Source organism: Sminthopsis crassicaudata, chromosome 2 (genome assembly GCF_048593235.1).
Source record: "Sminthopsis crassicaudata isolate SCR6 chromosome 2, ASM4859323v1, whole genome shotgun sequence".
Taxonomy (NCBI): domain Eukaryota; kingdom Metazoa; phylum Chordata; class Mammalia; order Dasyuromorphia; family Dasyuridae; genus Sminthopsis; species Sminthopsis crassicaudata.
This window is the reverse complement of record NC_133618.1, coordinates 663,830,036-663,902,124: the sequence shown is the minus strand read 5'-3', so window position 1 is coordinate 663,902,124 and position 72,089 is coordinate 663,830,036. Positions and strand designations below refer to the sequence as shown.

The following is a 72,089-nucleotide window of genomic DNA, read 5'->3' as shown; positions in this document are numbered from 1 at the left end:
AATGGATAGAGCACCAGCCCTGAATTCAGGAGGACCAGAGTTCAAATCTGGTCTTAGACACTTAACACTTCCTAGTTGTGTGGCCTTGGGCAAGTCACTTAACCCCAACCTCAGGAGGAAAAAAAAGTTATTTTGTATATTATTTTCCCAATTACACATAAAGATTGTTTTCAATATTTATTTTTGTAAGATTTTGAGTTTCACTTGTTCCCTTTTCATATCAGCAAGCAATCTGATATAGTTTATACATGTATATTCATTTTTTACTTATATCCATATAAGTCATGTTGGGAAAGAAAAATCAGAACAAAAGGGGAAAATCACAAGAAAACAAAACAAAACAAAAACAGAATAAAAATATGCTTCTATTCACATTCAGTTTTTTTTTTTTTTTTTTTTTTTTTTTTTTGCTGAGGCAATTGAGGTTAAGTGACTTGCCCAGAGTCACACAGCTCACATCTTTATAGTTCCCTGTTCCCTGTTTGGATGTAAATTATGTTTTCCATCCAAATTTTATTAGAACTGCCTTTACAACATAATATGGACATATGTTTTACATGATTACATGTATATAATCTATATCAAATTACTTGCCTTCTCAAATAGGGAATAGAGGAAGGAGGGAGAGGAAATTTGGAACCCCAATTTTAAAAAATGAATCTGAAAATTGTTTTTGTTGTGTATACCCTTTGATCCAGCAGTGTCACTACTGGATCTTTATCCTAAAGAGTCCATAAGAAAGGGAATCAATCATATGTGTAAAATGTTTACAGCAGCTCTATTTGTGGTGGCAAAGAATTGGAAATTGAGTGGATGCCCATCAGTTGGGAAACAGCTGAATACGTTATGGTATATTAATGTCAACAAACATGGAAATATATTTATAATGATTGTATATGTTTAATCTGTATTGCTAGCTGTCTCGGGAAGGAGGGAGGTAAGAAAAAGAAGAAAATTTTGGAGCATATAATCTTAAAAAATAAATGTTGGAAACTATCTTTATCTGTATTTGGAAAAATAAAATACTATTGAGGAAAGTGTTTTTTTCTTATAATGGGAAGAAACATAAAAAAGAGAAATGAAAGTAAAATCAAACCTGAGGTTTTACCTTCTATCCTGCAAATTGGCAAAGATGACAGAACATTGTAGTAATCAATGGACATTGTTGGTGGAACCATGAATTGGTATGTCCACACTGGAAAGCAATTTGAAAATTTATACAAATAAAGTGGCTAAAATGGTCATACCTTTTGACCTAGGGATTCCACTTGTAGACATATAGCCCAAAGAGATCATTGACCAAAAACGCACCTAATATACAAAAATATTCAAGGCAGCAATTTTTGTGATAGCCAAGAAGTGAAAATAGGTTAGATGCCCATCAATTGAAGAAAGGAAAAAAAAATTGTAAATGGAATATTATAGAATATTACAGTGCTGTAAGAAATGACAAATGTGATGAATTTAGTGAAGTAGGGAAGACTTACCTGAACTGATACAAAGTAAAGATCAGCAGAGCCAGGAAAACAATCTACTTCATGCCTGTAACAATGTAAATGAAAAGAATAACAACAGCAGACCAACTGAAACTGAATGCTGGGAAACTATAAAGCATAAGTTTGCCCCCCAAAAGCATTATAAGGTACTTTGCCTGCTTCCTTTGCAGAGGCAAGAAGGCCCGTCAAGGCAAGGATGACAGCTCTCACACATGAAGACAATATTGTAGCCGAACAAGTCTAGGACTTTGTAAGATTAAACTGTTTCCTCTCTGTTTTCACTTGTTGCATCCCTAGAAAGGACTTGATCCTATTAATAACCACCCCTGGAATAGGATCACAATAAAAATTAACATTGGGAAACTTTAGAAATTCTACCTTCACATACCAAACTTTGTGTTATACAAGTCATTGGGACTGGGTTGGAGAGAAATAGAGAGAATGAGTTAACCAGATAATGGGCCATTATGTTTTGTTATACATATGTAGATACAAGAGTATATTTGCATATTTACATATGCATACATGTAGATCTTATATATCACATATATAAATAATAAAATATTCATAGCGGCTTTTTTACTATAGCAAAAAATACGAAACAAAATGGAGGTCCATTGATTGGGAAACAGCCAATCTGTAGTAAATGAATATAATTTAATATTATTAAGCCAGAAGAAATCCAATAAATGTAAGGGATTCAGAGAAACTTGGCAAGACTTTTATGACCTAATGGAGAGTGAATTAGGAATTACTTCTGATTCTACTGCTCATTACCTATAGAATAATGAGCAAGTCAATTAATTAAGCTCTGAGCTTCAGTTTCTATCGGATATAGACTAGATGGCCTCTGAGGACCTTTTCAGCTCTAAATTTGTCAGTCTAAAATGTAAAATGGATAAAACACTAGAAGACAACAAATTCTGATTATTCAACATATGAGGGTCAATGAGCCCAGTTCTTGTTAGCTTCCATGTGGCCCTTGGTTATTGCAGTGTCCAAGGGAATTTGGGAGCATGTGCAGACATTCGTGTCTGGTTCCAGACTGTTGGTTATGTGAACAGGCTGCATAGCTGCCCTTGGGGGGCTGGCAATCAAAAGGCACTAGTTTACCAGAACTTCTCCTTCCTCTTGGCGAGACTTTTTCCTGCCTGAAGATGTTCTGGTAAGAGAAGAGAGATAATGCTGTAAAGAGAGAGGACTGAGGCCCTCCCTATCAGAGGCCAGCATGTGACCCATAAATATAAACCCAGGTTATTTGCTTTGACATTTGATCTTTAGTTCTGGGATGAAGAAAACTGGAGCCTACAACCTTATGCATTTCAGAAGGTCAGGAGAGTGAGACATCAGGAAGTCTAAGAATGGAGTCAGAGCCACTGTTTGAGTGTTGTAGTGTTGAGGCCCAGAGAAGTTAGGGATCCAGCCTATCAGTGGCTCAGCCTCCATGTCTCATTTGGACATTACCTTAGTGGAACCAATGCTATATTAAAACTGTGCTAGATCTGAACCCACTTTTTTTTTCCTGAGGCAATTGGGGTTAAGTGACTTGCTCAGGGTCACACAGCTAGGGAGTGTTAAGTGTCTGAGACCAGATTTAAACTTGAGTCCTCCTGACTTCAAGGCTGGTACTCTATGCACTGCACCACCTAACTGCCTCCTGAATCCTCTTTCCTTAGAGAGTGTATGGGATAGTCAAAGAAGACTAGCACCTCTTACGTGAGGACTTGCTGAGCCCTTTTCAGGGCTACTTATCCAACTTTGGTGTCTGTCTGTCACTCAACTCTCACTTGTGACTCTAAGAAGCTTTACCATGGAGAGTGGTCACGTCCTGGTAAAACTCTCTTGGCAGATGGAGCAAACCAGGTTGTGGGTAACTAACAGGCTACAGATGTGTCAATGAGTTAGGGGGAAGACATCCCCTGGCAGGATTGGGGGAACACAATTTGTTCCAAAGGCCACCCAGGCGGTGAAAACAGGCTCTATGGAGTGTTTAGCATGGGGCCGACATTACAGATGCCAAGGTCATCCCCTGCATCCTGGACCGTTGCCAGTCATCCTGACTTTTGCTTGCCATTGGACTTTGATCACTCTGGAAGAGACAGGGAGGCTGGTAATTTCATGCAGCTCTGCCTCATTGAAATCTAATTCATGCATGAGTTAAGACATCACCTCATTATGTCATTAGTCCTATAAAATGAAGGACAAACAAACAACACAGGGACAGTGTGGCCCTAAAGTGTTGGAAGAAATTCTTGAACTTTTGTTCTTCTTATATCTTTTAAGTAAATATACCCTTGAATTTGCTAATTCAGATTAATTGGTTAAATGGAAGTGGAATATTAGGCAATAACAGCAGGAGGAACGCAATTGAAATGGGGGTTCGAGCTGATGGCATTAGAGAAGAGACCTTCCCAACTTTCCAGACACACTCCTACAGCCTTGAAGAAGAAATATAACCAGACTTGCTCTCTCTGTTATACTTATCTCCTAAGGAATACAAAGTCTGCAAACTGACTCTCAATTTAAGCAACGTGAAGCAAAGCTCTATTTGCCCCACCCTGGTTATATCGTGGCCCTTCTCTTACCTGGATGATTTCTTGTGAACTTTGTAGAAAGCAATGGCCATATTCTTTTGTATCAAAAGCCTGAGACAGAAAAAGAAAAAAGAAAAAAATGGAGATAGGAGGAAATGAGCCGTCTTTAGGGAATATGGAAAAGGCTAAGACCAACGGTAATCAAGAACTTCAGGCTGTTCTAACATACACACACACACACACACACACACACACACACACACACACCAATGATTGTACAAAACAGGTATTGAAAGCTGCGACATATGAAAAACATTTCAGATGTTACCACTTTCCCCCAAATCGTGGCTAATGAGAGAAGCTGAGATTTGATAAATCATTAACCTGAAAAGAAAATTACATAATTCACCTACCCTTGCTGATTGTAATTATTGTTACGGGGAATATTTTTCAGAAACTTTGCTCCTGTTAAAATAAATGATTAAAATCTAAGAGGCAGATCCGAATTTTTTTTTAAGGCAGTTAGGGTCTCTGGACTTCCGTTGGGAAATTTGGAACATCACACTGAATTTTTATATCCTCAGGCTTTTGTTGAAAAGACTGATATCACTTGGCTACACTCCAGAGCCCCAGTCCTTTTTCCAGACTTGCTTCTCTTGAAAACAATGATAGGGCCAGCTCTTGTGATTACTGAGACTATTTATGAGTTCTTTATCATGCTCAGACATCATTCTTCATTATTTCTTAGTCAGTCTTCCCAAATCCCCTCTGGTGAAGGTCACAATCCAGATCTGTGACAGTTTGTCAGCTTCTGCCCCATGCAGTCCATCTATTACTTAGAGCCTCAGAGGGTTATTTATTCATAACAACTCATTCCATCATTATTCAAATTAGAATTTGAGCTCCCTACCCCAAATAGGGTCACCAAGAGTTGGACATGACTGAAATGACTAAATTTGGTTTTCAAGCCACCATGTTAGTCAATCCACCTGCTTACAATGCTTCCTCCCATCTAGCTCTAGGTAGGAAAAGAAATTCTGGGTTATGTTTTAGATACTGGGTCTCCCTAGGAAGCAGAAAGAATTAAAGCCCCTTCCTTTCACATTAAACCATCAGAATTGCAGGGATGGATATAGAAAATATTCCTGTAGGGCTAACATCTATGGGAAAAGCTGAATTCATGTATTCTCCTACCCTTCAGAATCTGTGCTTAAGTAGGGGGTAACCCAGGATCAATTCTCTCCTCTGTGAAACGAAGGGATTTCAAGTGGATCAGGATTTCCCTACTACTAGGACCCCAGCAAATGTTTCATTTACTTGAAAATTGGAGCTGTAGTTTGGAACGATAAGGGCTATAAAACTGAACATACCCTTTGATCCAGCAATACCACTACTTGGTCTATATCCCAAAGATATTAAAAAAAAAGGGAGAGGAACTTATCGCTACAAACATATTTATAATAGTTCTTTTTGTGATGGCTAAGAATTGAACATCCAAGGGATGCCCATCTGTGAATTCTCCTTTTTCCACAGAGAAACCCTGAAGAACCTGATCATTCCGCAATGATTCCATGTATGATTTATGGCAATCTATGTGCAATGTGTGGCCACAAGTTTGCACATAAACACCTCCTTCCCAGCCAATTGATACAGCCTGGAGACAGGAACTTCAAACAAGATCGTTTGCCAGCTGTGCTTGCTCCCCCTGAACACAAATTCCCTCCACGATGAATTAACTCAAGTTCCAAATTGGTCCAGCAAAGAAGCAGGGACAAGGATTTCATATTAGTGGACAGAAAGCGAGCGGAGACCAGCATGTGTTCCTTCATCAATGGAATATAAATGAGATCAATATATTTTGTTTTCACAAATCTTCTGTTGCCTAAATCTAGCTACAGAATACATAAAGAGAAAATCTTTATTATAGTGTGAGGAAAAAAGGAAAGATCAAGATCTTTCCCTAGAGCAAGAGGATTTAAATGAGGAATTATGGTATGATTCTCTTGAAGAAGCTTCAACCCTGCCTAGAGAACAGATTATTGACAGGCCCACATCAACCCCAGCTTCAAATGAAGGAGGAGGGGAGGAGAAGAGTCATAAAATTTTATCAAAATACAATATTCACCCTGGACAAATTGTTTCCCCCAAAATGTGTAACGAGCTGTCGTCTCCAGAAGCTGCTGGATCGCTCTCTGGGAAGAGATCTGCTGTGTCTTCTACTCAAATCTCTCCGACAGATTCTTCTTCCTGTAATGAACCGTTGTCTCCAGGCAGTTGCTGTTAACTCTTGTCCAAAGAAGTGACTTCCCTTCCTGCAGAGAGCCCCGTCAGGCCTGATGTAATGCAGAGAGTCTTTCTCTTGAATCCTGGCTCTGAATCTCCTCCAGCTCTTATCCTTCTCCAGGCCGATCTGCCCTCTGCGCCCAGTGCTGTCTCTTTTTATCCTCCCAGAGAATGGGCGTGGGATAATGCAAGGGCTTCTGGGAAGAACCACCCCAGCCAATGAGCTTGCCCCCTCTATCAAGTCAACCTGAGTTCTCACCTTGTAATTGTCCAGAAAACCTGAATTCTCACCTTGTCACCATCCAGACAACCTCAGTTCTCACCTAGTAATCCCACCACCCATCAATTGGGAAATGGCTAAACAAGCCATGGCAAATGGTTTTAATGAAATGTTATTATTCTATAAGAAATGACAAGCGGGATGATTTCAGAAGAACCTGGAAAGATTTTCATGAACTGATTCAAAGTGAAATGAGCCGAACCAAGAGAACATTGTGTACAATATTGTATAATGAAGAATGGTGAATAAGTTAATTCTCAGAGATACAATGATCCAAGATAATCCCCAAAGACTAATGATGAAGCATACTATCTGCCTCCAGAGAAAGAACTGATATTGTCTGAACACAGACTGAAACATGCTATTTTTCACTTTTTTTCTTTCATTTTTTTTCTTTGTCTTCTTGTACAAAATGACTAATATGGAAATGTTTTATATAACTGAAAAAAAAAAAAAAAAAAAAGGAGTCGGGGAGGGGGGAATGGAAAAAGACCAAACTGCCAAAAGTCTTTGCTCTTTAAGAGTGATAAGATAAGAACATTAGCCAAGCCCTACAGTGAATGACAGAAAATCCAGATTCACCATTAGGGCCAAATTGTCTGTAGAAATCTGGACTTAACTGGATATAAGCAAGGAGTGGCCACAGTCCTATTGTTAGCACAGCTGTCTGGTTATCAGAATCTGATTGGCTAAATGGCCTGATTCCATAGCATGCCATTTAGGAGGAAGCTCAAATCAAATCTGATTTTCCTTTAGGCTGGAGAAGATTGACAAATCCAGAGGACCCTTTTGACTCTTGTTAATCATAAGCAGGGGTAGAGGGGGTGTTCAGGTTTGAGGGCTTGCTGAATCCTTTTCAAGGCTTCTCATCCACCTTTGGTGTCCACCTGATCCCCCTGACTCTCACCTGTGGCTCCAAGAAGCCGTAGCCTGCCCAGTGGCTACACCCTAGTAAAACTGTCTTGGCAGATGAGCTAACCCAGACCGAAGGCAACTAGCAGTAGGCCTGAAATCCATCAGTGAGTTGGGGGATCATGGGAAGCCTTCCCTCAGCAGAATGGGTGCATGAAAACAATCTATTCTGACAGCTATGAAAGAGGAGAGCCTGGTCAGAGACGCGAAGGTCACCCACTGCGTCCCAGACCATTGCCAGCCATCCTGACTCGAGAGAGAGTGAAGCTGATGACTTTATGCGACTCTGTCTCCCTTAAATCCAAATCACATGCAAGGCAAGACCTCACCCATGACGTCATTGATCCTGTTTGAAAATTAAACATTAAAAAAAGAAAGAAAATGAAAAGTGAATCCCATCAATTGCATACGATGAGAACAAAGTGGATGGATGTAATTGCTGAACTCCTACCTTTGGCCACCAGGTGGTGATGCAGCTCTGGAAATGCCTCTTCAGCCCCATACAGCCACTGCCACCTTGTGTTGGCCAGCTCCCTTGAGTGAAAGGTAACAAGAAAGCTCAACTTCCTCAGTGTTGCTGAATAAACAAATTAAAAGCAAATAACCAAAGCTGCTCATCTCTGAGGTTTCTACACATGACCATCTTCACTTCCTCCTGTTGAAGAGAGAAAAAAATTATTCTCCTACACCTCCATCAAGACACAGGAGCTAGAGATGCAAAAAGCTACGCAGTCTATCATATGAGTGTTTTCATTTAGTTCGTAAACATTTATTGAGCACCAATTACTGTGCCAAGCATTACATTGGGGCCTAGGGACAAAAAAACAAAGTCAGGAATAACTTAAGCCTGAAAAGCCAGCAGACCCCATAATACCTCTTTGCAATTGCAAGCAATGCATAAGATAATGAACAATTACATTAGGGGCTGATAAGATGCAATATAGTCCTGGGACCCTGTAATTGCTTAGGTGATTTCTATGTACAGGAAGCACAAAAATACTGCATGGCTTGCATGACTTTATTTAAGTCACATCCTATTTGGGCTAAATTTCCTCATATGAAAAGCAAGGAGCTCGGACTATGTGCCCTCTGAAGTGCCTTACAATCCTAAACCTATTCCCTTGGCACAAGGAACACCTCCCATCACATTTTTTATTAAAGCCTTTTATTTACAAAATGTATGCATGGGTAATTTTTCAACATTGACTCTTACAAAAACTTTTGTTTCAACTTTTCCCCTCCTTCCCCCTTCCCTTTCCTCTAAATGGCAGGTAGTCCCATACATGTTAAATATGTTAAAGTATATGTTAAATTCAATATATGCATACATATTTATATAGTTATCTTGCTGCACAAGAAAGAGTGGATTTACAATTCTTCTTGTACAAGTTCTGTACATATATATTGTATCTAGGATATACTTTAACATGTTTAACATGTATGGGACTATTTGCCATCTAAGTAGGGGTTGGAGGGAGGGAAGGGAAAAGTTGGAACAGAAGTGAGTGCAAGGGATAATGTTGTTTAAAAAAATTACCCAAGCATAAATTGTGGTATATGAAGGTTATGGAATATTATTGCTCTGTAAGAAATGACCAGCAGGAGGAATATAGAGAGGCCTGGAGAGACTTAAATCAACTGATGCTGAGTGAAATGAGCAGAACCAGAAGATCACTGTACACTTCAACAACAATACTGTATGAGGATGTATTCTGATGGAAGTGGAAATCTTCAACATAAAGAAGAGCCAACTCACTTCCAGTTGATCAATGATGGACAGAAATAACTATACCCAGAGAAGGAACACTGGGAAGTGAATGTAAATTGTTAGCACTAATATCTGTCTGCCTAGGTTGCATGTACCTTCGGATTCTAATGTTTATTGTGCAACAAGAAAATGATATTCACACACATGTATTGTACCTAGACTATATTGTAACACATGTAAAATGTATGGGATTGCCTGTCGTCGGGGGGAGGGAATAGAGGGAGGGGGGGTAATTTGGAAAAATGAATACAAGGGATAATATTATATATATATATATAAATATATATATATATATAATATAATATAATATATATATATAATATAATATAATATATATATATATAATAAAAAAATTTAAAAAAATTACCCAAGCATATTTTATTTAAATGTCAATAAAATAATAATTATTATTTATAAAATAAATAAATAATAAAATAAATATAATAAATACTATATTAAAAAAAAAGAAATATCAGGGGGCAGCTAGGTAGCACAGTGGATAGAGCACTAGCCCTGAATTCAGGAGGACCTGAGTTCAAATCTGGTCTCAGACACTTAACATTTCCTAACTATGTGACCCTGGGCAAGTCACTTAATCCCAGCCTCAGGGGAAAAAAAATAAATATCAGATTTAGAAAAAAGGTAAAAATAACTGGGAAGAAAAATAAAAATTCAAGCAAACAGTAACAGAAAGAGTGCAAATGCTATGTTATGGTCCACACTCATTTTCCATGGTTCTTTTGCTGGGTGTAGCTGGTTCTGTTCATTACTGATCAATTGATCCCATCCCATTTAATGGAAGGGTGAATGGTCATGTAGCCTACAGAAGTTCAGGGCATCTTGAGAAAGGCTACATCTTCTCTTTAGAGTCTAGGGGTTCCTATAAGAAGTTGAAGAGCACTTCACCGATGCGTTTGGTTTGAGCCCCCACCAGTGTATTTCTCAACCCAATATTATGAATTAAGAATTGATTTAGTCAGTCAGCCTCAAATAGCTTTTAAAAAGGCATATGTATTAAGATGCTAAAGCACATACAACTGGTATAAAACATCCTCAAAGTCTGTAACACACTCCCCACAGTTACATAGAGAATCCAGGAGAGAACAGCCATCACGTCAACCCTCTTATTTTACACAAGAGGAGACACATTCCCCCAAAGTAGGTGAATGTCTAAAACAAGTTTTGAAGCCAATTCTTCCTGATCTAGGATTCTAATGGCTGGGTTTGAAGTCGGAGAATCTGGATCCAATTTTAGCTCTGTCCTTTACAACAATAGCTATGACTAGTCTGTCCTGGACTCCCAATGTGGATACTGATGTCAACTCATCTGCCTTTGCGTACAGGTCCCTGAGGGGAAGCTCAGAAGCATATCAATGAAAGCTCTTTCAGTTCTAGGTCATGATTCACAGTGATCAATTTAATTTGATAAACATTTATTATGGACCAAAGCTTTGTGCTCAGTACTAGGGCTAGGAAGACAAAGCTGAAATCAGCTCTGCCCTCAGCAGCTTATATTCTATAGTGGGGGTAGGACGGGGTTTTGACACAAGTAGTTTTTGGAGTGTTTTGTGGGACAGGCTTGTCCTCTGGGGTCCTCAAAATATGTCCAATGAAAGGGCAGAGCCAAGGGGTCTTCAAAGGTCCTCTAGCTCTAGGAGTCTCTATCTCCTCCATTCAGAGAATATAAAATCCACTTCTGTTCCAACAAGTTCCACAGCCTTACTCTCTTACAACAACTCCCAGGGCTGTTTCCAATCATTTCAATCTTCCCATGGCTCCCTCTAGGAATATTCTGCTCTGATACTTAATCATGGCCTTGGGTTCTTGAAAGCAAGGCCTAGGGAGCCCAAGTGACTGGTCCACTCACAATCACAGAAGCTTGATTCTCAGTTGATTCTCAGATCCAACATGTATATGAGCAAGCATCCCTCTGCAAAATCAAAGACTTCTAGTGAGGGGAAGTGGTCCCCTCTGGAGTAGTCCATTCTGTTTTTAGCTATCCTTACATGGAGACCATGTGTCTCTTTCCCATGGCCCACCATTGCAAACAAAACAAAACAATAAAACAAAAACAAGCAAGAACCTCCAGAAAGGCTCGAAGTTTAGGCTGAAGTTGCAGATTTCATTTTTGGCCATTGACTCATATCCTTTTTTATTCCATCTGTCTGAATGGGTTCCCAATCTACACTTACCTTCTCTGCATTTGAATCCCAGCTTCCCTGCATGTCTGATAACGAATCCAATGGTCCATGCTTGACACCAGAGCCCACACTTTGGCTGTAGCGGAATGGTAGCACAGTCATGGCCCCATAGGCAAGCTCACTGCCCAGTTTTCCTGAGATGGAAGGAGAGAGGGAGGGCGGGTGACTTAAGACGAGGTATGGATTATGCAGAACAAAATGGCACACTCCCAAACAAGAAGAATCTTTCCGTGCTTTTCCATCCCCCAGAACCGTGAGGGTCTCACAAATGATAAAGAAGTCAAGATATACAATGTGGGCCTGAGCTTGGCCCAGAGACCAGCCCATGACAGTTCAAGGTAGTTGAGGGCACAAGGACCAAGGCTGTGATTTCATTGTTATAGGGAACTCCCAGAGGAGGAAGTTTGATCCTTTGATGCAGATCAGAATCTTTTCTGAAGCTTACAGTCTTAGGAGAATTACCTACCTGGAGGATGGATCACAGTATATGACAGAGGCAAGACTTGAACCCGGACTTCCCAATTCCAAGGCCAGCTCTCTCCATTACACTGTGGCTACTGCGATTTGAGGGGGAAAGAGAAAGAGTTGATGTGAATTGTAGTTTCATTTCATAATAAAGCTGGGGATAGGAAATCTAAGCCTTAGCTTTTGGTGGTGAGGTAGAAAGGATCCCAGACTCTGCCACTGGCTCCCTGTTTGATCTTAGTCAGCCCCCGGGGACTGGATCTTCCTCTGTAAAAGGAGAGGGTCAGACCAGAGTGAATCTGGGATCCCTTTCAGTGCCAGAGCTATGACTTGATGATGGCTAAGGTCTCTTTCACCTCCAAATCTATTCTCTGTTGGGAGAGGCAATGAAGCTAACAGGGCCAACTCAGGGACCATAGACTGAGTTCTAGAAAGGAGCTTGGAGCTGATCCAATGCAGCCCTTCTGGAGATTGTTGTACTGGGGGTCTCTGCATGTCAAAGAGCCAAAGGGAGGCATTTAGAAATGGAATTGGTAGAGAAAAGCAGAGTTATCTTATCTCTACCCAGTTCCATTCACAGTCTAGAAAACAGCCCTCCACTGAAAAGGCCGGTAGAGAAGATGGCCCACACACCCACCAACCCTGGGCTCACCTGGATTACGGGGGTTTGATAATGTACTTTGTTTGGCTTGAGCCCCTGTCCTAGCTCAATCTTCCAAGGTCATCTAAACTCAGATTGCACCAGGATGAGAGACCAGACAAGAAACATGCATTGAAAAATTAGAATATTCAACTAGGAGTAAAAAAAAAAATTAACAAAGCATAGGAAACACCTTCAGACAGATCGATGTCATGGAAGAGACTGCCTCCTCTGGGATGGGAATGCTTAGTGTCTGTTTGTGACTGAAGCAAGAGTAAAGAAGCTTCCCTCATTTTATGTGTGCTCAGAATGGAGTCTCTCCCTACAGCATGCCCTTCTCTATCCCTCCCTCCTTCTCCCTTTCTTCCTTCTTCCTTCTCTCTCTCTCTGTCTCTTTTTTCTGTTTCCTCTCTCTCTCTTTCCTTCTCTCTCTTTTTCTCTCTGTCTGTCTCTGTATCTATCTCATCTATCTCTGCCTCTGTCTGTCTCTGTCTCTGTCTCTGATCCTGTCTCTCTGTCTCTCTCTCTCTCCCCCTCCCCCATACTTTAAGCACAGTGTCTCACAAGAATCAAAGTCCTCGTCATTTAAATCAATATTATCCTTGAGGACCAGAGCCTCAAAAAATGTAATCCCTTCCTTCAAATGTGTCCGTATCACCCAAATGGTTAATTTTTAAAAAAGAAAGTAAAAGCACACACTAAAATCTGTGGGTTGTAAGACAACCCACAATCCTAAAGATCCCACAATATTTCTTCAGCATCACTTACAATCCCAACATGGGAGGCAGTGAGTTCCCTGGAACTGAAAGATTCTTAAAAATGTGTAATTGGCAGTTTTTTGGGGTTTGTTTTCCTTTGCCATCATTTCCCAGTACTATCCCAAGTAACTTCCCTTTCAACAAAAAAAAAGTTGAGTTAAGCAAAATAAACCCCTAAGTATATCAAAAACATTCTCTCCAATCTGCATTTTTACTCCAACTTTCTTTACAAAGAGAGAGACAGAGTCAGAGACAGTTGGAGACAGAGACAAAGAGAAAGACAGAGACAGAGATAGAGACAGAGAAACAGAGACAGAGACAGAGACAGAGACAGAGATAGAGATAGAAACAGAAACAGAAACAGAGACAGAGACAGAGACAGAGACAGAGATAGAAACAGAAACAGAAACAGAGACAGAGACAGAGACAGAGACAGAGACAGAGACAGAGACAGAGACAGAGATAGAAACACACCACATGAGGGGGATATTTTATTTTCACTCAGTGAGAGTCAAGGTAGCTCATTATATGTGAAGTGATCCAAGGTTAATTTCCCTTTATGTTGTAACTCAAATTGTGTCTAATGCTCCCTTAGATGTATCAGTTCATATGAAATCTCCCAAGTGACTCCATATCCATATTCAATGTTTCTTTGCCGTAAGAATACACCATCACCTTCAAGTGCCACAAGCAGCTTGGCCAGCTCCGAATCAATGGAACACCATCCATTTTTCTTGGGAATCTTTACTACCACCAGAGGGTTATCTGTGGCCATTTTTCTTTTGTGTTTAATTTGCTTGGGATAAATGCTAAACAATGACTAAACTTTTTAGACCCCCGCTAGACCCCAAGGAGGTCGACAAACAAAGAAAGGGTTTTCCAAGGACAAAAAACCAACTTCCAATAGCACTTTAGAATATTGTTTGAAAACTGGTAATGCTTACACTACTTATTTTCTGCTTTTCTCATCATTTCTCCATGAAACAAATGCTTGATGACTTCTTGTTGGAAAGGGAATAGAGACTCCCATCAAGGGTGGGTTATGCTAGGAAGCTTCGAAGATTCTTCCCAACTCTGAAATTCTGGAAGTTGAGTCTTCTTCCTGTGGTCTCTTTAGTGAATTATTTTCGTAAGGCCTCTGGCTCTGACTTCTGGATTGACCTAGAATTACTGGACCTAGAACTAAAAAGGGTGTGAAAGATAATCTAGCCCAGTGTGATCCCCTAAAAGATGAGGAAATGGCTGCCCAGAGAGGTTACAGTAAGGGGCTTAGCCAAAGCCACATAGTAAGATGTAACAGAGATGGATTCAAACCCACAATTCCTGACGCTAAGCCCAATGCCCTTCTGCTACATTATTCTGTATCTCCTCCACATCCTCCAACAGATATCAGATTATTCAGTTCTGTATAACATCACATTCATGATTCAGATCAGAAATCTCCCGTTGGGATACGACCTTTTCTACTGACCTTCTGAAGGGAGATATATAGTTCAGATAGCTTACAGTGGAATTTCATTCTTTCTTGACCAGGAGTCTTTTCAAATCCCCCTTCCCACGTCTCATTTCCCATTTCCTGACAAGTGAAAAACTTGTTTTCTTCCCACTATTGAGAGAAAGAAGCAAGAACTCTAACTTTATACTCAAAGGGACTGACTTCTGCTCAATCCAGACTGGCTGTCCTCCCAACCCCATTTAGAAGAAGGTGAGTGTCCTTATCCAAGGGACCACACCTTGGGTCTCCACAGGGACATCAGATGTCCTCAGCTAATTGCTGCGGTTTCGTTCCCATGAGGCCCTAGGAAACTCAAGTAAGGTTCAAGTGAGCCAAAGTCAAAGGATCTGAATTCTTATCCAGATCTGCTGCTGACCGCTTTAGGGGACCAGAAATAATTTACTGCCTTCTTCTAAATGTCTGAAAAATGTGGAAGGGGCATTAGATTGATGACCTCTATGGCCCCCTCTAGTCTCAACATATTCTTATGAATGGAAATAATGATGGTTAACACTTATTTATAGCATTTTAAGCTCTGCAAAATGCCTTACAGATTCTCACTCATTAAATTCTCCCAACAACTTTGTGCAGCAAGTGCTGTTATTATCCCATTTTACAGAAGAGGCAAGTAAGGCAGGCAGAGATGAAAAAACTCCCTCAGGGTCACACAGCTAGTAAGTATCTGAGGTCGTTTCGAATTCATTTCTTCTCAACTCCATTATTTTCATTATTTTGTACAGATGGAGAAACTGAGGCTCAGAGGCTAAGCCTAAGAAGGGCCCGTGTATGGTCCTTGGCTTCACAGATAGGGCTGGCTTAGACTTCTTTGGGTTTATAAAGTCCATGATGGGGCATGTCCACAGTAAGTTACTATTGTTCTAATTATCTCAAATTTATGATTTTTGTTCATATGGGAATTCTCTCACTGATGGTATGATTATAGGATTATAGATTTAGAGTTGGAAGAGTCAGAGATTTTTTTTTTTTTTTTTTTGAGGCAATTGGGATTAAGGACTTGCCCAAAGTCACACAGCTGAGGCCAGATTTGAACTCAGGTCTTCCTGACTTCAGGGCTGGTACTCTATCCACTGTGCCATCTAGCTGACCCCAAAAGATTTTTAAATCTAGTCCTTTCATTTGACAGATGGCAAAACTGAGGCTCCAAGGAATGGAGTGACTTGCTCAAGGTCATACCACCAGTTAATATCCCAGAAGGGACCTAAACATTGCAGATCCAGCACTCTATCCACCATATCTCACCATACTATTAATTATCAGTCACAAAACAACTGCTTAATTCTGAGCAACGATGGAAATGACCCAAGTTCTGCCCTTGGGAAGCTGGCAGCCTCCCAGGGAGTGGAGAGCACAGGTGGAGAGAGAAGCAGACAGAAAAGTGAGAGCGAGATGGAGATAAAGGGGAGGTCGAAATTCTCTAGGCAATGTTGATGAGGGAGAGCTCACGAGCCACTGTGTAGGGGACAACAGAGACAGTTCTGAATTGGAGGGTCTGAACTTGAGAGTCCCAGGTTAGACTGTCACTTACTACCTGGATCAATTGGGGACAAGTCACTGCATCTGTCAGTCCTTAGTTTCCTCATCTGTTAAATGAAGGACTGGACTGTTTGGTTTCTGAATTCACTTCCAGCTTCTGATCTCATCCCTGCCCTTCTTGGTAGTTTGGGGCTGTAGGGACAGGCCGAAAAACCGTGGGAGCGGGGATGCCAGCAACGGCATCCTTCCTGTTCCTCTAGGTGACCCGAAGAGCCCCATCTTCACACTCACCACTAAATTTCTGAACAGTTTCTAAAGCAACCCCAAGAACCACAAGGAAACGACTTTTTTACTGGCAGCCGGGACACCTAATCAAATCCCCAGCATCCCATGACCCAGATCTCAGGCTCAGAGGAGGCAGCAGAGCAAGGGGCCTTGGCAAAGGGCTTTTCAATAACTGTACTAATTTGAGAAAAAATGTGCTGAGGTGCTAATCTCTGAGGATTTAAAGTTCCATAAAGGAACCCCTTTGAGGGAGGCAGCTATGTAAGCTGTTTTAGTTAGGGACAATGAAAGCCCCGGTTAACTTCCCCCAAAATGCTTCATGTCAATTCAGATATTTACTGAGTCCATGGACACATGCGGACAAACACATACACATACACACGCAAATGCCTTCCCCTTTCAGACCATCATCCATCTACTCTGTACATAACTAGTTATTGTGATACAGTCTCTTTCAACAGAATGTAAGCCCCTTGAGAACAGGTGATATTTTTGCCTTATTTTGTATCCTGAGAATATAGCCGAAAGTCTGGCCCATAGTAAATATTTGACAAATCCTCGCCTTGACTTCACGTACACACACTACATATTCCTCATACAAATATCCTGCAATGAATCCTGGGGAAAATATTATAAAATCACAGTCTTGTATCACTTCACATCCACAGATCTGAGGTCTTTGCAGGACTCTAGCTGAAGATGCTTTGAAATCAGCCACTGGAAATTTCTATTTCTATTCCAAGGATCCCAATTAGAATCCCATCCCTTGTCATTTTCTACCTGTGTAACCTTGTACACCGGTCTCTATACCTCCATTCCCCCTTTGGAAAATAAGAAGCAAGAGGCAAGACTAGATAATACCCTTCAAACTCCAAAATTATGATCCTAAGGGTTCCAGGAACTTCCAGCTAAAAAGGCAGAAGATGCCTGGTAGATATGTTGAAAATAGGTGCATTAAAAGATGGAAATTATTAATGTAAAAAGGGGGAAAGGAGAAGAGAAGAAAGAACCATTTATTAAGTAGCTAGTTTTTTCAGGCACTGTGCTAAGCATTTTACAAATACCATCTCCTTTTTCCTCACAACAACTCTGAGGGGTAGGTGCTATTACTATTCTAAATTTTTTAGAGTTGAAAAAAAATGGAGGCAAACAGGGCTTAAGTGATTTGCCCAAGATCACAGAAGTAGTAAGTATCTGAGGACAGATTTGAACTCAGATCTTGAGGTCCAGTGTTCTGTCCACTGCTACAAGTAAAAGAAATAGTAATTCCTATTATTGTCTGAGAGGCAGCATGAGTGTCCTTATCTCTAAAATGAAGGGGCTGCCCTAGCTAGCCTCGGATGTAATGGAGGGGCAGAGCATAGGCTTGGAGTCAGAAACACCTGGGCCTCAGACCCTCCTTAGAGCTCACTGGCTGTGTGACTCTAGGTAAGTCATTTGATGTTTTGAATGTCAGGTTCTTCAGCTAGAAAACTAAGATCACAATGGCTGCAACACCGATTTCCTGTGATGGTTGCAAAAAACAAAACAAAACAAAACAAAAACCAAAAGAAATAATGCACGTGGTCTTTTTTCAAACAGCAAATCATGCTAAATGGCATCCATTTTTATTATCTAAGAAAAAGAGTGCCTCCAACTTACCTCCTTCAGCTCTTCCATGTGCAAAGAGTATTCAGCATTAAAACAAAACAAAGAAAAGCACAATTTTATGCATCATGTTAAAAATTTCCCCAGAAATAAAATTCTCTTTCTCTTTTTTAGGAAATGCCCTGAACGTAATGGGGAGCCTATTTGAAGCTGTACAGCTGTGGCCACTTGGGATTGGATGTGCTTCTAAGAAACTAGGCAACACAAAACTTAATTTCCGAAGGGAGAAGAATATCCAGGGTTTGAGGGTTATCTTTTTTTTTTAGAAGCTAGGAGTAAGATACGGACATACTTGATTACCTAGAACCCTGCTCATGCCATGTAAATCAATAAATGAATGGATAGATAGATGGATGGATGGATTGGGTAGGTGGATGGATAGCTGGATAGATGGATGAAATGGATAGGTGGATAAATGATGGATAGATAGGATGATGGATAGATGAATGGATGGATGAATGGATGGTTGTACCAATGGATTGGTAGGAGTGAGGTGAATAAATGAATGAATGAATGAATGAATGGGTGGGTGGATAGATGGACTGATGGATGAATAGATGGATAGATGGCTGGATGGGTGGGTTAATGGATGGATGAATATATGAATGGATACTTGGATGGATGAGAAAGCACTCAATAAGAATTTACAATGTGTTGGGCATACCGGAACAAAAAGAGCTATTAAAAGAAACAGTGCATGCAGAGGAGTGGAGTTCATTTCTAGCATTTACAGACATCTTTAAGTTTTACACATTGCATTTCATGTGGCAGTTTGGCTCTGAAAGTTACCTAGAACGTGGGGACATGGAGGAGTAAGTCAGGCTGCTCGTTCCAGGAATAATGGTAGAATGGAGTTTTGCATGCTTTCATAATGGTGGGAGGGAGAAGGTTGGGAAGGGGAGGGGATGAGGGCTCCTGTATGGGCAGGGGAACATGAAGGAGATGGCTAGAAGAGAAGCCAGAAGTGAAGCATGACTGGGCTTTTCCTCAAATTCCAATCAGGTGAGCAGGGCTCTAGGGTAGAAATTCCTCTAGGGTGTGGTTGCTGGTATGGGTGGGAAGGAACTGGAGAAAAAACATAGAAGGGGGTCCCTAAAGAAAGGAGCACCCCGCTTTTGGGGGTTTGGACAACTCTAAATGCTTGTCAATTTATTTTTGAGATTATTGGTATAATAGTGTAATAAAATTATGCAAATTGTTCCTTTTAGAAAGATGAAACAGACTCGGGAAGAAAGCTTGAGAAAATTCTGAACAAGCGAGAGCTTTGCCAAGCTATTGGCCTAAAAACAAACATGCAAACTGAGAAGCAAATTGCTTCTCTGGGGGCCTGCTGCCTAATCACAATCCCAGCCCTGGGGACCATCTAATGGCCATCCAGCCCATCAGTTCCCCCCTAACACACCCAAACAAGTGGTCATCCAGCCTTTGCTTGGGCAGCCCTCCAGGGAGGAAAGACTCACCACCTCTCAAGACCATCTCATCCACTGGCATGGACATTTGCCTCCATGGAGAACCTTGTATCAATTCCTTTGTCTCTTTTCTCAGAGCCTTCCCATTTCAGACACTCATCCCCTCTCATTCCCTCTATTACAAAAGCCTTCTTCCATGTGTCCCAGTTTCCGTTCTGGTCCCCTTCCTTTCCTCTCTATTTTCCACGTCCTTGACAAGTAAGCACCACTCACATGAGTTTAACTCCTCACTCCTCTGCTCAGAGGCCTTCAGGGCCCTGTGGCCCCTAGGAAAACCTGCAGACTCCTTAGCTTTTAAGGTCTTAACCAATCTGGCTCCTGTCTGTTGGGCCAGATTTCTTTGATATTGACTGACTTCATGCTTTTTACATGCCAGCCAGACTGGAAATTCTATCTGCTACTTCCGGGCATTCCAGTCTGCATGGACACCTCTCTTTATCATCCTCCAGAAAATTTAACTTCCTTCAAGGCCCATTTCTGGTAGCCTCCCCTGATCACCCATGTTGTTCTCTCCCTCGCTGATTTTCCTCGTTCCAAACATGGTTTGTTCCTTCAAAAGTTTGTAAGCTCTTGAACGCAAGAGCCATTTCCTTTCTGTCAGGGTAAATGCCTTTTTGTACTGAACTGCAAGAACCCAGGTAAGGGAAATACTGAACTAAGAGGGAGAAAGGAAATAAGGAAAAAGCATTTATTAAGTACCTACTATGTATAAGGCACTACTTCAAAATCATCATCATGATTGATCATTAAGAATTTGGGAAGTAGAGCCTATTATTATCCCCATTTTATAGTTGAGGAAACTGAGGCAAACAGAGGTATTGACTTGCCCAAGATCACATAGCTAATAAGCGCCTGAAGCAGGAACTTGGGTCTTCCTGGCTCCAAGCCCAGCGCTCTATCTGCTGTTCCAGACAGAGTGGAGATGGGATTTGCAACTCCATATTTTGACCCCTCTGGTTTGCATGCTGGAAAAATGGGATAATAAAAGGGACCACTCAGAAAAAGCCACCTAAATTGAAATAAAAGATGTTTTATTGCAACTTAAAATGCATTTCTGAGACAGTGGGAAAAACAAGAACAGAGCAAAATGAACAGACATGTGTGACAAAAAGATACCCTCACGGTCAATACGCCCATATCACATGAGATTAAAAAGCTTGTCATTTACGTCCATTATGGAGGTGAGCATCCTGAACATACACTGGGGGAAAAAAATGCTTCAACACAAAAGCCAGAAGCGAGTTTTTGTAACTGTCCTTAGCAGCAAACACCTCATGGTGACTGGGGAGCAAGAACAGAGGTTCCCAGAGACGCTGGGAGGGGAGGCTGGGAGTTCTAGCCAGAGCCATCGTTGCCCTGTAGGGTGGCCTCAAGCAAGTGCCCAGCTCTCTCCATCTACAAAAGTGTTGACTCCTTCTTTCCCTGGGACATTGTGAGGCAATTCATGATTGTAAAGTGCTTTAGACGCCTCAGAAGAAAGACAACAGAGAAATAAAAGTTCACATCGAATACTTCCAACACAATTAGGAGAGGTTTTTGGCACTAGGTTAAGGGGAGCCCCTGTTTAAAAAGCCTCCTCAAGATCTTAGTGTTTTTTCCCCTCTTTTTTGACATCAAGAGAATTATTCTTTCCCCACTAAGGGAGGGCCCTTAGAGCAATGTGGACTTGTTAAATAGCTCGTTTTCTCTCTAACATGGGTTTCCTAGGACAAGCTAGGCTAAAGCACCAGTTTTCCATTCCTCCTCCTCCCCAACTAACCAATGCCCTCGCCCCCAATAGCCCCGCTCCCCCCAAATCTGAAGAAAAACATTGTAAACAGTTATCATGGAAGAATGGCCACATCTATAGCAGCAACGCTTCATCTGGCAGATGTGCCACTGTGCGCCCGGGCTGTTCCAACCGAATGGAAGGCTCCCGTTTGCACTAATGGAATGGTCGAAATCCCGATTTCCAATTTGGAAACCCGGAGATAGAAATGCCGCCCTCTCACCCGGCCTCTTCCTTGGCAGAGCATCTATGAAGCAGCTACCACCTAATGAGAGCGACTTCTATTTTATTTAGCAAAGGTCTCAGGGACAGCAACGTGGCGGGAGCTCACCTGCTCCTTTGCAAACTCCTGGAGGCCAGGGAACTGGGCTGAGTGTGGGTTCAGTAGGACACTGAATGAACTCAAGATGCTTAGGAAATAAAAAAAGAAGGCAAATATCACGGTATCCTGACAGGGACTGTCATCCGGCCCAGCTGCCATTTTAAATGCCCCTTTCCAGAAAATAATTCCATTCCCTGGTGAGTTTGGGTTTCTTCTCTTGATCAGTTTTTAAAACAAAACTTCAAGTGGTTAATCGGCTAATGTCACCAAAAGAAGAGAGGATCCGGAAGACCCCAGTGGCTTTGCTGTGCGCGTCTCATCACGCTGGCAGTTTCACAGTTTGAAATACATAAGACTTATGGGGCTGGCAAAGCGGGCCGGGAAAAGTCACTCCTTGATGCAGAGGGGCATCTCCTCATGCCATCCAAATCTGCTACCGTTTGTTTCAAGGCCTTGGTGGTGACGGTGTAGCAAAAGAGACCCCACTGAGTGAGGCTGGGGAGGAGGGATGGTGATGGCCTCTGAGAGCCAGCCACCGGGGAGTTGGTCTAATAGAAAAAGAGTCTTGGCTGCTTGAGCCACTGGCAAAATCTCTTGAGGACTTTGCTAGAGAGAGAGAGCACAAAATGACAATAAGGAGCATCCCGGTGTTCCCCTATATTTGAGACGCAGGTTGGTAAATGTAAGGCCTTGGGGCTGTTTTGGTGCTGTCTCGGTGACACATGTTTTCCCAAGGTATGGCAGCAAGCAGCAGAATCAACCCGCCGAGCAGGACACAAAATGCGCTAAAGAAGAATGCGAGGTCGTAGCTCTGGGTCGCGTCGTAAAAAGAACCTGCAAAAAAGAACCATGGATGTAAAATGTATGGGATTGCCTGTCATCGGGGGGAGGGAATAGAGGGAGGGGGGGGTAATTTGGAAAAATGAATACAAAAATAAAAAAAATTAAAAAAAAAAAAAAAAAAAAAAAAAAAGAACCATGGATGGATGGATCATTTTCCCCAGATTCCCCAAAGTGAATGAATCTGTCCCACGCCCCCAACAGCACCCACTCCCATCGGAAATGATTTTGCCTAAGCTTTGGAGACGGTGTCCTGGTTAGAGAGCCCGCTGACTAGTCAGACAAGACCTGAGTTCAAATCCCACCTCGTGACCCTGGACAACTCATTTATCTCAAGCCACACCCTGGGGTTGATTTACTCAGTCATAGACTAGTCATGAGCTGAGGTGGTTGAGTGAACACCCAGAATGTTCCACACACTGAAATCATAACTCTTCCACCTAGGTACTTATCTGTCTACAAATTATATTCCTCTTATTAGACAGAAACTCCTTTGACTCCCACATAGCAAAGTGGATAGAGCGAGCATCTGATCAACAGTGCCTGATTCAGAGTAGGGACTTAATAAATTATTGTCGGTTGGCTGGTTACTAAGCAACAAAAGAAAACATTTTGCCAATTTTCATTATGGTCAATTCCCCCCCAATCTTACCAACGATGGGTGGTCCCAGGCTGTTTCCAACTCCTGCAAATAACATCAAAATTCCATAGGCGTGGGTCAATTTCTCAATTCCCACAATCTTGGTAGTCACATAGGGGAAGATGGACCAGTTGCCGGTGAAAAACCCTATCAATCCAGAGAGTATTGCCAGGGAAATATAGCTTTTGGCAAAGGGAATTGCACACAAGGTCACACTGGTTAATATCAAGGTGGCCACATAGAGATACGTAGTATTGATAAACTTGACATCGGCCAGCACCCCTAAGAGGACCTTCCCAATCGCCGTCATGACACCGATGATGGAAATCAAGGGCACGACGAACTCTTCGTCCTTCACATTGGCACTTCTGGCAACATCTTCCATTAGCAGCAAAGGTGGAAAGCCCCCAATGTCAAAAAGCAAGATGGCGATGAAAAGTGCAGAAAAGATTCTATTCTTGAATAAGCTGACTGTCTCTGCCCAATAGTTCTGGCACAGCTGCCATTTTCTCTTGGCCAGATGCTTACAAAATGTCTTCTGTTCCACCACTTTCTTTTTGTAGGCATCGGTTTCTTTTGATTGCACTGTGGCTGACTCCTTCTCAGGCAATGGGGTCTCCTGTTTGGAAGCACTCATGGGCAAAGGTCTCACAAATTTTTCTTCACTGTAGCCTTTTTCCAGAATGCTAATGTTCTCCTCCAGGGACTTTTCTTTCTCGATGCATATAGAATATTGGGCGGGTTCTTTTTCTGGCGGAGAGGGGTTAGAGAAGTTCAGGGGTCTCATCAAAGTGCCACAGGGTAATATATTTAGTGCCAAGGCGCCCACAATGAGCAGACATCCATCTAATCCGTATAGTTCGAGCAGTTCGAGCTGAAGTGCAGCATATATAAAAAGCCCAACACTGGATCCTGGAAAGGAAAAAAAAGCACCACTCAGTCTTTATCATAATGATTCATGCTAAGAGAGAACCTCAAGGTTAAGCTTTGGTTTCTCGGGTCACATTTTCAAGCTTGGTACCATTTTATAGGAAATTCTCAATGCAGAGATTTTTTTTTTTTTTTGAAGTCAGGAAGATTTATTTGTTTCACTTTTTTTTTTAATTATATATATATATTTTTATAATATTATCCCTTGTATTCATTTTTCCAAATTATCGCAGAGATTTTTTAATAGGAAGAAATGTACATTCATGCATTCATTCAATAAGTAATCATCAAATAACCCCAGTAGGCTGGGGATGAAAAGGCAAAAAAAGAAATAATTCCCTCCCTCACGTAACATACATTCTATTAGGTAATGACTATTAGCATTAGCAAGTAGATAAGTAAGTAAAATTTAAATTCCTTTTTCCGCTTCTGATCTCTCATCTCACTAAGATTCCTCAACATCCACTATAATGAAATTGAATCTTGTTTTTGTCCCTCTGACCACTCCCCTTCCTCATCCGGTTACTTTAGTAAGTTTAGTAAGTATGTAATTAAGGTATAAAGAAGTGTGTAACAAGGTGACTTTAGTAAGTATGTAAGAAGTATGTAATAAGGTGATAAGGAAGGATGTAATAAGGGAATAAGATGAGTTTAGGAAGTATGTAAAAAGTATATAATAAGGTAACAATAATAAGAAGCAAGAATATAAAGGGAAACAGAGAAATCTCATAAATTAATTGAAGCCACATCCTGAGACTACGTGCTAAATAAGGAGATATTTCACTGTGCCTCATTATAGGTGATTAATGGATTGTTCTCTGCTTGTTTCCAATGTAATTTTTTCTGGAGAGCATCCAAAGAGCCCTGCGTGTTCACTTTGATCTAAAGGGGGCTTCCCTTCCTTTACTCCCTGATCTGAGATCTCAAAGTGATGGGCACTGTAACTCTACTGAGAGAAGAAAATATGGCGGGCAAGGGAACCTTGTGTCCTCTCCCGGGAGGACACTCCTCATTGTTGGGTCAACATCAATCCACAATACTCTAATGAGCAGGTGCTCTCAAACCATAAATACACAGTATGGTCCAGAATATCAGAGTTTAAAGGGAGTTTGGAGATTCCATCTCCTCACTCGGTGGAGGAGAAAATTGAGGCTCTGAGAAGGAAGTCATTTGCCCACAGTGATATAACCATTTGGCGGCAGTCCTAGAACTCCAAACCAGGGCTTTTAATACCCAAGTCCAATTAAGTCACGCTAGCCTTAATCCTTTTAGGTCTCACTTGAATAGGAAAAATAATGTTTTAAATATTTGAATTGCACTGAAAAATACCCTCATGGAACAAGAAGAAGAAAATAATCTACTCTTATGAAAACATGTTTTTTGTTTTTACAAAAACAATCATCCATTAAAGTAGTTTACACCAAAAGAGACAAAAGTACAAAGTGATAGAAGAGGCCTTTGATATCTGGAGCATATTCTTCACCAAGAATTCTCCATCTATCTGTCAGTCCCAGATGCCCAGGACTAGACCAAGTGGATGATGAGCAGGCGGTGTGTGCATAAAGATATGCCCCTTTGGAATTCTAGATCGCCCTTTTTAAGTCGTGCTTACTTGAGTCATATACTAAAAGAAAACAAAGAGCTAAAAAAGAAATGGAGATCAGTAGGATGTTAGCTTTTTGAGGGCAGAAACTATTTGGGTTTTGTCTTTATCTTATACATGGCACCTAGTACAATGTCTGGTACATAGTAGGGCTCAAGAAATTAATGTTGAACGATCATGATCTCCTTGAGAGTAAAGACATTCCTTTGCCACTTTTTAAATCCCCATCACTTAACACAAGATCTGGCATGTTGTAGGCATTCAATGAATTTTTATTGACTATTGATCGATTAACTGAATGAATGAACGAATGATCTATTTCCTGAGGCTATCAGCACTGTTAACATTTTTAAAAAAAGATTTTAAATTATAAGTTCAGAGAATCATTCAGTGGCCAACAAGTCTAAGATTTATTTGTCCAAGAATCATAACTGACAAGGTGCAATGGGGAGAGAGTTTTTGGGTAGAAGCCAGCCATCATATGAAGACATCCAATGATTAGAAACCCCCCCATACTTTTCAATGAAGCCCAACAGAACACTTCGTTCCTTACGTCAATCCTAATTTTCTGCTCATTATTCTTAATTCTCTCCTTTGGGGCCACATATAACAGTCTTTCCAATTCCTGCAGTCAGCCATCATGGCACCCTACATTTTCACTTTGAGAGGCTAAATACATTCCTTCAACTGATTCTGTGGCATGAACTCAAGACCCTCCACTTTTCTGGTTGCCCTCTCCCCCCAGCTTATCAATGCCCTCTCTACAAAATCGTGCCCAGAACAGAACATTCCCAATATGCTTTGACCTGGGCATAATTGAGACATGATCATATCTTCTTAAGGAAACAAATCCAACAACACATGGAAATATTCCAAAAGCCCACCTGACCTTCTGTACTTTTAATAGTCCATTAGCAGTTTTCCCATTTAATGCATATAACCATTCTACTGTAACTCTCTGATCTTGGTACCTTGAACCATCTGTTTTTTTTTTTTTTTCTGAGGCTGGGGTTAAGTGACTTGCCCAGGGTCACACAGCTAGGAAGTGTTAAATGTCTGAGACTAGATTTGAACTCGGGTCCTCCTGAATTCAGGGCTGGTGCTCTATCACTGCGCCACCTAGCTGCCCCCTGGTACCTTGAACCATTAGGCATCTCAGAGGACTCTGGAGATTTAGGTTTCCAACCTCATGTGGAGAAAAAACAATCATCATTCCTAGAATTTACCAGATGTGTTTATCTGCCAAATTATATACAATATATACAAAGTTGCAAGGCTGGGGAGATGAAAAAAATTAAAAATATATCTACTAAGCACTTCTACCCTCTCTAGACATCATCCAAAAATATAGGGAAATGGGTCTGCCAGCTGGCATAGAGGAGGTGCCAGACTGGCACCCACACGCTCTAAGAACATCTCCACGATGTCCAGAGCTCTAGAGCAGGAGTTCTTAACCTGGGGCCCACGAATTTGTTTTTTTTAAATACTACTTTGATATCTTTGTTTCAGTTTAATTAGTTGACTTTGTAATCCTATCAATTTTACTTTTTGCATTAAAATATCATTCTGTGGCTAGAGCACCTACCTTAAAATCAGAAGGATCTTAGTTCAAATCTGGCCTGAGATATTACTAACTGTGATCCTGGACAAGTCACTTAAGCCCAAATGCTTCCCTAAATCCCCCCCAAACAACAACAACAAAAAAACAAAATAAGATAAAATATTGCTTTGAAAAGGAGTCCATAAGCATCACCAGATGACCAGTATGTTAAAAACAAAACAAACAAACAAAAAAACCATAGAGCAACTCTCAATCACAGAGTAAATCTTAATCTCAATAGCAAATCTCTTATCTATCCTGAGAATATTAGGGGGATTCCCTGTGGGGACTTTATAAGAGGTCATGGACGGAAGTACACTGGAGAAGGAGTCTATGCCCTAGGGAAGGAGAGTAATTCAGATCAGATTCATTCATTCACTCAATTGACTCATCCCAAAAGCCCCCATTCTAAAAAGACAGGCCTTTTGCAAGATTGTGGGAATACAAAACCAAAGGTAAATTCATCCCTGCCTTCAAGAAACATACATTTTCCTGGAGATGACAGTATCAATAACAACAACAACACTAGCATTTAGTATGTATGTAAGACTTGAAAAACAATGCATGATAAAGCATTTTGCTGACTATCATGGGGGAAAAAAGTTGGTCTTTGGATTCTAGTGTCCAAAAGGCCTTACATCCTAAGAGAAATAATCATAGCTAACAGATACATGACATATGATGTCCATTATCTCATTTAATGCAATAATTGTCCCCATTTTATAGTTAAAGAGAAGGGGCACTAAGCAGTGACAGTGCTTGCCCAGGGTGACACAATAGCTAAGTGTTAGGAGCTTGTACTCAGCTTTTATTTTTTATTTTATCTAAGGCCATCTTTCCATCCCCTCTCCATGCTGCCTCTTTTCCATTAAATTTGCTACAAGACTTCCAAGACTTTCTAAACCGAGAGCAGTGAGATGTGGCTCTATTGTCTTACAATTTCACAGATATTCACTGCCAAAGAACAGTGAAGAGATGCACTATGAGTATAATCAGCCTAGAGGATGTTGAAAACAAGGGTATAAATGCAAGGAGTACCATGAAAAGCTTCAACCAGAATACTTATTCCCATGTATCCTTATGGACAGAAAATGAATAAAAGAACAAACGTGAATGAATGAATAAACCCTTAAGACTTCTGAGGTGTCAAGCCCTGGAAGTAGAAACAAGAAATGAGACACTCTCTACTCCAGGACTTTACTTCCTAATTAGAGGGAGACAAAATATATACCAATATTTAATGAGATGGTGGTTCCATCTTAAGTGTTAGTTGACTAGATATGGGACCACTCCCATATACTAAGGTGACTAAAAGTTCTTCTCAGGTAAATAATAGAGAATATTAAGTATTTGTATTTCCATCACTGGGGAAAGATGACTCAAATACATTTCATTGTGAATCTTATTTTCTGGACATGTTTTAAAGGCTGTGCATCTCCTACAGTTAGAAAACTTACCTGTTGAAACCAGGCCAAGTGCAAGACCTCGACGCTTATCAAAATACTGGCATGTGATGGTCACTGCTGCAGTGTATAATAAACCACACCCAAGGCCTAAAACAGAAAAGACATCATGTATGTAAGAAAGACCACAGGATTTCATGTCACAGCACGAATCAATCCCACGGGCCATGAGTGATTAGAAACTTGGCCAAACTTTTAACAAAGTTTTCTAGATCATAGATTACTTCATGTCTGCCTTGAATCTCATTAGCAGAGGGTTTAATCTTTTTTAAAATAACATTTTTCCACAATTAAATATTTAAATAATTTCTAGCATTTTATTTTAAATTTTGAGTCCCAAACTCCTTCTCTCTGTTTCTCCTTACCCCCTCCCTGAGATAGTAAACATTCCAATATGGATTATATATGTGTAATAATGTAAAACATTTCCACATTAATCTTTTGTATAAAAAAGACTCAAATTATAAAAAAAGAATGGAGAGACAGAGACAGAGGGACAGAGAAAGACAGAAAAATAGCACACGTCAGTCTGTATTCAAACAATATCAGTTGTCTCTCTGAAGGTGAATAGTATGCTTCAATGAGTCCTTTGAGATTGTCTTGGATTATTTTATTACTGAGAATAACTAAATCATTCACAATTTTTCAAACCACATTATTACTTTTACTGTGTATTTCCTTCTCCTGGTTAGCAGAAGGTTTAATCTTAATGGTTACATCAAAGTTTCCCCTTCACCAAGCCTTTCTGGTGATCTCCCTGTATCTTTCTATCATTTCCACTTCCCCTGATCTGGCCACACTGGGGACTGGCTGGCTGTTCCTCTCACATGATATTTCATCTATAATCTTCTTGCCTTTGTGCTGGCTGACTCCAATACCTAGAATGCCCTTTCTTCTCACTCTACCTTTTATTATCCCGGCTTCCTTCAAGCTGAAGCTTTTTCCACTCCTCCCACCAGTTGCTAATGCCATCTCTGCTGAAATTACCTCCCAATATATTTCTAGTTACTTTCATATTTGTCTCCACCACTAAAATGTAAAATCCTTGAGGGTCTTTTTCTGCTTCTCTCTGCCTGCCGCAGAGCACTATGACTAGCACAAAGTGATCATTTACTTCCATTGAGCAATACAACCTTGCTTTCCCTGATAAAAGAGGCAATCCTAGTTGCTGCTCCCTCGTAAGACCAACAGACCCATCATCCTATTTTCTTGACCTTCTCCAAGCAGTGAGAGCTTCCTGTGTTTACCTATGTTCACACCAAGAGTTTGTGTGTGGCTTAGATAGCTTGTTATGGAAAGGACTTTGACCACTTGTAAAGTAATTCAAGGAGATTGAGCAGATGAGAAGACCTCAGGCTCACACCACATGAAGATAAAGTGAAGCAATTAGGGACATCTAGGCTGGAGAAGAACAGATTCGGGAGGTTATGGGATCACTCGACCGACATCTGATAAACTCTCATTCAAGGGAAGAAAAATTAGGCTAGTTCTGTTTCTCAGGGGATGGAACATGAGCAAAAAAGGAGAGGAATTTCACATAAGGAAAAGCTTCCTAGCAATTAGAGCTAGCTAGAGTGGACCTTGGAAGGTCATCGAACATCTTTATGTAGAAGTAAGTGATAGCTTTTCAGCTAGATTGTTTTAGGAAGTGAAAGGGAAGCCTTTTCAAATCTGGATTGGACTAAAAGGCTTCCCAAGACCCTTCCAAATTTGAAATTCATTCATCCTATTCAATATTGAAAAATAGACCCTTGTAGGGATGACTATACATATAGCTTAGAAACCAGTCACTTCTCCCTCTTAACTTCTACTGATTTATCTTCTTATTCTTTATTCTTCATCTCTGCCTAGTTTTATTGAAAAACAGTTAAGCATTCCAATAAAATCCAACTCTCAGAGCTCATCCTGGTGTGGGGGTGATTTGGATCAAAACCTATGCTAGCCAGAGTGCAGACTCTGATAAGCTGGAAAAACTTCAAGGACAGGTCCAGCAACAGGCTGTGTCTAACCCCCACGAGTCAGCTGAGAGACACTCATGCCTTGGGGGAGCCACCAGGTGGTGATTATTTTGGGCCACAGCAGCTCATAAACTCTTCAGCAATAGCGTGGGGCCCCCAAGATCTGCGTCAGTCACTTCTCCAGTGGAACCACAGCCCTTTTGAAGTAAGCTTTATCCATCAACCTCAGCTGTCTGGCCTAAATCCAAATCTGCTCTGATCAAGACAATCTGAGCTTTCCTAGTTCATTTTAGTCTGACAGGCTTTCAGACTTGATCCCTATTTTTGAAGCTAGTCTTCTATTTTCCTTGCTAAAACATGAGCTAAAACAGGGAGAGAGAGAGAGAGAGAGGGAGGGAGGGAGAGAGGGAGGAGGAGGAAGAGAAGGAGAGAGAGAGAGAGAGGAGAGAGAGAGAGAAGAGAGAAAGAAAGAGAGAAGGAAAGAAAGAAAGAGAGAAGGAAAGAAAGAGAGAAAGAAAGGAAGAAAGAAAGAGAGACAAAAAGAGAGAGAAAGGAAGAAAGAAAAGAGAGAGCAAAAAGAGAGAAAAGAAACAGAAAAAAGAAAGAAAAAGAAAGTTAGGAAGAAAAGAAGGAAGGGAAAGAAAGAAAGAAATTACTTCAGCAAATTATAACTTGGACAATCCTCAATCTTTCTTTGAACATATGTTTATCTATCATAATGGTACCCCAGCTGGTTTTCCTTCTCCTCCATTGAATTCATCCTCCACAGAGGTGCCAAATCCAAGTCCTAAAGCATGGGTCTGAATGCACCGTCCCCTGCTCCAACTCAAGGAATGGCAGACTTTCTATTGCCTTTGAGTCCTCAATATGGTCCTTAAAACTTTTCTTATTCTGACTCCAGATTTTCCGTCTAGAGATTGTTCTATGAGTCTAGAGAGTTAGAGGGGATCCAGTTCAACCCATAGGTGAGTCTTATTAAAATATACTTAACAAGTGGGCACCCAGCCTCTGCCTAAAGACCTCTCATGAACGGCAAGCCAACAAATCCTGAGACAGCGCATTTCAGTTTGGGCTAACAGGTGTTAGAAAGTTTATCTCTGTGATCTGCCCTCCTGGTTCTGCTCTCTAGGACTAAAGAGGTTGAGTCCAATTTCTCTTCCAGAAAATTATACTTTAACACCTGAAGACCGCCAGTACATTCCTCTGGTCAGTTATCCTCGGGGTTACGAACATCCTAGTTCTTTCAATTATTCCTCATGACATGAACCAAAAACACAACATGTGAGTAGAGCGGTGCATCTATTAGCCACCATTTGCCAAGCAGCTTTCCAAAATTAGACTCTTCCAGCCAAACACTGAATTCCCCAAACTTGATATTCCATCTCCTGCCTCCATGCTTTGGCAGCCTCCTTCTATTTCCCTGTTCACTATGCTTTAGACTATACTTCCCTCTCACCTCCTCTTCTTAGAATTCCTAGCTACTTTCCAGTCTCAACTCTTGGAGCATCACCTTTGAGAAGTCTATCCCCTTCCTATCCATTCATTTTTGAATCTCCCTCGGTGACTCTTTGAGACTTTGAGACTAAGACTCACTTTGATTTGTGTCTCTGAATCCCAAGCACTTAAACTAGCAAATAACACAAAGCAGATACTAAATAAGGATTCATTAGATTGAAATGATTATGAATATATATATGTATATATATATATATATATTTTATAATAATAGTTAGCATTTATATAGCATTTACTATTGTCAGGCACTGGGCTAAGTAATTTATAAATATTCTCTTATTTGATCCTCACAAGAACCCTGTAGAGCTGTTATTGTTATTTACAGAGGAGGAAACTGAGGCAGGGAGAAGCTAAATGACTTACCTAGGATCTCTCATATAGTAAGAATATTTTTAAACAAGTCTTTCTGGTTCTAGACCTGACCCTCTTTGCACTGTACCAGCTGCCAACCCCATCATTAACCATTTTAATGGTTCCCTCCACCACAACAAGAGAACTAGGGCTTTCCTTGGTACTAGAAAAGAGAAAAAGTAGTTGGCACGTAACACCGCCATTTCCACGTCATGTTTAGTCTCTTCCAGACAGAAGATACTGATTTTAGGAGGGGAATCATAAAGGTATCATGGACAGGAAACTTTTAAACAATCATGAATAAGTCACATGTTGAGATTTATAATCACAGACATAGTGCTAAAAGGGACCATAGGGAACATCTATTCCATCCCTCCCCCCATTTTATGATGAGGAAACTCAGGCTTGGAAGCAGATAATTTTCCCACTCTATGCTAACAGGTATCGCTCCAAATATCCATGTTTTCCATGGTAAACTAGGGTTCTTAACCTGAACTTGAAGAGGGGAAGAATAGTATATATACTTATATGTACATACACATACACACAAACATACATAGACATTTGTGTGTTTCTACATGTATGTACACACGCCCTGTGTGTATGCACATACACATATGTTATGCTGTCTATATTGTACACATACATGCACACACATGTACAGTTGTGTGTTTTAAGGTCAAGCTAATACAAACCCAGAAATCCTAATCGTTAAATTGTTAGTATGAATATTTATGCCTCAGAAATCGCCAAATGCCACAAATCAAGGTTTGATTCATTGTCCAAAAAAAAAAAAAAAAAAAAAAGAGAGAGAGACGGCAAATAATACCGATTAAACTTTGTCATATGTATAGCTCTCTACCAGAGCTGGTTGTTAAACATTTACCAGCAAGCCACTGTCTATATTTCAGCATAAAGCTCTCATGCTACGGACTTCTATTTTATGTATTTAAGAGAAATGGTCCACAGGCTCCCCTAAGGGGTCCATGATACAAAGATCAGCCGGCATACAGCAAAGCTCCAGAGGGTTTGTTCTCATTTTAGGAGAAGATTCCCCACAAATGCTGGCTTACCAGAAGTCTCAGAGAAGTGCTCTGAGGTAACTGCAGGTCAAGAGCCAGCAGAGGACCATCTTTTATGACAGTCCTAGGAAAGACCAATAAAACTTTCCCTTCTGCTGAGAGGAATAAAAAGGAGGCCGATTTTGTCTGGTAGTATAATTAAAGGGGAAGGGCTGGGCTAGAAAACCGTTTCTCCTCAAGGATTCTGCGGAAAGATCACAGGAGGGAGTGGAATCTGGCTCCAGAGCAAAGAAGGGACATGAAGAAATTGTTTTTGACCCCAGGTTTACCGGGTCAGAAATTACATTTTGCGACTCCAATGAACAGTGGCCCTCTTGCCCCTTCCTGTCTGATGGCAGACACCATCTCCTGCCTCCGTGCCTTTGCCAAGGCTGATCCCCCATGACTGGAATGCAATCCCTCTGCCCTTGGAGCCTCGGTGTAGGTCAGGATGTCAGGAGGCTTGGGTATACCCTGCGCCACATGTCTCCTCAAGGTGGGCAGGTGAGCAAATTCTCAGTCTCTAGGCCAGGGGACTACCAAGCTAGTAAAAACAAATAACTGCCTCCATTCCAACAATAGCAATCCTATTATTTGCCATCTAGAGGAGGAAAAAAAAAACTAGAACACTAGATTTTGTAAGGGTAAATGTTGAAAATTACCCATGTATATATTTTGAAAATAAAAAGCTTTGGGGCAGAGGGGTGGTGCAGTGGATAGAGCACCAGCCCTAAATTCAAATCTGACTTCAGACACTTAACACTTCCTAGCAGTGTGACCCCGACAAGTCACTTAACCCCAATTGCCTCAGGGGAAAAATAAATAAATAAGATAAAAAGCTTTCATCTAAAAAGAAACAATAATAATCTTAAAAATGGCAGCTAGCCTCTAGGTACTTCTTTAATGTGTTCAAAACACTTAGCAAATATTGATGTTCACACTGGGACTGACTGATGTCTACAACATCTTTAGATATAAATAGATGGAGAGGATGAGAATGAGGAGGATGATAGCTAAGATTTCTATAGCACCTACTATGTGCCAGGCACTGTGTGAAGTGCTTTACAAATATTATTTCACTTGATGATCACAACTCTAAATTAGAATGAATTGGTTTTAAATAGCTTTTAATCCTAATAAGAGCTAACATTTCTATATCACCTACTATGTGCTAGGCACTCTTCTAAGTGCTTTACAAATATTACCTAATTCAATCCTCACCATAACCCTGTGGGATACAGGTGTTATGAATAGTCTCATTTTACAGATGAGAAAACTGAAGCAGACAGAAGTTAAATGTCTGAGGAGGATTTGAACTTGGGCCTTTCTTACTTCAGGTCCGAATATTTCTCCATTTAATTACCTAGCAGCCTAGAGAGCAGCTACTATTGATTATTATTTTATTGTGACTCATTCTTTCTTATAATGGACAGTTCCCTATAAAGGGAGAGTGTGACATTCTTCTCTATAATATAATGTTCTCTGGGAACAGGTTTCTTGGGGAGCTTCTGGAGGCAGTCTTAGTTTCAGTTCAGTTTCAATCACCCCAAAAGCAGCCAGGAGTTAAAAAGTCCACATCTTTATTGTGTTCTTTAAAATCCTGAATCTTTTCCTGGGGCCTGGTTAGCTTTAATAGGGGCCTATCTGTCTCTTTGGGTCTGAGAGCTCTTGCTGACTGATAGTCCTTTGTCTCTGCCAGCTTCAGCCTCTGGGCCTCCCAAAGCCTCCAGCCAGCACAAAGGGGGAAGTTGGAATGAATCTGACTCTGTCTCCGAGAGAGTGGACTTGTGAATCTCCCTGAAGTCAGTCCTAGTTGAGACTCCTAGCTCCTAGATGCTCTCTAAAGGTGTGAATGTGTGAACTAATGTGTGAACTCCTTTAAAGGTGTGAACTAAGTACATAGGCATTAGCACCTTGTTTCTGGTCCACAACAGGAGAGAGAAGATGAATATGTTTAGAAATTAAGATGATATAAAAATGATTATATTTTAAAAATAGATTTTGATACACACACACAAATATCATTTTATTTGTACACAGTTAAAACCCCTGGATAATTATAAGGTTTCTTACCAACAACAACTCCGTAGGAAAAAAACAGAAAGTAAATGTTTGGGGCGTAGGCGCTGATCATAAGGCCGCCCGCCACCATGAAGCCACTGAAAATCGTGACGGGTCTTGCACCGAAGGATGAAACACAGAGGCTACATATGGGACCTAAAAGTAAAACAGAAACAAACAGTTCAGCAGAAATTCGATTTCCCCCTCCCCAGCCTGAAGGAACATTTAAGAGGAAACAAAAAGTTCCAGGACCGGCTCCATTTGGGGCACCTTTCAATTTCCTCCCAGAGCAACTTTTGCTCCCTGAAGGATGCATACAGCAGGTGACTAAACACTTCAGCTCTAGGCTCTAGGCTCTCAGGTTTGACTGATTAGCTTTGCCCTAGTAATAGTTCTTGTGGTTTGATGGCACTGAAGATTTCATCCTTCAGCAGAGAAGTTGGAAATGGGTCCCTTGCACTTCTACAGGATGCTTCTCCATGGACAAAAACAGTCTTCCTTTGCCTGGGCCAAATATAAAGCCTTTTCTATCTCAGCAGAACCTGTCAGAGATTGAGGGTAGCATTCAAGGCTCCTTCCCCCCCAAAATGAGTCATCAGAAGAGTACTGGATTTCACCTATTTCTGGGACACACACAAAGAAAAAACGATTGCTAATTGAAGAGCAGACCATTACAGCGCTGCCAGCACAAACAGGGACAAATATCCAGCAAAGATGTTCACTTTTGAGCCCTAATTTATCTTTTTTTTTTTTTTTTCTCCTGAGGCGGGGGTTAAGTGACTTGCCCAGGGTCACACAGCTAGGAAGTGTTAAGTGTCTGAGACCAGATTTGAACTCAGGTCCTCCTGAATTCAGAGCTGGTGCTCTATCTACTAGCTGCCCCCCTAATTTATCTGTAGACCTTCAAGTTTCCGCCATCATTTCAGGTCAGGGTTTATAAATTCAATGGGTATAAGCAACATTTGTTCTTCATGATGAACTAGGAACCTTTAGGTCTTGGAAATTCTTAGAATTCTCAGGCTTTTAAAGGAGACATACATCTGGCCTCTAAGAAATGTGAAAACCATAAAACTATAAACCTCTGAATAATATGAACAGGAAAGTGCACTTCCAAAGACAGCTTACCAATATTTCACTGGGTTTAGGATGCTATTTCCCTATTACTGGACCATAAACTCCTTGAGGACAAGATTGACTTTGTTTCTGTTTTCAACTCCAGCTCTTGGCACAAAATAAGGGCTTAATAAGTGCTGTTTTTGTTCATCCATTTCTTTTGTTCACTGAGAGCTGGAAAGGGCCTTAGAGATCACAACAGCTTAAAATTTCAAGATTGGAAGTGTTAGGATTACTAGGTGAGAACTCAGGTTGTCTGGATAGTGACAAGATGAGAATTCAGGTTGTCTGGACAATTACAAGGTGAGAACTCAGGTTGACTTGATAGAAGGAGCAAGCTCATTGGCTGAAGTGGTTCTTCCCAGAAGCCCTTGCATTATCCCACGCCCATTCTCTGGGAGGATAAAAGAGAGGACACCCAATTGGCGTCCACACATGGGGCAAGGACTTTTGCTTATTCTGACAAGAGGAGCTAGACCAGACCTTCGCAATTTGGCGCCCGAACAGACACAGACACGGTCCTGATTCCAGTGGAAAAGCTTCCGATCTAGATCTCAGTCTCTCTGACCCAGAACCGTGAGTAACGAGGAAACTTTGTTAAAGATTAAGTGAGCGTGCTAATAGATAAATAAGGAACTTAACTTGTTAAGGGCTAAACCAGGAATCTCTTATAGCTGAAATGGGGCACATGTTAGCTAAATTCAATCCCTGGACCTCAGCCGACTCATCCCCAGCCCCAGAAGCAACCTCAGCTCCACCCCCATTCAGGAGTGGTACTATAGAGAGTATAATCAAGATAATTGAGGAGCAGAGTTTACTTGTAACCTGGGTACAGATTGCTAAACTCTTGGCTGCATTAAGACGCACATCCCCTTGGTTATTAGAGGAAGAAAAGATAGATGTAGATAAATGGAAGCTAGTGGGATATGAAATGAAAGAATTTCATGCAAAAAATGGGCCTCGTTCAATTTCTGCAGAAGTATTTTATATCTACAACATAGTTCAATTAGCCTTAAACTATCAAGCAAGTTGTAGGAGAAGGAAAAGTTCTAAAAATGAACAGAGGAGGAAGTGTGAGGAAAAAAGGAAAGATCAAGATCTTGCCCTAGAGCAAGAGGATTTAAATGAGGAATTGTGGTATGATTCTCTTGAAGAAGCTTCAACCCTGCCTAGAGAACAGATTATTGACAGGCCCACATCAACCCCACCTTCAGAGATGGAGGAAGAAAGAGGGGAAGAGGCAGAAACACAAACAGAATTGCCTGTGAAGCAGCCTAAGCCTATGACAAGATTAGAAAAACCATTGGTTAAAGCTAAGGGAGAAGGAACAGAGAAGGGACTTCCCTTCCTGCAGAGAGCTGCGTCAAGCCTGATGTAATGCAAAGTCTTCTTCTATCTCTGGGTGTCCTCTCTTTTATCCTCCCAGAGAATGGGCGTGGGATAATGCAAGGGCTTCTGGGAAGAACCACTTCAACCAATGAGCTTGCTCCTTCTATCAAGTCAACCTGAGTTCTCACCTTGTAATTGTCCAGACAACCTGAATTCTCACCTTGTCACTATCCAGACAACCTGAGTTCTCACCTAGTAATCCTAACAGGAAGGACCTCAGAGGCAATCTATTCTAATAAAGCATCATCTCTTTAAAGTGACCTTCCAGGCTGCTTGAAGACTTCAAATGAGGGGATCTCATTATGCCCTAAAGCAACATTTTAAATGGCTCATATTATCAGCCTAAATTTGAGCATCCAAAGCTTCTGTACATGATTTCTGGTTCTCCCCTCAGGGACCAAATAAAGCAATTTTAGTCTCTCTTCCACATAATTGAAGCTGGTTAGTTTATCATGATGTCTCCCTGTCCTTCCCCCAAGTCTTTTCTTCTCTAATTTAAATGCTTCATTTCCTTAAACTGATCCTCCCCTGGTTTATCCCCCAGGTCCTTTTCCATCACAGCCGCTTATCTTCTTGGCATTGTCCAGCTCATCAAAATCTTCTCTAAAATGGGTCAGGCACCCAGTTTGGAACATGAGTAATATGATCTAGAGGTGATCTGATCTGGGTACAGGACAGTGGGATTGGCGCCTCCCTGAAGGGACCTTAGAAATCACCTAATCTGATCATGTTCAGCTATATTATGAGGAAATCACTATTCGATTATATCATTTATTTGTTGGCCCATACATATGACTCAATGCTGCAAGCAACTCTAAAACTAGTTGCCAATGTGTATGGCAGAGGGGGTTTCCACACTAGAAGTTCTCTAGACTAATGAAATCATAAGCCACCCACCTCAGGTCACCTCCAGTTGGATCTTGCCCCAGAACCTTTCCAAGGAGCCCTCTCACATGCTCTCTTGTGGCAGTGGGTCTCCCATCTCAAAGTCTCTCCCCACTGGAATCCACTGACTCTAAATTGATGTTCCTAATTAGTAGTTCTGACCGCACAAGAGGCTCCCTGTTGTCTCCAGGATCAGATGGAAAATCATGTTTGACTTTCAAAGCCTTTTACCACTGGCCCTTCCTACCTTTCCAATCTCTTCACACTCTGCTCCCCCTCCTGATACTTTATAATCCAGAGATGTTTGCTGTTCCTCAGACAGGAGAGCCCATCTCCTGACTCCATCTTTGCTCCAGACATTTATCCCTCATTCTTGAAAGGCTCCCCCTTCTTACTTTTCTCTCCTGACTCCCTTTTCAAGACTCAGATCAAATCTCACGATCCGCAGGAAGTTTGTCCCACTCCCATATTAGTTTCTTCTGTCCAAGACTATCTTCCTTTTGACTTGTAAATACATCTTGTGTGTACTTAGCTTTGACATGCTGTCTTCCCATTCTAATGGGAGTTGTCTGAAAGCAGGGATGTTATTTTTGCCTTTCTATACTTCACCAGCACTTAGCACATTTCTTGGCACATAGAAAATGCCTAATAAATGTTTGCTGATTGAGTGACTAATCAAAGGTCTAGTCTGAAAACATTAAAAAGGGTGAAGAACAAAGGAACATTTTTTGAAAATGATAAAAATGTTGTAAAGAAGTAAAAATGATCATCTCAAAAGAAATACCTAGCCAAACACCAGCAGATTTTTAACTGGCTACCCATGTTCACACTACAATCTGCCACACTCATTTTGGGGGTGGAAGAGTGGGGAAGGAAGCCCCAGAAGTATAAATTGTCGCTAGCGGGAAGTCTTTCCCATAAGACTGTGAATTGGCCTTTTTGTGATTGATTGGCAGACCTCAGCACATAGGGGGTCTGCTGTGATGGAAGAAGACCTGCTTATAATCATTTGGTTATATTTCTGCTTCTGAAGTCCATTTACACTCAGACTATATCACAAACAGTAAAAAACCCAGCAAGCTTGACAGCCATAAGTATTGCAATACAACCTAAAAAAACCTAACAACTCACACTTCTTGCACCTAAAGCAGATGAGAATCTCTCTCTTTCTCCTGGAGCAGATGAGAAAGTTGGAGTGGGTCAAGTGGGTCGGATTTGAAAAGTAGGAAGAAGAAGCAGATGGTTCTGCTGTGACTTTTGCCCTGCCACAATGGGCTCCAGACCCGAAATGTCCTCTCACAAAATCCCTTATTTTATAGATGAGGAAGAGGAGGTTCCGAGGAAATAAAAGGCTTTCCCAAAGCCACACATCTAATGAGAGTCCCCTCCAGCTTTTCCTACAAAACTGCAATGAATCCTTAGGATAGCAATCTGATGGACAAGCCAGGACCCATGAGAACAACATTAGGCCACTGGACAAACTACTCTAGAAGGGTTCTGTTAATGGACGACATAGACAAGTGTCAGGGATAGATGGAGGCTTACAGGTGGGAGGCTCTGAGGGATGTTCTAACAGCTCAGACGTCATGCCCAGGAAAAGTTCAATAACTTGTAAACCAAGTAGACTTGGAGGGGGGGTCCCTTTTCAGACAAAAAATGACTTCTTCCTAGACAGTATCTTAACAGAGTAGCTAGAGTGTTAGATCCAGAGTCGGAATGGTCTCTGGATTCTTGGTAGTTATGTAACTAAAGACAAGTTCCATCACTCCTCTAACCCTCAGTTTTCTATGTAAAATGGGGACGATGATATATGTATTTCCTATTTCCTGCAGTGGCTGTAATGCTAAAATGAGTCCACGTGCTTGGCAAACGTAAAGGCACTATAAAACTTAGTTCTTATCATCAAGATAAGTGAGAAACTTGGAAGAGTCTGTTTCTTAGGAGGAAGTATGAAGGATCAGTATATAGCATCTGAGGTTAATCTTGGAAGACAAAACTCAATAAAGGATTTGTTGTGGATTGTTGGAATTATCATATAAAAGTGATCATTAAAAAATTAAGATTTGGCAACATTATTAGATCTATTAGTCAAAAAATCAAGGAGTGGGGCAGCTAGGTGGTGCAGTGGATAGAGCACCAGCCCTGAATTCAGGAGGACCCGAGTTCAAATCTGGTCTCAGACACTTAAGACTTCCAAGCTGTGTGACCCTGGGTGAGTCACTTAACCCCAGCCTCAAAAAAAAAAAAAAAAAAAAATCAAGGAATATCTTAGATAATTGTAGAAATGCATTTGAAGGAGAAGGGGTGGGGAATAAGCATCTCATGCAACCCCTTAATTTCAGAGCCCCACATAGGTGGAGTCATGTGACTTACTACATGGATAGTAGAATTAAGCAGAATTAAGAACTTGACCCAGGTCCTCTAGCCTTAAATTTGGTATCCTGTTGCCTTTACCAAGTTGTTGTTTTATTCTAGTTAATGTGATTTGACTTGTGTTGATATGGCTGAATCCTGTTGTCATCCAGTGGAATGGAAACTACTTAAGGGCAGGAACCATTTTATTCTTGCCTCCAGATCCCCAATGCACACAACACCTGACTCAGAGTACTTAATTAATACTAAATGTCCTGTGTCCAAAATACTGACTATGAGCAAGTAACCAGTTGTTAGCACATCCTATCCTAGTCCAAGCACTAGGATGCACAGAAAGACCTCCTACTCTTCAGTGCACAGTCTGGATGGCAGAATAGCCTTCAGCTTCCAAATCTTGCTCTGTCCCCCACACGCCATAACTTGAGCAAGGATGGCTCTATAAGATGGTCCTAAATCCCAAAGTGACAAATGAAGTGTCCAGTCTCTTTTTTCTACAGAGAAGAGAATGGGAGCCCCACAAGGGGAAGATCAGCTCCTCCAACTATAACTCAGGGATCCCCAAAGCAACTTAAAACCACATTCTTCCCTTCCCTTTACAAAACAACCATTTCCATAGAGTTACTTACTTAAAATCAAGCCGACTCCATTAGCGAGGGATCCAACCCAGGCGGTCTTTCCTTTCCCTTCACGGAAGAGATCCAGCCACTGGAGGTATAAGACTCCAACAGCCAGGGGGGACCCATAGCACAGAAACTGAGTGAAGAAGGAGGCCACGACAATCACCCAGCCCCATCCACCATCCGGAGGCTTTTTTAATCCCATGGTGAAGTTAAATCAGGAGGTAGTTCAGCAGCAGGTCCTAAGCAAAAATGAAGCAACAAAAGAAAAAGACATTTAGAACTCAGTGTAGGTCATTGCCATGTTGGGCTAGCTCGCTCTGAAGGGCTCAGAATCAGCCAAAGTCAGGATAAGCAAAAGCCCTTGCCTCAGGTTGGGCACCAAAATGTTAAATTCTGTTACCTCTAGATTGTAGATTATTCTCTGGGAAGAGATTTCTTGGAGAGTTCAATAATCCCAAAATGCAGCCAGGAGACTGACTCTCCTCCAGCTTCCCTGAAGTTCTCCTGGGAAGTCTTGTCCTTGACCCAATTCAGACTGTCTTCTAGACTGACCTCTTTCAAAATGTCTCTAGACTCAATGTTGGGTCCTTTTATCTCCCAGAGAATGGGCTTGTGAGAACTTCTTACAGACCAATGAGCAAGCTCCTTTTAAAGGTGTGAACTAAAGGTGTGAGGTTTGAACTAAAGGTGTGAGGTTTGAACTAAAGGTGTGAGCTAGAAAGTTGTTAAGTACCATGCTAAATTAGACAATGGAGTAATCACCTGGTAATCCTAACAGGTCATGTACATCTTAAGCTACTATTTCAATCAATAAATCATTCATTCATTCAACAAAGACAAAATGGAAAAAAACTTAGGGCTGCTCTCAAGGAAGTTAAAAAAAAAAGTATACTAGAGATAAACAAATGAATGAATATAAGTTAGGTAGGAAGGATATTTGTCAGTGCAAATTAAACAAATTATCTCATTTATACTCAATCATTTAAAAACCAGAAGGCATGAATGACAATATGGGCATACATCTTTGGGCCCTCAAATCCAGGCCATGATGTTTTGGGAAGCTAAACGTTACTGAGCTCTTCCTCTTTGTGATTTTCTGGATCCATCCCACGTCCCCTGGCAACTTTAGGCAAGATTTGAACAGAAGATCCTTGGCCACAAAGCAAATGCACACACTACAAATTTCACTCTAGCAGGCTACTTACTATCCTTCATACTAAACATATTAAGACTTAGGATCATAGATTCAGGACTGAAAGAAATCTTTGAGGTTCAAAGGCTGAATCAGTCAGCAAGCAATCACTTGGGTGGGTACTTAGACAAAAACCAAACAATCCCTGACCTCAAATAGCTTCCATTCTAATGCGGGGAGACAACACGGACATAACATGTCCAAGTAATATATAAAACACAGAGAAATTAGAGAATTTTGGACAGAAAGATACTAGAAGCTGGTAGGAAGGAGGGTGCAGGAAAGGCTTCATGAAGAGAAATTTATGGGCTCATAAATCAGTGCTAAGAGATTAGCAGATGAAGAAATTTCTCTAAAGTCATAATAACTCATAAACAGCTGAATCAGGACCAGAAAGACCTCTTTGTCTCTAGAGATTTATTCAGTCACACCCTGATAGAACAAACTGTCATTTCTTTAGCTGAGGGGCAATATCCCTCAGGTTTCCATGGCCCCTTTCCTTGATGTTTCCTGAAGTTTACAGTAAATGAAAAGCTAGAAGTACCACCGGAGTCCCCAATTAGGAAAATTCCTCACATTTACAAAGAGAGTTGAGTCTCTTCCTTGATTTCAATTTATATCAATCTCTTGCTAATCCTCGCCCTGTTTGTAGTGGAGGCAAAATTAGAGTGACCAGAAATTTACAGCTAGAGAGTTGAGCAGAGTAAGCTACAGTTTCTTACAGGGGCAGCTAGGTAGAAGCATGGAGAGAATACTTGGATCTGCAATCAGGAAAATCCAAATTCAAATCTGGTCTCAGGCATAAACTAGCTGGGCAAGTCACTGAGCAAATCAGTTTCCCCAAGTGCAAAATGTCTCGAGATAATAATAGCATTCACCTCCCAACGTTGTTAGGAGAATCAAATGCGATAATAATTGTAAAATGCTCAGTACTTACTGGATGCTATGGGAGTATTAGTAATTACATGAGTGGAAACTGTGAAAAGAGCAGATCATTTTTTGGACCTTCCAGCCATCCTGGAAGAAATGGATACACAAGTAGTTTATTATTGTTATTATAGCTTTTTATTGACAGAACATAAGCATGGGTAATTTTTCAACACTGATCCTCGCAAAAGCTTCTGTTTCAATTTTCCCCCTCCTTCCTCCCACCCTCTCCCCTAGATGGCAGGCAGTCCCATACATGTTAAACATGTTAAAGTATATACAACCAAATGAGCAGAACCAGAAGATCACTGTACACTTCAACAACAATACTGTATGAAGACGTATTCTGATGGAAGTGGAAATCTTCAACATAAAGAAGATCCAATTCAGTTCCAGTTGATCAATGATGGACAGAGGTAGCTATACCCAGAGAAGGAACACTGGGAAGTGAATGTAAACTGTTTGCACTATTGTCTTTCTACCCAGGTTACTTATACCTTCGGAAGCTAATAATTAATGTGCAACAAAAAATTCAGTTTTACACACATATATTGTATCTAGGTTATACTGTAACACATTCAATATGTATGGGATTGCCTGTCATCTAGGGGAGGGAGTGGAGGGAGGGAGGGGAAAATTTGGAAAAATGAATACAAGAGATAATTTTGTAAAAAAAAAAAAATTACCCATGCATATGTACTGTCAAAAAAAATTAAAATTATAAATTTAATTTTAAAAAATTAAAAAAAAAGTATATACAACCAGTAGTTTCCAGCCAAGTCTTCTGCTCTGAGATGTCTATAGGGTCCATGGCAGCCCAACCTTAGTTTTATTTTTTTTTGTCTGTTGCCTCTGCATTGCTCATTTTTTTCAGTCCAATTTTTGAAGTGGCCAGTCTTTTTGCAGCCCATCTCTCACTCTCCACTTCTCCAAATCTCTCCTCAGCTCTCTTTTCTGTGGCCCTTCTCCAAAGAAACTTAAAACTCTTGTGGTAATGGAAAAACTCCCTGTGGGTCTGATCCCACAATAGCTTCTTTTCTGAAATTGGGAAGAAATCTAACTCCTGGGGTCTTAGGTAACGTGGGGCCCCCCTGGCCTGGCAAAGGTCCAGGGCTTACTCAAATGACTATATAGCACAAACATAGCCCAGTTAATAATTAATTGTGGTGACAGTATTTCCACAGAGCTTTGATTTCCCTGGCATGGATTATCTCAGCAGTGGGGCACCCTGTCACCCATCCTCACCTTCTCATTGACTTGTCCATCAGTCTTCTGCAGAAGACCAGCCATCCAGGGTCCCTCTTTTAGGTACAGACCCTCTCTGGCTTTCTATCTTTTCTTTACCCATCGCTCTGTACATGACTGGCCACTTCCTTTGCCAATCATATATCTCCTTGATGCTCCTTATTCTACTTCTTGATCACTGACCTTTATGTTATAAATATGTTATGTTATGTGTTATAACCTTTTCATGGCCACCATGTATATCTCCATTGCCTGTGGGTCAACTATATCTGTGATCTCTCAGGGACTGGAACATTCCAGATTCACAGCCATACAGCACTGACAGAAGAACTTTGTGATTTAAATGATAGGGCTCCAGACTTGGAAAAAGTTTATCACTGTTAGAATTCTTGCCTGACTTTTTTTTTCCTAAAGCTTTTTATTTTCAAAGCACATGCACAGATAACTTGACATCATTGACCCTTGCATCGCCTTGTGTTCTAGATTTTCTCCTCCTTCCCTGCACCTCCGCCCTTAGATGGCAAGCAATCCAATGCATGTTACATAGGTTAAAATATATGTTAAATCCAATATGTATAAACATATTTATACAATTCTCTTGCTGCACAAGAGAAATCAGATCAAAAAAGATAAAGTAAATGAGTTAGAAAACAAAATGCAAATGAACAATAAGAAAAAAGTGAGAATGCTCTGTTGTGATCCACCCTCAGTTCCCACAGTCCTCTCTCTGGGTGCAGATGGCTCTCTTCATCACAAGATCATTGGAACTTTGCCTGACTTCTCAAAAGCACTAGAGCCAACGTTCTTCCTTCTAATCCAATCTGGAGCCCAAATCCCTACCTATCTGCAGTGCCAGTGCCAATATTGATGAGGGTGCCCTGTGAGCCATTCATTAGCCCACATGCCATAATCTGCACAGTACTTCTCAACCATTTAACCCAAACCCAGTTCTTTTCTCCACATCACCATATGGTCCCCACCATGAGGCAACCCAAGTCTACAAGTTGGGAATCACTGGTGTGGGATTCAGCCTCTCAGAACTAACATTCGAGTTGTGAACGAGGAGAGAAGAGAGACAAAGGGGAGCAGGTTTAGGATTGGGTGAAGAGCGAAGGGGCCCAATGAATGACTAAAAGACTCCCCAAGTGGAAGGATTCCAGTGCCACGCCCTGGCTGAGTTTCAGTTCTGATTGGATTCGTGCCAATCGTCTCTTATTTTTTCAACCCTTCACCCCAGTTGAGTAAACCTTGTCTGCTGGTGTAGGATGTCAGGATCCCATATTAGACAAGTGTTAATATACTCTTTTTTTAAGTTTATGTTTTGGTCTCTTGCCAACATAAATAACAGGGCGCCTCCTCCTAGCTTTAGATCTGAGGTACTATGTTTCCTTTCCAATTTATCCTCCAAGCAGATTATAAAACACAAATCTCACCGCAACACTCTCTTGGTCAAGAATCTTCACACGTGTGCTGTTGATTCTGGGATAAAATAACACAATCCTCAGCCTGCCATTTAAAGATCTTGTCGGTGGGGATCCAGCTTACCTTCACAGGTTCACTCCCTATTGCTTATTCCCCTTACACGCTCTGCCTTCTAGCTAAGGAGACCTTTCATTATGCTTTGTCCTTTCATTCCATGTCTCACCTGACCTCCACATACTCCCTCTTGGCCTCCACTTTTTAGAATCTGGAACTTCCTCCAAAGCCTCCTGCCACCATCCCCCTCTACCTCAGTTGTTAGTTCTCTCTCATTTTTCAAATTATTATGTGTCTAACTATATTTATTTATATTATATAAGGCCATTTATATGGTGGGTCCCAGTAAAGGCAACTGGATTGGAGAGCCTGTGTTTGCCCTTTGAAGGACTTTTCTCCCCACCATCCTGGGGGGCAGAGCTGTTTGACCGTCCCCATGAGTCTCAGAGATGTTGGGTCACAGAACTAGTGACAGTCTGATCTCCTTCCTCCTCCACCAGGCAAAGTGAGAGCCCCATCTGACCAGGAATGGGGAGCTGGGGGACGGGAGTGGGGGCTTCCAGGAACACTGGGCCGGCACACCCAGCACTCCCTTTCTTTCTTCCCCAGCCCAGGACTGACTCATCCACTTCCCTTTCCACTGCCAGGAATTTAGAAGTTTCTAAAAAACCAACCTCCTTTTTTTTCCACCTGGATCCAGTCAGGAAACTTTCCAGCCATGGTTACACCAAATATTTGAAACAAGGTCCATCTGCCTTTCAAAGGAATGAGACTTGGGCCCCCCAATCACTTTATCACTAGGTTAGGGTTGAAGTGTCCGGGGGCAATAAACAGGCCTAGCCACTGACTACAGGTAGAGCAGAAGGAAGAAATGAGTCAGCCCCTGGAACAGAGGGGCTGGGTCAGGAGAAGAGTAGACCAGCCTTGGGGGTCAAGGTAGAGGGTCTGACAAACCCCTTCTTTTTCCCCATCAGGCTGGTTCCCTTAGATACCACCTGAGACTGACCTGGTTCATTTGAAACATAGAGACAGGGGTGGATGGAGCTAGGCAAGACCGATAGCTTCAGGCAGGAGAGGGCGGTAGGAAGGGCATTTTATAACTTTCAAAAAGTCAAAAAGCTCTGAGTTCAAATCTTGCTTCTGCCCCACGACACTAGCCTATCTGCAGAGAAATAGGTGCATTTAGACTTAATGTGAATAAAATTAAACAGATTCAGCCTCTTAAAAGCCTTAGCTGAGGGCAGGCCCGTCTCATTTTGGCTTTGACTCCCAGTCTGTGGTACGCTTCAGTGGTCCTCAAACTTTTAAAATAGGGGGCCAGTTCACTGTCCCTCACACTGTTGGAGCTCTGGACTAGAGTAAAAACAAAAGCTCACACTCTGTCTCTGCCCTCAGCCCATTTGCCATAAACCGGTGGGCCGCATAAACGTCCTCAGCCCCACATCTGGCCCGCCAGCAATAGTTTGAGAATCATCCCTGCTTTAGATACTCAATAAATGCTGACTTGTAAAGTGAATGACGGAGAGTTATAACACGTCATTCAGTGCTGGTTTTTCTTCAGGCAGAAATGCTTAAGCCTTTGCCCTTCTTCCTCATCTTGGTCTCTTGAGAATCCTTAGCTTACTCCAAGCCTCTATACTCAGGCTGCCTGATCCTACCTCAGTTAATAGTGCTCTCTTCTGACTGCTCATCATTTACTTCTCTATGTATCCCTTCAAGTGAAGTGCAAGCATGCTGAAGGCAGGAACTCTTTCTCCTTCGAACTGTGTATGCACAATGCTCTGTACACAGTAGGGATCAGATAAATGCTTGAATATGTACATTGTGCTTAATTAAAGCTTGCTAAACTGAATTAAATTAAAAGCAGAGTGAGCTGTGATATAATTTAAAGCAAAAATCATGGGTCACTTGTTTAATTGAGAAATACTGACCCATTAACTGGCTAGAACTGGGAGACAATAATTGTCCCCATAGCCTCACTTTGGCTGTTATTTATGGCAATTTGGGATTGCGAGACACAAAACCGAGGACGTGGGAAGTGTCACCAGTCTCAGGGGTAGAAGGGATCCAATCAATCTGAACCTGAATAAGAAGTCCAGGATTACCCATTCAGCTCACGGTCCTTTAGTCTGTTTGAAAACCCCCAAGTAGGGGGAGCTCACCCCTGCCTTCACCAGCTGGGAGGCTCTGGCATTAAGCAGGAAAGGCTTCTTTCCAATGGAAGGTGGGATTTGAGGTTTGAAAGAAGCCGGGGAAGTCAGAAGTGAAGAGAACTCCAGGCATGGGGAACTGCCAAAGGTCAGGAGATAAGAGTTCTATAGATAAAGTTCTATAATAAAGCAGGGGAGTCAGTGCACTACAGCATAGAGTACAAATAGGGGAGTAAAGAAGATGGGAAAGAGAAAAAGTCCAGGATGTTATAGACTTTAAGAGCCAAAGAGGATTTTGGATTTGGCCCTGGGTGGAAGAGAAGGCCACTGAAATTTCCCAAGAGTTCAGTAAGCTGGTGTTTGAGTAGGGGACTGATATGATCAGAAGATCTTTAAGAAGATTGCATTGGCTTCTGAGCAGATGAAATTAGGCGAGACCTGAAGCAGGGGAAAAAGAAAAAAACTTGCCAATTAGAAGGTTAATGAAAAAGTGGGTATGATAGAAGGGCAATTTTGGGAAGAAAGCAGGATCATTTGTACGTGTAGAGTGGGCAAGAAGGGCCCCCTCTTCCTTCTACAGGCCCCAGTTAAAAATCAAGGACTGGTTCTCTAGCTTCTTTTGAAGGGCACCTCCTCTCAGAAGCTGTGCTGCTCAAAGTTGCCCACGATCATAGTGACCCACATCATCCCACTGATTCCTATTGAGGTCTCAGGACACTAAGACTCACATGTGAGAAGAAAGATTTTTGATGATGTCCTCCAAAGGTTGGATAATATCCATAAAAAGTGAGGCTTCCTGGAGAATTCTTAATTCTACTTATCATCCCATAAGCTTCTTCATTTTTGTTTTCATTCCTTGCACATCTATGCTGTGTCCAGCATGCAACAGTGAGTTAACTCAAGCACAAGTTACCAAGTCTACAGGACCTTGGGTACATCTGTCTTGAAATTGGACCAAGATTTTACAAGGATCCAGAGCCAGAAAGGGCAGCAGAAACCTACTCCACAAACTGCAACTGGACAGAAAAGGACGCTGGATACCTTAGAATCAGCAGGAGTCAGGATAAGCAAAAGTCCTTGGTCTTTATTCTTGGTCTTAGGAGTAGAAGTGAATTGGATGGATGCAGGATCTCCACGACCTCCTTTCTCTTTCTCTCTATCCCAAAGTCCCTCTGGCTTGTCTTACTTTACCCCCTCGTCCCTCCTACAATTCTCTGTATACACCAATCGATTGAGCCAGCACAGAATAGTGGGAAGGGCCATTTTCCAAGCATATTCTAATAGAGTATTGTCTAATAAATAATTAGCCGTAAGTGCTCGGTTGTCCAAGTGCACCTACTAAGAGTTTCAGCCCTTTACAAATCATGAAGTACAAGGAGGGAAGGAAGATACAAGAGAAACCCCAGGTCACTGACAATCACAGCCAGCCTTCCAATTCTAAAATTTCTGAAGAGGCTCCTTCATTCTTTTTAATCTTTTGAGGAAGAAAATTATAATGCTCAAAAATGCCAATTCACTTCTTGGTGTTTTTTGAAATCACAAATAATCTTTAAAAGCACAAAAATACTGGTATAATTAAAATTAGAAGTCTAGGTGAAAACATTGGTTTTCCTAGGAAGATATCAAAAGGAATCTATAAATATGGAGCTATTGTTATTGTTTTCAAATCACAGAATATCTACAAAGCCTTTAAAAGTTTATGTAATGTGGTCAACCTGCCATCTGGGGGAAGGAGTGGGGGGAAGGAGGGGAAAAGTTGAAACAAAAGGTTTTGCAATTGTCAATGCTGGAAAATTATCCATGCATAAAATTTTTGTAAAAATTAAATAAAATGTATTTATTTATTTTTTTTTAAAGTCTATGTAATATTTAACATATATTGGATTACTTGTTGCCTAGAGAAGGGAGATGGGGGGAAGAGAGGGAGAAAAATGTGGAACACAAGGTTTTGCAGGCATCAATGTTGAAAACTATCTTTGCATGTATTTTGAAAACAAAAGGCTATTATTATGAATAAAAAATAAAGGAAAAAGTCTACATAAGCATCATCTATTATTATAATCACTAATAATAATTTTTAATATTTAAATAATAAATATTTAATAATAAATAATAATAATAAATATTTAATATTTAAATAATAAATAACAATTAAAGATAACTACTTAAAGGGATAATAAGATTCATATTACCTGTTTAACTAGTTATCTTTAATTGTTTTTCATAATTTTTGTTCCTGGCCTGTACACCTCAGGTATTTTTAGTTAAAATTAATTTAATATTTAGCATTATATTTTTAGTTAAAATTATATAGGGCCTCCTCTGGAAACTACCCCTCCCCCAATTAGCACTCACAATGGAGTATTAAAAACATGTGGCTGCCCCTGTGTTTAAGGTACTCTGTAGGTCTGCATGTCTAAATCTATAGTTTATAAGCCCCCAACCATAAGATTGCCCAAGAAGTACATGTAACTAATTCAAAGAGAAGGCATGTATTGAAAGGAAATTATCTGAATAATAGTAACATTTTCATATTCCTCAGTCAGAAAAGGAGACCCGTATTTGGGTAAACATGTGACTGAGGCCATTCATACCTAGATAATCTGATAACCTTTTTCATCTCTTGGTACCTCTATGTTGTCCTCCACTGGCTTGGAATCTCTTTTGGTTCTAGGTGCTCAATTCCCAATAGCCAGAATGACTTTCTTCTAAATTCACAGAGATTTCACTCTTTGAAGCTGACTATTGTCTCAGCTTTAAATTGGCTTCCTAGAGAGCATGTCCCACTTTCTAAAAGGTCGTGAAGGATTTGGCCAACTTTTGGCCAACCGACTTATAATTCCACTAGTTTTCATGGAAGAGCTTCTTCAGAAGTCAGAGCTAAAGGATAAAAGCCTATATTTGTTGTTTAAACCCCCCAACGTTCTTTCCAATTCTTGGATTTTGTAATGTTTACTGTCAGGATTATTTATCCTTCATATTTCAGTTTGGGGGCTTCCAGCCTTTTGGCTTAAAAAAAGAATGACCAGATGAGTCACTGTTTTAGCAAAACCAAACTCCCTTTAAGGCTAAAGGTGCAACAGGAAATCATCAGGCTCATTTCCTCAATGTTTGGTGGGTGGGAGGAATCAAAAAGATAATACTGAAGATGGTGGAGAGACTTAGTGATGGAGGGACTCATGGGATAGATTTGAGGTCAGAGGAACTGAGTTCACATCTTAGCTCTGCTCAATTTGCTATGTATCCTAGGTAATCTCTCTTGGACATAATTCCTTTCCAGTTATAAATCTACAGGGTGGCCCCAAACAATAAATATTTCTTAATTCCATGTGCTCTTATGGTTTTAGCTTTGAAATGTACAATAATAGGATGGAGAAAAACTGTTGGTCGGACCATCTGCAACACTGACATACTTACTTTTGGCTCCTTTGAAAAACTGAAATGTGTAGGTATGTTGAAGAAGGAACTTGGGGAAAGCAGCCACACTAAAAGGCACTAGAAAAGAAGCCAATAAAACATCCCTAGTTATGCCCCATGCCTGAACTCCCAAGATCCTAGTTTTCTCCAGAGAAAACCCAACATCAGAAATGCTCAAAAGATGAAAACAAAATAGTTGAAATCTCTTTGCTGAAGGATTTTTTAAGCCAACTGTAGTCTAGAGGGAAAGGGCCAAGAGCTGGGATGGTAACCAGAGGCTTGTTGTCGCTATGTCCCCTTCTCCCATGGGGCATTTCCCCTGTGCTCCTGCGGAGAAGGGGTCACATGAATGCCACCATTAGATGTGGCAGATCCCCAAAAAGCTGCCCCATCATTCCTAGCTAGAAAATAACAAGCTTATTTCTTCCCTCAGGGCTCCAGAGGGGGAAAACTTCAGTCCCAAGACAGAGTGCAGAGAAGCGTCTCTGTGTCTCTCTCTCCGGGATTTCAATGGAACAGTCCCAAGGAGCCAGAATCCTCAGGGCTGTGAGCTGCCCTGGTCCAAAGCAGCCAGCTGGCTCACCGCGCCCCTGCTTAGCCCAAGCTCTCACCCCAATGAGAGGCACTTTGGGAGGAAGGATCAAGCACCCCTGTGTGATGCTAATGATAAAACCCCTAGCTCATTCATTCAATTCACCAAAACATGGACATACTTGCCAATTTTGTAGGGATTTAAAATTAATTAGGTTATTTGAGGAGCCACAATGCTTTTATGTTTTTATTTTTGATATTGTAAACCCAGGGCCTGGCAATCATCCAATCAGCAAGTATTTATCAGGGCTTTCTATGTGTCAAGCTTTGGGTAATGAGCTAGGGAGAAAAAGCAAAAGTAACAATAATCCCTGCCTTCAAGAAGTTCACATTCTATTGGTGAGACAATATAGCCATTCACAGGTACTCATATACAAAGATGATACAAAGTGACCTTAGAGGAAAAAGGCAATAGTATCTGAATAGAACAGAAACAGCCTCTTACAGAAAGAAATGCTTGAGCTGATTCTTGAAGGAAAGCAGGAGGGACGGCAGTATAGATGTAAAAAAGGCACCAAGGTGGGAGATGGAACATTATGTGTGATGAGCAGAAAGAAGGCCAATAATAAAGTATGTAATCACTTTGAAGGAAAGAAAAGGGCTGGCTGTAAAGGACTTCAGAGGTCAGAGGACCAGCACTCAGCACAATGCCTGGCACATGATAGGGACTCGCTTGGTAAATGTTTAGTGACTAACTTTATGTGTCTTTGCCAAGAAAATTCCAAATGGGGCCATGAAGAGGTGAATAGAAAGAACAAAACTTTAGGTGATCCTAGAAGGAACAGAGAGTCAGTAATAAGAATCCATTGATTAAAAGGATGATGTGGTGAGATCTATAAAATGACATCAGCATCTGTATGGAGAATACATTGAGTGGGGAGATACCAAGAACAACTCTGGGCCAGAACTCTGAATTTGAAACAAGGATTCTTACAAGGTGCTAAGTCAGTGGAATTGATAGAGACAATGGTTATTTAGCTTAACAGCTAAATGATCCTGGCAATAAGAGGGGAGTCTGGAAGCAAATGGGGTTTGGAGGGAAAGGTAAATTTTGGTTTTGGACATTTTGAGTTTAAGATGACAATGGGACATTTATTTCAAAGTGTCCAAGAGACCATTGGTAATGAGAGAGCAGAGCTCAGGGGAGAAATGAGGATTCTATATGCTGATCTGAGACTGATCCTCATGGAGATGATAATTAAACCCATGAGTATTGAGGTGATGATGAAGTGAAAGAGTACAAAGCAGAGAGCTCAGGTCTGATACTTCATGCACAGCTACAGTCAGGGGTGTGCGATGGAGAGTAAAGAAGCAAATGAGACTGAGAAAGAGCTCACGTACATGGAGGAGGACAACACTGTCCTGCCAACCCAGAATTACTAGTGACAATAGTATATGAGAAGACTTAGAGGGGGACAGGATGACCCTCTTCAAATGACTTAACAGCTGCCTTACACAATTGAGATTGGACTGGCTCTGCTTGGTCCCAGAGGGCAGACCCAGGGGCAACAAATGGAAGTTGAAAGGTGAAGATTTGGCCATGATATAAGGAAAATTTTCTAGGAATGGGAGCATTTCCTCAAAGGGGAAGGGGCTACCAGGGTTAGCAGTGAAGTCTCCCTCCCTGTAGGCGTTCAGGAGAAAGCCGGCCAGCCACTTGTAAGAGAGATCACAGAGCACAGTCTTGTTCAGACAATTTTTGATGAGCTGTCCTTAGAAGCCTTAGCGTCACTGAAGCCAGGAGCACTAGCTAGTTATCTTACATCAACTAACCATTTGTCCCTGTGGTACTTGTTCTGTCATCCTTAGGGAAGCTGTTAGCTTTTTTTTTTTTTTTTTTTTTTTAACATAAATACAGAGCTGAACTATGATTTCACTTGTATTGGCAACTCCCAGATGAGGAAATGCCTTTTTACCAATACAGGCTACCACTAGAGTGGCAGTCTTAGAAAGTAGCCTAAGGGCCAAAATCTTGTCACTTAGTCTGACTCAGAATCAGAGGTGGAGCTTTAACACAAGACTTTCTAGCTATTTATTTATTCATTGACTATACTATCACTTTTTAAAAAAAATCATATTTTAATTAATTCTGAAAATGAGGATACTTCCTGATATTGTTGACTTGTAGCCCTAGAAAAGCAAAAACCAGGCCAAAAAAAAAAGTCAGAAAAAATGTTGATTACTGCAGGAATCTTAGGAAGTGGTTCCCAGTTTCCCAGTATTCTACATCCTATTTTGGATCTTTCTCTGCCTTGAAATCATCCCCCTGATTTAGCTAAACACACTCCCATGATTGTTCAGGAAAGCTGAAGTATCTGAAGTAGACTGTTGTTTTGATAAAAAGTTAGAGAAAAGCAAAAAGAAAACATTTCCACTGAAAATTAAACTTTCTTCCGAGAAAATATGGGCACTTAAATCACTTTATGTTAAAATAAGAGCCAAATGATTAAAAAAATTGTTTTTATGCTTCCTGTTTCTTTAGAAATTGAGGGTTGATTATGTCTAAGCAGAAATTAAACAGTGCAAATTATTAATAGCCATGTTTTGCTCATGGGGAAAACCGGAGTTCAAAAACGTTTAAAGCCTTTCTCATAGTTGCATAGCTCCTATCAGAACCAATATTCAAGCTTTCTGCTGGCTCCAAATTTGTGACATTTCCCACTACACCACACTAATGCTCTCATATCATGATCATTAGATCATAGGAACAAAAGGTCATAGATGAGAGGTTTAGAGAGGACTTCAGTGGAAATCTAACCTCTTTATTTCCCACATGGAGAAAATGCTCCCCCCAGGGGTTAAGTGATTTTTCTCAAGGTCACACAGATGTTAATCATCAGGGCAGGATTGGAACCCAAGGTCCCTGACTAGAATCAGTATGTTTTCCATGGTTCTCTATATTGTCACCAAGACCACGAGATTTAGAACAGGAAGGGACTGCACTAAAAGACATCAATTTTCAATCCTGTTGGGAACAGAATCATGGGATTAGGGATCTAGCATTAGATCCTTTTCATTTCACAGATGAAGAAACTGAGGAAGATTCAGCGATGTAAATCATTCTCTTGTCCTTCTGTGAAAGGGAAGACATTTGAAATAAAAGAGATAAGCAGAGACTTCCTCAAGATCATTTGAAACAATACATGTCTAGAGACATGTCCAAGATCATCTAGCTAGAATGCATGTGAATACAAATCTTCCTGAATCTAGGTCCGGCGCCCCATTCTCAAGTCAGGACTGCCCAATTCATGATAAAAACCAGAGATCTCCCTGGCATTCTGTACTCAACACTGTCTTTAGGGTCTGCTGACCTCTCCTTTCCAGTTTTCTTTACTGTTAGTGACACTAAGATTTATGTTCTTTTTTCTTCCCCCCTCTGAAAATCTATTTAGTCAGGCACTTGCTTCCTTCCTCCCAACTACTTCCATTCTTGGTTTTTGAGCCAAAACTGATCAGGCTAACTTGGTTGCAAGATACTAGACTGACGAAAGGTTAAGGGCAGATTCTAGGGCATCTGATCCAACCAACAAAAACAAACGGATCTTATTTTTTAAGGAAACGGATACTCCAAGAGAGTCAAAAGATTTGCCCATAGTCACCTGGTGATGGGGAAGAGAGCAAGGGGAGGATCCAGACTTACTTTTCCTGCTCCAAGTTCAGCAATCTATCCATGAGTATGTCACACAGCCTTCTCTAGCTATAAACTAAAACTGCCATGTTGAAAGCATGGCCCTAAGTAAATGGGACTTAGCCTGGTGTAATTATGAGAGTGTATGAATGTTTTATTTGTATCTGGTTAGGTTTATCTCCACTTTTCCATTACTTAGGGGTCTATAAGCCAAAAATCCTTCAACTCATTAATCTGACTGAAATTAGAGGATCTTTCAAGGTTCTTAATTCTATCTTGAAGAAAATGAACATAATGCAAGGGTCAATTGGTCAAAACCACAGAATCTTGGAGGCCATATAGTCCAAAGCCCTCTGGACAATAACTCCAGCACTAGGCCATCCAATTTTGCTTGAAACCTACAGTGAGGAAGCAACTACCATTTCCCAAGGCAGCCTGCTCCTTCCCCCTCAAAAAAGTTTCTAGAGCATAGTGATTTCTAGATATCACTCCCCAACCATAACCAAATGAGTCCTTTCTTCAGTCAAATAGGTATTTATTAAGTAATAGGTGTCTGGCAACATGTGAGGTGCTGGGACACAAAGTCAAAAAGGAGACACCCCTGAGCTCAGGGTGATTATGTCTCAGCAGAATTCTTCTAAAATGGGGTCCATGGATAGATTTCAGGGGATTTATGAACTTGGATGGAAAGAAAAAATACTTCTCCAATTTCAGTGACCTCTAGCTGAAATGTAGCCCTTCCTTCCATTATGGATAGATGCACCAAAAATTATTCTGAGGCCTCCGGGGTTTGGAGAAACCACTAGAGGATCCAAGACAAAAAATAAAAAAATAAAAAAAAAGGGTTAAGAACTCTCAGACTAGAACAGAGAAAAGTAGGGATGCCAAACCAACCACCAGCACATGGTATGACAGGAGATAGGTTTTGGAGTCAGAAAATCTATAAGTTGAGTGACCTGAGACAAATGACTTGACCTTCGCAAATTCATCTGTAAAATGAAAGGAATAATTTGACCCCTATAGTCTCCCTCTCCCTCATTTTAATCTGTGAGCCTCGAGTCTGAGCAACTCCTCTTAGAAGAAAGCTCTTCTGGACATGGAGCCTACCTCCCCTTCTTTACATCTGAAATTCACTGTTCTTGGCTCTGCCTTCTCAGGGATAAGTTAAATGAACTGAAAATTTGGAAATGGGCACTTAGGTGGAAAACAAAGCCCTGCCCCCTTGCCTTCAAAAGTAATTTAACATCTCGGTCTCCTCATCTGTAAAAAAAAAATTAAGAGTTGAGTCTAATCATCAAGGTGACTATGATTCATTTTTGCGCATCACAGCCCTTTAAATGAGGGAAAGGAATTAATACTCAGCAAGCCCCTACTATGTGCCAAGTATTCTGCCAAGAATTTTCTTGTTCTCCACCAGCATTCTGCTCTCCAAGTCTAACACCCGTGATTCCTTCATCTGATCATCACATGGCATGAGTTCACCATCTAAACTACCCTCCTCTGGGCCTTCCTAAAACATCCCAGACTGGAACCCAGTACTCCAATGGGTCTGGTGAGGGTCATGGCCAGGCCCACTTCTAAATGTTTTGCCATGCTAACAGTCAAAGTCATCAGAGTGAAAACAATTCTAAGTAACTGGCAGCCAATTAATACTGCTAAAGCTTTAGGTGATCTTGACAGTGATCACCTGTCCCCAACTGATTCCAAGAGTGTTGCTTTCTTTCCCTGGAACACAAATTAAGACAGACACCTGACTCTTTTACCCTTTGTCCATCAAGAGTTTGTTTTCCAGTTTTTTTGTTAAGAGATAGACAGATGGCAGATGGCAAAGAGAGGAAGTCACATAGGCTTGTTGATCCTTGCTTAAATCCCAGTCAGTCCAATTTTTCCCCACAAATATATATTCCCATGTCAATTTGAACCTCTTCCCTAATCCACACTGACAACCCAAGGTCTGCCCCTTGACCTCAGATTTCTCTGGACCTATCCTAGAGCATCAGTTATTCATCAAAAAGTTTTCCATGGGGAGAGTGCCTACAATCTTTGAATATGTTGAAGGGGGGAAAATATATTGGAGGAACCAAGGCTTTAAATAGTTTCTGAGTGACAGGTGATCATAAAATCCAACTGGTCATTTTACAGATGAGGAAATGGAGGCCCAAAGATGTTAAATGACTTGATGAAGATTCAATAGTGATTAACAGAATCAGAACTAGAATCCAGGTCTCCTAATTACTTGCTTGTCCAGTGTTCCCACGGCCTCTCTTATTAAGCTCTGGAAAAATGAAAGCTTTCTCAGATCATATATCAGATCAAAATGACCTGCTTGTCATTTCCTGACATAAAATTCCACTCCTATTTGTGCATTTGCACAGACTATAGCCCCCCCTCCACACTCCTCTTGTCTACTGTATATCTCTTATCTCTATCTTTGGGGATCCCTAAGTCCTTCCAAGGCTTAGCTCAAGTGCTTCCTCCTATAAGAGACCTTTCCTGTCACTGTCCCTCCAAGTTGTTACTTCTCTCCCAGGCCTCTGAAAACTGCATATTCATTATTTTGTTTATTAATATCACCTATAATATTAATATTATATTATTATATATTATGTATAATTACTGCATATTCATTATTTTGTTTATTAATATCACCTATAATATTAATATTATATTATTATATATTATGTATAATCACTTATAATACTAATAAATTAACATAATTATTATACATGATTACCTATAATATTAATAAATCAATATAATAATAGCATTAATAATGTTAATTAATTATCTGTGTCCATGTTGCATCCTGTCCATGGAATGCAAATTCATTAAAGGCAAGGACTTTTTTTTTTTTTTTATCCTCAACACTTCATAGAGTTCTTGTCACATACAGCAAGTGCTTAATAAGTGTAGGTATTGACTTTAACTGGATCTATAGAGAATAGAGAAAGGGGAAAGTGAGCTGCTAGAGAGAACACACCAGAGTTAAATGAGTTTTAGACAGGACAGAAAATAGTCAAGTCAGAAAGCTGTAGTCACTGTTTCCTAGGGAACAATGTTCACCACTTTCCAGGCTTTCATTCACACTTACCTATATATCCCATCATCCCTCAAAGGTCTATCTCCTTCATAAATAAGTTCCCACCCTTGCCAGTTTCCTAAAATTTCTCTTCTTTAATTCTATTTACATTTCCTCAGCATTATCTAAAATGAGGTGATCAGGGTTTTGCCTCAGGGCAAAAATATTTAGAGGATGCAGATAATACCGAAAGAACTGCTCAGTAGAAACTACTGAAAGTATCGCCTAATTAGCAAAAAATAATTAAAATAGGAAGCTCCAGTGGCTTCCTCCCTTAAGCAGACACACCCCAGCAGCGCCTCCCAGGCTGGCTGCATACTCTCTGCTGTCTTCAGTGGACAACCCAGCAATGGCCTCATGGGATCTGGGCCACTCTTTCTCCTCCTTCCTCTGCTCATGTTTGGGCCAATGGCAGTGAGTATAAAAATCACTACTCATAACTGTGGACCTACTCCCAGAGTAGAACTTTATTCTATGAGCGAGTGCTAGTCCAAGTCAAGAATCAGCAATGGTGTGTGTCTGCCATCCCCTGACCAGCCTAGCTAAGTCTGGAGATGGATTAATCCAGGGATGAGAAACTCCCAAGGATCTCTAACAAGGGATAGTTGAGTGGTTAGCTCCCAAGGCACAGACAGAAATAGATACCGGACCCATAATGACAGTGGGAGAGGTATCTCCCAGAGGAGCAAATTACCACTACTGTTGGAGGTCAGCAACTTCTCTGTGATCTAAGCAGAGAGGTAAAGGGGCTCAAGGGATGCTGAGGTAGATAGGACTCCCAGACAGCTTCCCTTTAAAATTCACTACTCTGAAATGAGCAGGACCAGGAGATCATTACATACTTCAACAACAGTACTACATGATGATCCGTTCTGATGGATGAGGCCCTGTCCAACAATGAGATGAACCAAATCAGTTCCAATAGAGCAGAAATGAACTGAACCAGCTACACCCAGCGAAAGAACTCTGGGAGACAACATGAACCACACATAGAATTTCCAATCCCTCTAATTTTGTCCACCTGTATTTTGGATTTCCTTCACAGGTTAATTGTGCACTATTTCAAAGTCCAATCCTTTTTGTACAGTAGAATAGCTGTTTGGACATGTGTATATATATTGTATTTAATTTATATATATATATATAATATATAATATTTTATATATATTGTGTATATATATATATTTATATATGTATTGGTCAACCTGCCATCTGGGGGGGGGGGGGGGAAAGGAGGGGAAAAAATTACAACAAAAGGTTTGGCAAATTGTCAATGCTGGAAAATTACCCATGCATAACATTTTTGTAAAAATTAAATCAAATAAAATTCACTACTCTTCTCTACTTGCTCTCTATCTTGCTGCTGATCAGCTGACCCCAAGGTTAGGGTAAAAGTGTCATTCCTAATTTTTACATCTTTAATGAGAGGAGAGAGTCCCTAACATCTGGGCAACCACAACAACCAAAAGACAGCTTTCAGAGAGACTGAAAGGACTGGAGAAGGGTGTGTTCTTCTGGTTTGTTTTGTTCGTTTTTTTTTTTTTTCCCTGAGGCTGGGGTTAAGTGACTTGCCCAGGGTCACACAGCTAGGAAGTGTTAAGTGTCAGACTAAATTTGAACTCGGATCCTCCTGAATTCAGGGCTGGTGCTCTATCCACTGCGCCACCTAGCTGCCCCCTGTTTTGTGTTTTTTAAATCTTGAATTTAAGTTACATATTGCACTCACGCCCCCCCCCCCCCCCCCCATGACTACTGGCTATTTCAGATGTTCTACAGATGTGGAAAATCCCACATACCCCAAACTGAACCTACTATCTTACTTAACACTGAGGGCACCATGGACCTCCTGGTGGCCCAGATGGGGAGATCTGGGGTATTGGTTAGGGGTGGAGGACTATATAGTCTGCGAATGCACAGGGTGGCAGGTGGAATGTTATGTTCAGGAAATGCACAGCAGGACAGACTTATTTAAGATCAGAGAACGCTCCCTATTTTTTTTTTTTTTGAAAGCTTCCTTTTGTTCCGACCCAATAAAGAAGTCATCCTGGGCTCCTCACTCACCCTCATCACAGGGATGCAATCTGTGCCCGGGCCTTGCTGTCCAGAGCTTCCCAGCCCCTAATCTCCCCCTCGTTGGTGCAGGTTCTAAGCCCCTCACACTACTCTTCCCCCTGCACTCGGCTACCAAGTGATCTCTTCAAAGGACAGACCTCATCTTGTCGCCTCCCTTACTCCACAAACTCCTATGGCTCCCTATGACCAAGCAGTATCAAATAGAAAGTCCTGTATCATTGGCCATCTGTCCCCCACACCCCACACAGCCCTCTCCAGGCTTCTCGCCCTTTCCCACCCTCTATGCTCTGTATTACAGAGCCCCTGGCTTCCCTGCTGCTGCTCCCTCTCCCGGATCAGGGAACTTTGCAGGGAGGGCCTCTTCACCTCACGGTGCACATTCCAGGTCAGACGGCTGAACCCCCACCTTCCTCAGGCGGCCTTTCCCGGCCCTTCCGCCCTCCAGCACCTTCTCTGCATGTACCTCCCCGTTACCCGGTAGAGCTCACACGCAAACATAGCTGTCCCCGGTGCTAAGCGCGGTGCCGGCCCTCGGAGGTGCTTAATAAATGCCTGGTGGAGAATGAAGGCATTCTGCCCCATCTCCCACCTTCCCCCGGGTTTTTTTTAGACTCGGTGGTGCGCGGTGGGGGCGGGGCTGCCTCAGTTTCCCCAGCAGGCAGCCCTCGGAGCATCGCCTTGCACGGGGCACTGGCGATGCCCGGGAGCTTTGTTTTTTTAAACTTTCAGGTACAAGAAGTGTCTCTCTTACCCACTCTCTGTGGGGACCGCGGCCCGAAGCCAGGGCCCCCCACGGCGAGCCCCAAACCGCAGCAGTCAGCGCTCCGGTCCCCGGACCCGCGGCTCGCCCCGGCCGCCGGCCCGAGTTTCCATAGCGAACGCCAAACTCTCCCGCGAGCTCCCGGCAGCCGAGGGCGCAGGTTGGGCCAGGTGGAGCCGAACCCGGCCGGGGCCGCCGAAGCCCGGCCCGCCTCGGCCTGCAGCCCCCTCCCCAGCGCTGCCCCGCGGCCGCCCAGCCTCCGGCCGGGAGGGGAGCCGCCGTCCCGACCCGCCGCCCGAGCGCCCGCGGCCGGCGCCCGCGGCTCCTCCGTGGCCCTGCCCCGCGGCCCGGGGGCGCAGGGAGGCCTCGCTCCCCGCCACGGTCCTGCGTGGGACACAACTTTCCCAACGAGACCACCTGGAAGTGCCGGCTTCTCCGAGCCTCGGGCTGTGTGAGCCAGCCGCCGAGGGCCAGGCCCGGGGCCCCTCTCTCACTGCGGGGAAGGGCTGAAAGGAGCACCCCACGAAACCAGGCGCGCGCCAGCCCCCACACGCTCACACGCCCCCTCCCCCAGGCCCCCGGCCCCATCCCCAGCGAGAGAGCCGGTGACAGCCCCCCAACCCCCACTCGGCTCCGGCTCGAGCCCTCGCGCATCGGAGTCGGGGCGGGAGAGTGGCCGTGGCCGTGGCCGCGGGCGCACGGCCCCCGCCCCGCCCCCACGCCGCTCTCGGGCTGCTTTACCTGGCGGTGCCGCGGCGCCGGGGGTCCCGCTCCGGGAGCTGGGGGCGCAGCGAGCCCGGGGGCGCAGGGACGGCGGCGGCCGCCCGTCGGTCAGCCCGCCGGCTCGTTGGCTCTCGCACTGGTGGCCCCGCGGCCCAGGGTGCAGCTATTTATCGCCGCGGCCGCCGCCGCCGCCGCCGCGGGGGGATTGGGCAATGACCCGGCTCGAGCCGCGCAGCACCGGCCCGCGGGGGAGCCGCCGCCCTCCGGCCGGGCGGAGCGCTCAGCCCCCGGCGGCTGCCACATGGGACAGCGAGCCGCCCCCCCCCCCGCCGCCCCGGGGCAGCTCCTCTCCCCTCCTCCTCTCCCTCCTCCCCCTCCCCCTCTCCTCCTCCTCCTCTCCCCCCGCTCCTGCCGCCGGGGACGCTGCCGCCGCTCTCCGCCAAGTTCTTTCCCCCAGCTCCTCTCCCCTTTGCGGGGCACCGAGGCCAGTCCGAACTGGTTGCGGCGGAGCGGGCGGCGGGGGAAGGAGGCGGAGGAGGAGAAGAGGGAGGCCGTGGAGGCGGCGAGGCTGGCGGCGGGGGCCCTCGCTCGCTGGTCTCCCCGCCGGGCGCCTGGGGCCGGGGCCAGACGGAGGGAGGCCGGCCGCGGAGTGTGGGGCTCCAGGCCCCGCCGGGGAGGGAGCCAGCTCTCCCGGGTAACCCGGCCGGCCGCGAGGGGGGCACAGCGCCTGGGGAGCCTGGGCCGCCGCTGACACTCTCCACCCTGGCCCATCTCAACTTTTGTGAGCCTCAGTTTCCCTCTATAAAACAGAAGACCTGGCGCTGGTCACAGGTTGTCCGAGACTGCCCTAAGAGGGAAATGAGTCACAAGCTGGTGCCCTTTTTAATTTGATTTCTCTTAAATTACCTTAGAAAAAGGAACGGAGGTGCTTAAGTGGGAAGAGAGGACTGATGCTGCAGAGGCAGCCCCCCAGCAGACAGTAATGGCGTCCATTACAAAGTAGCCCAACTTAGTTCATTATCCTTAAAAAAGACGGGCTCACATCTCCCTCTTGCAGCCAGGTCTCAGAGTCTGGAGAATCATCATCTCCCACAATGCCCCCATCTCACAGACGGGGAAAGCAAGGCCCAGGGAGGAGACTACGTCAGGCAGCTTAGAAGCCACAAGTTGGGATGTGGAGCCCTGGCGTGGGCCAGAGCGGGATGAGGATTGCTGTAGGATGATGATTTACTGGAGTTTGAGGAGGTCCTTCCCAGAGACAGAAATGGGGACCAACTCCAAACTCCTTTCCAGCCAGAAATGGTGCCATCCCGAGTGCTTCCCTGCAAACAGTGCGGAGAAGCGGGCGAGGAAAATGCTGTGTTCATTGTATCAAGGACAAAAGGGGAGTGGAAGCCTTTGACTCCAGGTATGGCCCCGTTCAGTCTTGGGGGCCGCCTGAAGGCCTAGGTGGTATGAATCACAGACCTTAGAATGGAGGGGGCCAAGGCCGGGTGGTGGTCTTTGGGTTGGGATAGAAGAAAGCTAGGGAGCCAAGGTGGGACTCGGAGGGAGAGTGGGATTACAGAAGAGGAAGCCAGGCTCACTTCAGGTCTCTCCTGTTTATGTGTCCTTCCTATCGTCCTGCCCAAGAGGTCACAACCCACAGAACTGGTTTTCATGACCTGTGCCTTCCTTAAATCCTAAAGAATTAGACCTGGAAAGGGTCGCATCTGGCTCAACCCTTCTATTTTACAGGTCGGACTGAGGGCCAAAAAAGAGAAGTGTGGGAACCCAGAGTGAAACTAGTTTCAGGAAGTCATGAGAGCCCCCGGGGAACGGGGAGCAGAGTCTCTGGTCAGAGGGAAGCCAGCGCTTCAGTAAGGCACAGAAGGCAGGGCAGAGGAAGGTTTCAATCTCTTGTGGTCAGGGCAGCTGTAAAGGCTGTAAAAGTTGAAAGTGGCCAGGACTGGGGAAAAGGGGAGAGGCTCCTGCATGAGGAAGTGAGAGTGATTACAGAAGAATGCTTATTTATTCAGAGATTCAAGGTTCAGGAGTCATCTTGCTCACCTTCGGATTTTTAAAAAGGAGAAAATGGAGCTCTAGAAAGGAGAAGGTTCTTGTCCTGGTGAGAACCAAGATTTGAACTCGAGCCTCTCTCTGCATCCAGAGGTCTTCCTCTAGAGCTACCCTGTCCTTTCCCCTTCTCCCTCCCCAAATGTTTTCAAGGGAAAAAAATTGCCAAGTTGAGCATTTGGTAGGTAACCTTGTCAGTGACTTGAGGGGACTGGTTACTTACTAGCCAATAAAATAGCTTAGTGGACACTGTCTCTCTTTTGTTCTCAAAGAAGATCATGACCCCAAGGAGGTGGCACCATGACATGTGAGTGAATTTGGAGTGAAGTGAGGGAGGGCTGTGCAAGGCCACCTGCCTCACTTTCCCCTCCAGAGCCATCTGGGCCCAGTGACAAGATACAAATCAGGATGACTGAAGATGGCCCTGGTTAGTGGGAGCCACTTGGTGGATTGATGGTTTAGAATGCAGGGGTTCAAACTAAGGCCTGGGCCAGATGCGGGCTGAGGACCGTTATGCGGCCTACCAGGTTATGGCAAATGGGCTGAAGGTTGGAGACAGAGTATGAGATTTTGTTTTTACTCTAGTCCGGCCCTCCCACAGTCTGAGGGACAGGGAACTGGCCCCCTATTTAAAAAGTTTGAGGACCACTAGTTTAGAAGATGGGCTCAGATCTCATTCCCTGCACTTACTCTCCATGCAAACATGGACAAGTCTTTCAAACGAGGGCCTTGTACCGAGTGTCCTCTGTCATGTCTACCTCTAGAACTATCCCCTAGAAAGTTTCTTTTAAAGGGAGGCAACATTTAGATACAGAAGATACAATAGCATCAAGATATAGGAATCATTTATTGAGCACCTACTGCCTACCAAGCACCACGATGCTAACTAAAAGGGATAGAAGTTAAGATAAAGCAAGATCTTGTAGCTAACAATTGAGCGCTAACTCAGATATTTGGGTTGCACAGTATTCCATGAAAAGAGGGGAACAGAAGAATGTATTTAGAGTGAAATTATCTCTAGCAATTGGGTACTGAAAAAGGACGAGGCCTAGGGTGAAATGCAAAGTCTAGATGAGGTCAGGCCCTGCCTTCTAGGAGTTTATAATCTAGTGAGATGATGGGCTGATAAAATATTTAATGGGGGAATTAAATTAAATTAAGCCATACAACATTACACATTAGTGCAGCCGAGGCACAAAGCTAAGTGCTGAAGTACAACAATGGAAGAAACACTGACAAAGAGGATCTGGGCTTAAAATCTGCCCAGATATTTACAACCTGTGTGATCTTGAGCAAATCCTGTAACTCCTTAGGTCTCAGTTTTCTTATCTGTAAAAAGAGGAGATAAGACCCAATAGCCTCTGGAGATTCTACCGAATGAGGTGAGGAGCAAGGGCGATGGCTGTTTTTGGATGAAGGCAGGGGAACCTGAGAGAGCTTCCCAGAGGTGATATTTTAGTTGACCTTTAATGGAGGAAAAGAAATCCCAGAATGCCACGACTGAAAAGATCTTAGGAGCCATCTAGCAAACATATACTTAGCTCAAGAATCCTCTTTACAATAGAAACAACCAGGAAAGCTTTAGTTTTTTGCCCCAACTTGCTCAACTTTTCTTACAGGTTGTTTCCCACAAGGCTGTGCTGTGCTGGCTCACCCCACTTACTCTAGGACTCAGTTTTTCCATCTCTAAAAGGAACTAGACTAGATGATAGCTATGGTTGCTTATAGTTTGAAATCTAATAAATCATTGAGGCAAGGGAGACCAATAAAGTGAGAGCAATAAAGACTCCAATGATGGAGAACCCATTCTGCTTTTGTGTGTGGGGACATATATATATATATATATATATATATATATATATATATATATATATATATGTTTATTGTGTATATATATAATGTATATGCATATATAATATGTACATTATATATGTATATTATGTATATATATTATATATGTATATATAATATATATGTATATTGTGTATATATAGTATATATGTATATATAATATATATGTATGTATTTTGTATATAATTAATAATTAACTCCATCTATTCTATTCCTTTTATTCTACTCCTTTCCTCTGTGGCCATACAGAATAAAACTCAATTCTCTAACCAAATGAATACTCAAAGAGAAGAGATCCTGTTCCCCATAAACCTCACCCAAGGCTTTTTTCAACCAGATCTCATATAATAATAGAATTGCTATTCTGTGGGTACTTTCCAATTAATCAGTCTCTTTGTAATATGAGGAAGCTGGGGAAGGAGAATTAACCAGGCAAAGCTGACAGCCCCAGATTAGGGATTTACGGGGAAGGTAGCAGAAATTCCATCAGTCTGGTAGAATCTTGAGCAAAAGTCCCAACTTTCTGAGCCTCTATTTTCTCATCTGTATAATGGAGATAGTCCTTTCCCTTACTACATCTAATAGTTGTTGTGATAGTCAAAAGAAATAATGGGCTTGAAATTGCAAAGTTTTATCTGAATACATCTTAATTACATTATGGAATCAGGGAGATAAGGAGCCAATTCCTTATCTTCTCCTTCTCCTTCATCCCATATCCATGTTCTTTCTTTTTTTTTTTTTTTTCTTTTTCTGAGGCTGGGGTTAAGTGACTTGCCCAGGGTCACACAGCTAGGAAGTGTTAAGTGTCTGAGACCAGATTTGAACTCGGGTCCTCCTGAATTAAGGGCTGGTGCTCTATCCACTGTGCCACCTAGCTGCCCCATCAATGTTCTTTCTTCCACCCTGACTCATTTTGATGAAGTATTGTTGGGTTTCCATCCCCTCCTAGAGAACAGGAGTCCCCTGTTTGTTTCATCCAAGAGAGGAAGGTAACTGAAGAAAGTGGAGCAAGGCTGTCCTGACTTCTTTCCATGTGTCTATGGCTCTGCCTTTATGGATCTTCCACCTTTGAAGCTTCTGGCTTATTTTTGGCCGCCATTGATCTTGCCCGGCATGTCTCCAAGCTACCGAGTCTTGTCAGTTCCGCCTCTGTGACACCTTTTGCACCTGTCCCCTCTGCCCCCCTGCCATCACCCTAGTCCCACTCTCAATGTCCCCCGATCCAGATTCTTCCGACAGCCTCCTAGTTTTCCTAAGCTCTCCGAGGAGCTAGATGGTGATATGGATAAAGTCCAGCATCCAGAATCTCTAGAGCTGACTTCAAACTCTATTTCAAATGCCTCTTAGTTGTACAACCCTAACCTCAGCCTGTAAAATAATAACATAATAATAAAATGATAAAATAGAGCTCATCAGAGCATCCAGCTCACATGGGTCATTACAAGAATCAAGTGAGAGCCTATGAAAGTGCTATGTAAATCATGAAACGATGTGTGTTCTTGCTGTTTTTGTCATTTGTCTTCATCCAAGTGCCAGAACAATTTTCTTTCATTGACATCTAGTCCTGTTACTCCTGCTCACAAATCTGCAGTGTCTCCCTATTGCTTCTCCAGGAATTTCAGCCTTTTTTTTTGTCTGACATTCAGGGTTTTTCCGTCTGGCTTAGCCTACTTTTCCAGGTTTCTTTCATATTGCTCTCCTCTCTGCACCGTATGGCATTCACGGAGAATCACAGCCTTTCCTCTACCCCTGAAAATGCTGTGCTCTCTCTGGGTCTTTGCTTAGACTAGTCTCTATAATTAGAAGGTCTTTTCTCTCCCTCTCTCCAGTGGCTGAATTCCTTCGTCGCCTTTAAAGTCTTAGACAAAGGCCATCTATTCCAAGAAGCCTTCCCTGATTCTCTGTTCTCTGTCTCTGACCTACATTACCTTCCTAATTCACTTGTCATGTATTATTGTGTTCTATCAATAGCTGTATTAGTGGTTCCCTGGAAGCAAGGAAATACGGATTTAAATCCTGGCTCTGTTACTTTCTAGTTATATGCTCTCATGCTCTCTGTGCCTCAGCCTTCTCATCTGTATAACAGGGAGATTTACACTAATAGTATCCATCTCAAAGGACCAAATGACATCATGTGGGGAAAGCAGATCTCCAGATGGGCTGCACATATTATCTCCCCGCTAGACAGTAAACTCTAGGATGGCAGGGAGCCTGTTTTAACTGACTTTCTATCTGCCCAGGTAACAGCGCAGTGCTTGGCGTATATGGACACTTAGTAAGTGCTCAATGGATGGATGAAATGTGAAGGATTGCTGGGAAACAAATAGCCCTTATGGTGTTGGGAGGAAATCTTTAGAAGCAATGTTGCCGATGGCAACAGTGAAGTCACTCCCCAGATTTACCTGCTTAAGAATTAAGTACTGAATTAAGTACAAAGAGACTGAGGCTGGTCAGTTCTTTGGGTGTTTCTCAGCATGGAATCATGAATACCTGGGGGGGTACCTGTGCAGAAAATACAAGCAGGTAAATCTGGGGAGTGACTTCACTGCTTAAAAATAGGGAGCGTTCTCTGATCTTAAATAAGTCTGTCCTGCTGTGTATTTCCTGAACATAACATTCCACCTGCCACCCTGTGCATTCGCAGACTATATAGTCCTCCACCCCTAACCAATACCCCAGATCTCCCCATCTGGGCCACCAGGAGGTCCATGGTGCCCTCAGTGTTAAGTAAGATAGTAGGTTCAGTTTGGGGTATGTGGGATTTTCCACATCTGTAGAACATCTGAAATAGCCAGTAGTCATTGGGGGGGGGGGGGGTGGCGTGAGTGCAATATGTAACTTAAATTCAAGATTTAAAAAACACAAAACAGGGGGCAGCTAGGTGGCGCAGTGGATAGAGCACCAGCCCTGAATTCAGGAGGATCCGAGTTCAAATTTAGTCTGACACTTAACACTTCCTAGCTGTGTGACCCTGGGCAAGTCACTTCACCCCAGCCTCAGAAGAAAAAAAAATTCTTAAGTACTTTGTACTTAATTAGTACTTAATTCAGTAACTCGGAGATCAGTGATGATTATGGAAAAAAAAAAAAAAAAAAAGCTTATTTCTTGGATGAAACTTCTGAAATCACCTGCTGAGAAGCTGGTTTTCAAGAGAAGCTCAGAGGGTCCTAGGAGAGTAATTAGAGGATGAGACTTCCAGTTTTGGAGATATTTCTTACCTGTGGCCAGGACAAGGAACTAGACCTCTTTAAGTCTCAATTTCGTCATTTGAAAAATAAGGCAACTGAATTAGATTAGTTTTAAAACCCTTCCTGGCACTAGATTTTGGGATTTAGTTCCATCTCCTCCTTACCTTTGCCCAGTCTGTCCCCAAGTCACTCCCTTCTCATGCCATCCCCAAGTCACTCCCTTCTCACGCCACTTCTAGGAATCCATACATTTCTGCAAGCCTTCTCTAACCCATTTCTCTCATTTATCAGGTGAGGAAGTGGTGGTAAATAGTTTGAGGGTAAATGGCAGAGCAAACTGGATCCAAATCCAGAGCTCATTCGATGTCATAATGTATCCTTCCCTCAAAAAGCTGAGTAAACAAGAACCTTGGGGAATAATCTGGGAGGAGGACAGGGCAATGGGATGGAGGATAGACAGCTGGCACTGGAATCAGGAAGACATGAGTTCAAATGTAGCCTCCGATACTTATTAGCTGTATGACCCTGAGGAAGTCACTTTACCCTGTCTGCCTCAATTTCCTTGTCTATAAAATGAGCTGTAGAAGCAAATCCTTGCCAAGAAAACTCCAAATGGGGTCAGGAATCTAAGGGAGAACTCAGTGTTCACAGAACATCTGGTAGAATGAACAGGCTCCTTTTTGATGTTTTATAAGTATTCCCAACTCTTTGAAAGCACATTTTCTTTAAACATCTTGCAAGCCCCGTTAGCTCAACTGCCTGCCTTTAGTTGAGGAAATTGAGCTGCCCAAGTGCAGGCTGCAAAAACCCGTCACAGAGAGACAGACAGTTAACATTGCCAGTCTCCGACGTTTGGGTCCATTGCTTCTCCTGCTGACCCAGACTTTCATCCCCAGCTTATTATTCTCACCATGTGTTTCTTTTCTTTTGTACATGTTGTTCTTCCTTTGGTGATGAATGCCAGCAAAGCTATTCCCCTGTACTTTGAAGTTATACAAAACCAGTAGACTAGTTATCCTAGACCAGGGCTTTGAATCTCTCCAATGGCTGTTCCTGAAAATCTCCCACCATCCTTTGGGCCCTTATCTTTAAAAAAACAAAAACCAGAATATGGAGAGTCTAGACTAGTAATTTTAATGACTTGGAAGAATTAGTAGCGAGGATATTCCCTCCAAGGACTTATGTTAGCAATTCCTGTTTAACATAATCTTCAAGAATGTCCTGGGGCACTAAGAGATTGGGTTACCCAATCAGTGGATATCAGATTTCTGAGTTTTTTTCTGGCTCTAAGTTGTCTTCATCTACTCTACTATGCTGCTGCACAGTACACACATCGTTGTCTCCATTTTTACAGATGAGGAAACTGAGGTTTATGTCCATGCTTATGGTTCTGAATTCAAATTCTGTGTCTGCCATTGACTATCTGTGTGACCTGTGTTCATCTCTCTACAACTTGCTTTCCTCTTCTGTGAAATGAAAGGGTTGGAACCCCCAAGTTTAGAAGCAGAATTTGAA

The 72,089-nt window shown here is 42.2% G+C and overlaps 1 protein-coding gene across 3 annotated transcripts; it reads right to left on the bottom strand.

The window, feature by feature from the left end:
- Positions 1-17,595: 17,595 nt before the first annotated feature.
- On the bottom strand, positions 17,596-63,631 carry SLC16A9 (solute carrier family 16 member 9). 3 transcript variants are annotated; one of them, XR_012487200.1, is made up of 7 exons: positions 62,749-62,884; positions 42,226-42,458; positions 35,852-35,995; positions 28,888-28,983; positions 23,310-24,209; positions 21,827-22,651; positions 17,596-18,263 (listed from the first exon to the last, which is right to left on the bottom strand). XR_012487200.1 is itself a non-coding variant. In XM_074297048.1 (6 exons), exons 2-6 carry the CDS (start codon positions 42,419-42,421, stop codon positions 22,473-22,475), a joined length of 1,515 nt encoding a protein of 504 aa, XP_074153149.1. In that variant the 5' UTR covers positions 42,422-42,458; positions 63,499-63,631; the 3' UTR covers positions 20,738-22,472. The 3 variants fall into 3 exon arrangements, 2 of the variants coding, with proteins under 2 accessions (XP_074153149.1, XP_074153150.1); XM_074297048.1 differs by lacking the exons at positions 17,596-18,263; positions 62,749-62,884 and adding an exon at positions 63,499-63,631 and having other exon boundaries at positions 20,738-22,651; XM_074297049.1 differs by lacking the exon at positions 17,596-18,263 and having other exon boundaries at positions 20,738-22,651; positions 62,749-62,877.
- Between the last annotated feature and the right edge of the window lie 8,458 nt (positions 63,632-72,089).

Excerpts from the sequence above, each read along its gene's own strand:
- SLC16A9 (XM_074297048.1), bottom strand. The coding sequence starts at position 42,421 with ATGGGATTAAAAAAGCCTCCGGATGGTGGATGGGGCTGGGTGATTGTC. Across the intron at positions 24,210-28,887 it reads ACTTGGCCTGGTTTCAACAG|GATCCAGTGTTGGGCTTTTT; the intron begins GTAAGTTTTCTA and ends TTTCCTTTCCAG. Across the intron at positions 22,652-23,309 it reads CCTGGGACCACCCATCGTTG|GTTCTTTTTACGACGCGACC; the intron begins GTAAGATTGGGG and ends TCTTTTTTGCAG.